Raw genomic sequence first — 72089 nt, 5'->3', positions numbered from 1 at the left:
TAAACCTGAAACTATTTCTGTTTTCTGTTCATGGTTTGATCTTAGGCTATAAAAACAAAAAAACAGATGGTGTTCTGAAATTAAAGAAAGTAAATAAAGTCATCAAGTGATCCTCGAGGAGATTCTCTAAGTCCACAGTCATCATTGCTCTTAAACTAGACCTGCAGGATATTGTGAGATTAAACAGCAAAGCAACCGTCGGCCTGGAATCGTGGGTTCCCCGTAAAATGAGTCATTTATGATACACAAATGTGACCTTTAATGGTTCTGGAAAATTGAAAGCAGACACACGAAACACTTGAAAGCAAGGTGTGTATAGCAGTGAATGGGTCATGGATGTCAGGCAGTGATTAGCTGTAAACCTCATGAAGGTTATGGTTTTCACTTTATTACCAGGCAGGTTTTTTATATTATAGCAAATTGCAATAACTTGAAACAGAAATAATCTTTCACAAAAAACAAACAAAAAATATGCAGCGATTGATACAATTATACGTACATCTGTCACGGGAGTTCACAGATAGGACCCAAAAGCAAGACCACAGGAGACAGAAGTGAATGTTCAACAGGCTTTATTTATAGACAGGTGGGTGCAGGTGTGGAGCCCGTGGTCCGACACCCGGGTGGCAGATCGACGGTGTGAGTCCCGTGGCTCGACACCGGAGGCCTGGCAGCTTGACGGTGATTGTAGTCCGTTTAACCCCAGGCGGGTAGAGCGACAGATCGACGGTGTGAGTCCCGTGGCTCGACACTGGAGGGCTGGTGAGTTGACGGCGTGAAGTCCCGTGGCTCGATACTGGAGTCGACAGAGTGTAATCCGTAGACCACAACGAGAGCAGAGCGGCGGAGCGCATCCACAAACACAAGGAGGGCAGAGCGGCGGAGTGTAATCCACAGACACAAGGAGGGCAGAGGATGCCACGGGGTTTCAGCCGGTGAAGACGGTACGACCTGACACTCCCAGACTGCAGGACCAGAGTTTATATAGTGGCAGGCTACTCATTAAGGGGCCCTGAGTCTGGTGTGTCAGGCTGCAGGAGGTGATCAGCTTGAGTGTCCTCAGCCGTGCACGATTAAGGGTGCGGCCCTGGGAGGTGTCTGAAGGCAGAGGACAAACAGAGCACATGGCACACCACAACAGACAGGGGAATCCTGGATCCTGACAGTACCCCCCCCTTAAGGCACGGATTCCAGACGTAACACAAGACCCAACACAGGGCGGGTGGAGGGGGTCCGGAGGAGGGATGTCCCCACAGCTAGAAGGCCGACTAGGGTGGGCGGCGGGGGTCCGGAGGAGGGGTGACAGGATCTGACCCGCCACGGGGCCGCCGAAGAGCGTCGGCCCCCGGTGCTCCGGCGGACGGCCGGGAGGGCAGAAGGGCTCCGGACACGGGTGCTCCGGCGGACGGCCGGGAGGGCAGAAGGGCTCCGGCCACGGGTGCTCCGGCGGACGGCCGGGCGGGCGGAAGGGCTCCGGCCCCGGGTGCTCCGGCGGGCGGCCGGGCGGGCGGAAGGGCTCTGGAGAATAGGATGCTGGTGCCGCAGTGGCAGGTACTGGAGGTCTCTGCTGCTCCGCGACGGCAGCGGGCACTGGAGGCCGCTGCTGCTCAGAGACGGCAGCGGGCACTGGAGGTCGCTGCTGCTCAGAGACGGCAGCGGGCACTGGAGGCCGCTGCTGCTCAGAGACGGCAGCGGGCACTGGAGGTCGCTGCTGCTCAGAGACGGCCGCGGGCACTGGAGGTCGCTGCCGCTCAGAGACGGCAACTGGAGGTCGTTGCGCCTCTGGGACGGCGGCCGGGTGTGGGAGAGGCTGCGGCACGGAGGCGGCGACAGGAACTGGAGCGGACTGCGGCGCTGAGGCGGCAGGAACTGGAGCTGGCGCTGCGGCGGCAGGAACTGGCGTAGAGGCGGCCGCGGCAGGAACTGGAGCTGGCGCTGCGGCGGGAACTGGGACTGCGGCGGCAGGAACTGGAGCTGCGGCGGCAGGAACTGGCGCTGCGGCGGCAGGAACTGGAGCTGGCCCTGCGGCGGCAGGAACTGGAGCTGCGGCGGCAGGAACTGGAGCTGGCCCTGCGGCGGCAGGAACTGGAGCTGCGGCGGCAGGAACTGGAGCTGCGGCGGCAGGAACTGGAGCTGCGGCGGCAGGAACTGGCGCTGGCCCTGCGGCGGCAGGAACTGGAGCTGCGGCGGCAGGAACTGGAGCTGCGGCGGCAGGAACTGGAGCTGCGGTGGCAGGACCAGCGAGCGGCTCTGGCTCCGCGGCCGCGAGGTCCGGGGATAGCTGCGGCTCCGAGACCACAGCTGGGACTGGAGGTCGCTGCTGCTCCGGGACGGCAGCGGCAGGACCTGGAGGTCGCTGCTGCTCCGGGACGGCAGCGGCGGGAACTGAAGGTCGCTGCTGCTCCGGGACGACAGCGGCGGGAACTGGAGGTGGCTGCTGCTCCGGGATGACAGCGGCGGGAACTGGAGGTCGCTGCTGCTCCGGGACGGCAGCGGCGGGAACTGGCGGTCGCTGCTCTGGGACGGCAGCGGCGGGAGCTGGAGGTCGCTGCTGATCTGGGACGGCAGCGGCGGGAACTGGGGGTCGCTGCTGCACTGCGACGGCGGCGGCCGGGACTGGAGGTCGCTGCGGTACGGAGACGGCGGCGGCCGGGACTGGCGCAAGCTGTGCCGCAGAGGCGGTAGGAACCGGAGCTGGCTGTGGTGAAGAGGTGACAGGAACAGGAGCTGGCTGCAATGCAGTCTGACTACGGGGAGCCGGAGTCGGCCGGGCCACCGAGTGTTCCGCTACCCTTGCATGGCTCCGTCTCCGGCTGAGAAGGTGCTTGACCATATACTCAGAGTTCCCCAGAGGGTCAAAAACTCTCATCAGAGCAGTCACAAAGTCCACATACCCCACAGTATTAGGCTGGTCGCTGCTCACTGTGTACATGGCCCAGTCCAAAGCCCTTCCCCGCAGTAAGCAGACCACGTAAGACACCTTGGACCTGTCTGAGGCGAAAGTCAGGGGCTGTCGGTCAAACACCCGTTGGCATAGCAACAGGAAGCCTTGACACTTCCCCAGTGTTCCATCATAGGGACTCGGAACCGGCACGGGGGATTCCCAGACCGGCGGAGCGAGGACAGGCGGGAATAGTGCGGGTGCTGGAACTGGTGGAGACTTGACTGTCCGGGCTAGTTCCTGCAAGATGCGGCCAACCCCAGAGACCTCACCTGCCATGGATTGCAGGGCTTGACGCATCTCCATGAGCATCTGCTGGGGTGCCTCCAGCTGCGTGCTATGTCCGGCCAGCGTAGCTGCTCCTGTGGTTGCTGGGTCCATTATGGTCAGGTCGTTCTGTCACGGGAGTTCACAGATAGGACCCAAAAGCAAGACCACAGGAGACAGAAGTGAATGTTCAACAGGCTTTATTTATAGACAGGTGGGTGCAGGTGTGGAGCCCGTGGTCCGACACCCGGGTGGCAGATCGACGGTGTGAGTCCCGTGGCTCGACACCGGAGGCCTGGCAGCTTGACGGTGATTGTAGTCCGTTTAACCCCAGGCGGGTAGAGCGACAGATCGACGGTGTGAGTCCCGTGGCTCGACACTGGAGGGCTGGTGAGTTGACGGCGTGAAGTCCCGTGGCTCGATACTGGAGTCGACAGAGTGTAATCCGTAGACCACAACGAGAGCAGAGCGGCGGAGCGCATCCACAAACACAAGGAGGGCAGAGCGGCGGAGTGTAATCCACAGACACAAGGAGGGCAGAGGATGCCACGGGGTTTCAGCCGGTGAAGACGGTACGACCTGACACTCCCAGACTGCAGGACCAGAGTTTATATAGTGGCAGGCTACTCATTAAGGGGCCCTGAGTCTGGTGTGTCAGGCTGCAGGAGGTGATCAGCTTGAGTGTCCTCAGCCGTGCACGATTAAGGGTGCGGCCCTGGGAGGTGTCTGAAGGCAGAGGACAAACAGAGCACATGGCACACCACAACAGACAGGGGAATCCTGGATCCTGACAACATCATAGACTTCACTCTCACATACCTTTGACTTTTTTTGTGAAGTGATGCACCGCGGTCGGCCGATCGCTCAATCGACAACCTCTCAATGCGCCACTAAATTAATTAACAGCATAACGGCATAATGCTGCAGTATCAATCAATAACGCAGTGACACCGTGGCCGTTAATCATTTGTGTCAAAATCCGAGAAACACAACCCAGCTAGGCAGTGCAGGGGGGGCGGGCGGAGGAAGCGGAGTGCACGAGGAACAGGGCGGTTGATCCCTCTGCCGCTTTGACGTCAGGCATCCATCTACTAGTGTTATTCCTTAATCGCATTCACTTGGCTGCTCAGCGGACCAGAGTTGCCTGTTGGAAAGGTTTCATGTGTGTGTGATGGATGCTAGTGTCAGAAATGCCAAGGTCAATATGCGACGCAGGAGCAAAACAAAAAAAAGAGAGCGAGAGAGGACTTTCTTATTTCAAAACGTGCTTCCCATGTATCATCATCTCTGCAATCTGACCTTGCGTCCCTCTGTAATAACATTCAGCGGGAGGACAACTGCTGGGTTGCATGCTCACGGGCTGGCGATGATCTTTAAAACGGGTCATGGCGCCGCTGAGAAGAGGCCCGTGTCACTCGTGACAGTATGCGAGCGTATTACTTACACGAACACGCATTTGGAACTGGAGTTGTACTGTCTGGCGTGAGTGCTTGCGGGACAATTATGTCTTGATTTGAGGATTTTTAACAGAGGGAGCCGCCAATCGGCTGATATGGAGGCACATCGTGACATGATCAAGTAAACAGATTTTGAGTAATGAAATGTCAAAGTCTGGCAAATGGCAAACAATAAAGAAGTTGTTTCATAAACAGATGATAAATCCAATCTAACAATTTGTCAGTTTTGACTGACAATGTCAGCTCGGTTACTTTTGCTTCACATTATGTGATTTACTCAACCGCATCGCCATTAACATATCATCTCAGCTCTGGCAGTTGTTTACACCACATGACGAAGCGGGAAAACTTCTTCTGAAAGAAGAAAGTGGGGTTATGTTAACATCTCACGAACTATATTGGCAGATGCAATCCTGGTCATATTAAAGAACATCTCTTTTTTTAAAAGAGTGTATATATGATATTGTAATTTAAAAAAACCATCTTCTCCCTCATTGATGCATATATTGTCAGTTTCAACGTTTAACTATGAGACACGAGATGTTCTCGATGTAAAGCTTCACATTTCAAACAGTAGTTGTGGTGATGTCACTAAACCGAGTCTGGAAATCAGATGAAAGATGAGAAATGTTTCCCCCCTTCAGAATATGAAACTCGGCACATTCATCACTCTGCACAGTGGAGGTCAAACATCCAAGACATGTTTCGACTGCAGTGTTTAGAACCATTAGACTACATTTAAATCCACCTACTACTCAGTTAATAGCCTGTAATTACTGATCGCTTTAATGGGATTGTCTGATTGCATGGTGTGTCATAGCACGCTGGACATCACACCATCATTATTATTGTTGTTTTTTCTACCAAGTGACATAAGGAAGATGCCGGTAACTCGAGTGGCGTTTCGCCACTGAGCCCTCGTCTCCGACTGTCCACTGATTCCCCGCTCCCACAGGGGAGACTGACCTGCTCAGCCACCTGGGGACGACCCCCCTACACACACTTAAATATGCTCACAGGACGGAACCACAGAGGAGGAAATCATGCCGCTAAGACTACACCAGGCCGCTGTGGCCAGCGTCCGTTTCCCTAAGTCCAAGGGAATAATAAATACCACCGGTCTTGGGAAAATTACTTCAATTAACCATAATATTAATCACTATTGCTCCGAACAAAAGTCAAGCTGAGAAATCCCTTGATGGAGATTGTTATAATTGCCCGAACAACGGGAATGAATAGTTCTCCCTGCTTAATTACATGTGACTTAATATTTAAATATACCATTTGCAGGGTTTTAAAGTCTCTTAATCACAGCCATTCATTTTAAATATCTAGCATTTGGAGTGGCGGGGGAGCAGACAAACACCTTTTACAGTGTGACTGGTTGCATGTGGCAGGTAACGTCAGCAGAATGTCAGGTATGTATTATGCACGAGGCGCTGTTGACAGGGTCTGTATGCGGCGACCAGAGCAGGTAATTGTGCTTTCCTCGTGCGGCGGGAGGTGAGGAGAGATCTGTTTCACACGAGCTGGAGTCTGACTCGTAGTTCTCTGACTCATCCATCGGCAACGACGACAACGAAACTCAGACCCAATTTTCATCGCTACGGTAAAATAAGACAAGTTGCGGTAATGTGCTGTAGCGACAGTTTGACAGGTTGGTGTGTTGGCCGGGATCACCAACAGTTTTGATAATCAGCTCATTGTTGAAGTAATTCATCAAGCAAAACAGCCAAACATCGTCCTTTTTAAAGTGTAAAAGTCTGTTTTCAGATCATCGTTCATTCAATATCATCAAGCTTTGGACTGCTGGCCAGATGGAATTAAGCAATTTGAATCTGTCAACCTTGGGCTCTGGCAAACTGCGATGGACATTTTTCAATTTTTAAGACGTTAAATAATCAGCAGATTACTCCACAATGTCAATCTGAACCTCCTTCGTCTTTATTCTGACCAAGAAGCTAATATTGTGTAAAAAATATATTTGTCATCGCCGGTCACTCCCTCCTCTCCGCATCGCTGTTGTCATTTAGGAACTCGTGGCATGGCGTCTCGAGGTTCAGGGGTGGCAACCCCAGAGTCCTGGCCGGCAGCCAACAGTGACTCTCCCAATCTGGCCACCTAAATCACCGCCTCGTCTAATTGGCCAAATCACCCGCTGCTCTCAGGCCCCCGTTGCTGCGTGGCAAAGGCCTTCTGAGGAATCAGACAATGTTTGCAAACTGCTAATGCTGTGTTTGGTCAGTGTGCAGAGACACTGAACAATTGGGAACATACAGGTTATAAGGGGGGGGGGAGGAAAAAAAAGTTAGAACAGTCTAATTTCATCCATTTAATGTTTAAATATCACAACAGTGAGAATAAGTTTTCCAGCTTCAGAGCAATTACTGCAATACACACAAATCAACCAGACACTGGGATGCAGCCTTTCCGCCACGCTGTCACTTATCGAGAGTTGACAATAAGCTGAAATGCTGCGGGGCTGACAAACACACAGACATCCATGGAGAAGCACACACACACACACACACACACACACACACACAAGTTAAGCAGGCCTTTGGGTCACGCAGTGTGAGTGAAAAACAGAGAGTGGGAGTGAGCGAGCAGCTGCAGGAGCCATGGGGTGAGTCGGGCCTTACGGCGAGCAGCGAGGGGCTGGGGGAGGCTAAGGGAATGGAGGAGGCTGAAGAGGCTGGGGAGGGCTGTGGGGAGACCCGGAGCGAGGGGCTGCCTGTTTAATTGGAGCTCATTTACACAGCAGTGGAGCAGCAGACACCTGAAGGGCCTTCCCTGCCTTATCAGCTAAATGACTCCCGCTCCACATCTACCACAAGTCGGATTCCTCGTCTCCTTTCTGCACTTTCTTCTCTCTCTCAGAATACCATTCCTGCTTCTCACGTTCCAGTTATTTCTCTGGATTACCTGAACATGCTAACCCCTCAAATATTAGACTCTGAAAGTAAGCTCATTATAAAAGTTATCAAAACAGCAGTGAGGAAGTTCTGAGAACAGCTTGTTGACATGCCTCGTAAAGTGAATTATAAATGATCTGTGCCCGCAATGTATTATGCCGCTGTATTGTAATTAAATCAGGCAGTGTTGACAATGATATTACCTGCCATACCGTCTTCCTCTACCTTTGAAAAAAGAAGGTAGAGGATGGCGAGGTGGAAAACAGACGAGGACGGGGAGGGGGGAGTGTGATGAGGAGGAAGAGGATGAGGAAGAGGAGCCAAAAGAAGGAACAACTTACTGTAATCATAGTCATGTTCAATCAGACACCTGCTATTAAGTTGATAAATACACTTTTCCCAGTGTGAGCCCGGATACACTGAGTACCCCTAAGGCACTGTTCTGCTCTTTAACTACCTGCTCTGCCTGGCTTCTTCACTCAACCACTGACTCTCTTCCCATTAGCTCAACATTTCACCCGGTCTCACAAGATGTCCCCAAAATCCACTCCTTATTGGGCACTGTATGATTGACTAAATGTAGTCCTCAACAGTGCGACTGAGAACCGATTTGGTGAGTGGTTTTTCCGGCTGTTGGGGAGTGAAAGGGTAGGGATTTGGGGACATTTTTAGTCCATTAGTAAGTACTATTTTGTCCTTTTTTTCCCCTTCATGCTTACGGTAATAAGAAAAAATGGGAGCGGGTTGTGTGTGTGTGTGTGGCGGGGGTGGGGGTGCGGAGAGGTTGTTGTGTTTGAGGCAGGGCGGGCGCACAGACAAAGCTTAATCTCTTGTCTCGCCTCTTCAGCTCCAGTCGGTGCCCACATGCTGGTGACGGGGCCAAGAGGATGCCTCCTGTAGAGAGTCTTACTCAGCACGGTGTCATGGCCGCCACGACACCTGATAAACATTAAGTACAGCCCGTGATACCTAAGTGTTATTGTTGTTTATTCATTTTATGTCCCTTCGGTGTTTTACAGTCATCTCAGCTCGTTTGGGGAAGATAAGGGAGCGACACACGGGGTTAGCATGTCTTTAAGATGACTTTTCTCTGGACCAGGAGAGAGTGTCACATAATTGAATTAATTCCAGGTTTCAATGGGCTCTGGGATTTAATTGGTCAAGTTAACCAGATATTTTGCAATCCTGCTTTGTGTGTCTGGCACCTGCACTTGGACAAAATACCTTCCAGCATATTTGGTCTTTCTGGCAAGTACTACAGCCCGTGAGTGGCTGCCTCTGGCATGATCACAGGCCATGGGGACGTGGTGAGGCTGCTGTGTGCAGCAAATACACTCTGATTAATGATACGCACAAACACTTTGCAAGACTCTAATCCCCCCCCCCCCCAAAACAATTGGGCAAAATAAAGTTGCTCAAACATCATCTTCAAATATAATTTCTCCCTCAGTGAATGAGCTCATAAGCGTCCCATGATCAGCAGTGGAGCAATATTGTATTTGGGTCGTCTAAAATTCCTTGCATCAATATTATGGATGATCTGAAGAATGGACAAAACAAACTTGTGGAACCAGCGTGGTTAAACGCCAGACTTCCCAAAGTTATTTGCAATCTAAACTTGCTTTGAAACATGAATATCCTGTGTACATTGTGTCGAAAATGTTTTCCTTATAGTCCCTCTGAGACTTTTTAAGGAAAATTCATAACTTTGTGGTCAAAGTTCAGAACCATCCCCGGCTCGAACATCTGAAAAAAAAAAAAAAAAAATTGGCAAAACATTCAATTCCCCTCTTAAAATCGCACATGTCACTGATTGAGTTGCAAACTCGCTCGGACGAGATGCGTCTGGAGGCATCGGAGGGGGGTCTCTCTGCATTTTTTTCTCTCCCACTCTTCCATCCCTCTCTCTTTCTCTATCTATCCATCGGCTGACTGGAATTCATCATCTGTTGCGAGGGCGCGGCGCATGATAAGCATGCAAGTGGGTGAGATGTGCCGCTATATCACCGGGAATGAATGAACGACCTCACTCTGACCCGACCAGGGGAGGAAAACACATGTTCTGCTGGTCTTGGCTGGCTGGCTACCTGCAGAGAGGGTTGGGAATTCTTCCAGCAGGGGGGGTGGGGGGGTGGGGGGTTGGGGATGGAGGAGGAAGACAGTCGGTCTCCATGTGTCTGCGGCGTCGTTACATTAACTTGGAGAGGATGTTGACATATTGTCTTTTTGTTCAGACATGGCTGGTGTCTCGTTGAAAAGGGTTCAATTATTTAAGGTGCATGAAAGTTAGTCGATGGATTTGGGTGTTGAGGGATTCTGGAGGGATGTAAAGTGTGGTGCATTATTAAACTTGTTACGGGGAACAATGTGTGAGAGTGTTAACCTCTGCCACAACCCTAATAGACATTTAACATGGCGTCATAAAGCTGCTCAGCTCTCTTAGTCCCAGCTCACACTGCAAATCCTGTTTCCTGCTATTAGCCCAGCAAGCTCTTTGGCGACCTATTGTTTTTTTATTACGTGTAAAGCATTTTCCACTCCCTAAATCTTTGTGGGGGGGATGGGAACTCTTTGTCCTCCAACACCTCAGTTCAGAATCCAGTTTCCATACTTTCTCCACCCATGTTCCATTGAAATGCAGCTCTGTTTTTACTACTGGTGAGTTTGTGTGCATCTGTGCGCCCTCATGTGTGTGTGTGGGTGTGTCTGTGTGCGAGATGGAACAGTCAGCCACACTTCAATAGCCTCAGTTTAAGGTAATCCTGCATGCACATATGTGTGCACATGTTGCTGCACTCATGCATTCAGTCTGTTACAACGCACGCTCATGCACGTACACTGTGTATGTGTGTTTGCAGAGCGTTCCGTTTTGCCTTTGTGAATATGTGACGCACACGGAGAAGGCGCGGTTTGCACCAGCACCACCAAGAGCTCATACAGTGCAGCTACCCGACTGTGTTTCAGTGTCACACTGCTACAAGCTGTGGAGAGGGGGGGGGGGGGGGGGGGGGGGCCTTGGCCTCGTGTCTGGACATGGAGCTGGAGAATGTGGAAAAAAGGCGGCATGTGGCAGTGGAGGTATGGATGGATACGGGAGGGGCGTGGTCAGTGGATAAAGAGGCCGATTCCTGTTGCCTGGGCTGTGGGACGCAGGCGGGAAAAGAAGGGGTTGGTAAAGGGGGCTGCTGGAGGCGGTACGCATCGCCCCTTTATTTACTTTGACCCCAGGTCCGCGGGAGGCCCGAGGAGGGCACATGCCAGACTCCCCGGGCGGGCAGAGCTGCCCTGCCCTCTCGCTCACCTCCCTGCCCGCCCCTCTGTCTCCAGTTAGATATATGTGTGTTTGGGGCCAGGGCTGCATGAGCGCCGATGATACTCCTCTTTTCTTTCATATCCCTGTTAAGACAGTTGGTCTCAGCTGGAGTAAGGTTTGGATAAGAGTGCTTGCTTTTGAAAAAGCATTCCTCAAAATCTTGTCCTACATTAACGGTATAATTTATGATCCAGATCATTGAATGAGTGATTTTATTGTGACAGATTACAAGTCCTGTGCACCGAATGCTAATGGCAGTAGTTGTATTACTCTTTCAAACGTTATTTCATTGATGTTTAACTCTCTTAAATCTCTTTATTAAAGAAGAGGCGTCAGTATATGTGAGGTTGGGTGATACTGCACATTTCTTTTTTCTCTTCCGCGTTTCAACGTAAACCAATTATGATTAATTTCGAAGCTTCTCCACAATAGCTGGAGGGATATATGGTAAGACAAATGAATTCCCCAGTCACAAGCAACAAGACGCATTAAACTTTAATCTTGAATAAATGTGACACGTGTTATTTGAGGATGCAATTCTATAAATGCGGATAAATAATTGGTAAATTATGCACAGGCCTCATCAATCCCTTCCTTAATAAAATCACAATTAGAAGCAGAAATAGAGGCTGATGGGAAGGAGAAAGAGAGCAGTGGCTCTAAAGATGCTAATTATTCTAATGAGGCAAAGTGTACCTGCCTGATGTCAATGTCATCACAGTAGTAATTATTACCATGGTAATGCTATTGCTACGGCGAATCAGAGTGTGATTTATTTAGTTAAAGCAATTAAGCGTTGTGATTGGAAATACAAACATAACTGCACATTCAAACCGATTTTTCACTTTTATTGGCCGTTTTCATTTTCGGCGCACATTCCTCGCTGCAACCTTTGACCCGACCCTCCCCAGTCCCCAGCCTCCGTGGCAGCATTCAAATAGTTCAATTACAAGGAATCACATTTGGGCTCACGTTTCTTCAGATTGTTATTGTCAAAGAAAAGCTTTCAGACTCAAGGAAATTAATGAAGGCAACAACAGATCCCGGAAGCAATCATCTCGGCAACTAACATGCCAGTTGTAATAAAAAAAAGAAGTGTTTATGACGCACTTTTATTGTTTTTTTAAAAATAAAACCATCCTTTTCCACCCTGACTTGTCTGCCAGAGAGGAGCTTAGCCTGACGCTGACATCATGTACTGACTGCTTTTATTTTTATTTAGTGTCGAGGGAATTAGAATCGAGAAGCCTTGTTTAGCGAGCGGACGGTTTAATTGATTGTCAAATCATGTCGTCGTGTCGAGGGTAACTGAGAATGACTCCGGGGCAAATGCATCCTCAAGAACACGGTGCCCTCCTGCCCGGTGAGCTCAGCGGAGTCAGTCGCAGCACAGTGGCAGTGCTGAAAATGTCACCCCAAGATGATAGTCATATTCCATTACAGCTATCGCTCAATATCGTCATGCGGGGCAAATTATAGCGTTTCAACAGAGCATAAAGAAACAAAGGAAAAGCCATATGGATATAAAAAAAGGAACTGGGGTTATTATTGCGAGGACTTCATAACTCTCGAATAGTGCTTTATTTGGGGATTTGATAGTTAATCATGATTTCACAGTCGCATTTACACTCTCCAAAGAATAAAGGAGGGGGGGGGAGGGAGTTCAAAAAAATGAAAATAGACACGTTTTGTGTTGAGAGTAACATGCTGTGACATATTGAATGACCATTACTCCACTGTAAACCGCTTTGCTATTGAAAGCTGACGCCAGTGACAAAATCTATCCAATTCCAGTGGTCGTAAGTACTCCCAATGTATTGGACTTCTATGGGGACGCGAATGAAGCTGCTGGGCATCCAGCAAATTTCAGTTCCATCTTGTTTCTTGCCGAAAGGCTCCGGCGTGGGCCTGTGGTTGCCAGGCGCCTCCTGAGGTGACTCTATCAGAGCCAGTCAAGCCTGAAATCAATCACTCACACCCATCAAAGGCTGCCCTGCACCGCCATTGTGACTGAGCCATCTGGGCCTCAGTACACCGTCTACATTTATCTCTATGAACTATATGTGCGCATTCTTCTCTCGTGCGCGTGTATATTTGTGTGCTTTCTTTCCGTATGAGCTTGAAAAGTAAAGGAGTAAAAATTAAGAATTGCATTTCCAAGCCATAAGAATTGGCGGTTGTGAATGCAGGAGGAAGCCGGGGCGGGCCTTAGCATCCATCACACAAGCGTGCTCCTTTACACCTGTTCACAGCCCTCCACTACACGCCTCTCCTGCACGGTATCATCTGCTTGAACTAGTTTTCCTGTGTGGAGGCCCTTCTCCTTTGGCCCCAGCTTTGGTCAGTCTCCTGGTCTCCAGTCCATCCTCTCAGTGCTGAGCGCTAACTGCCCCAGCACTGGCAGGCAGAGTGGAGTGGTGCGGCGCTGTTTGTGTGTATGTATATGTGTGTGGGGCAGCTGCCATTGGAGGGCAGTAGAGTACCGGCGCATCCATCTCTATCAAATTGGTCCCCGTAGGCCCAGAGGGTGCCCGAGTGTAAAGCACTACTTAGAGGGATGTTGGGAGCACAGAGACAGGCTGGGGAAATGTGGACAGGTCAGGCCAACACTGGACTCCAGTGGCTCTATGGACTCTGTGAAGTATGAGCGCTTCCACTCAAAGACAAGGTATTCAAGGTATGACATAAAATAGAAAGTAAAGAAAAATAGTAGCAATTAATGCCACTGTGAAACTACTTATTTACATATTTGCATTTAGCCAGTAGCTCAGTGGTTATCATATTTTAAGATATGCCTAATGTGTAATATCCTCATACTGTGTATTGAGCGTGGTCATCAATATAGAGTTCTGTACATGAAGTTGCAAATTATGACGTATTTCCAAAGTGTCACAAAACATGCTTAAATTTCAAAGTGATATGCAAACTCTCCGATTATAAAGCAAATCTTTTTTAATCATAAAGTTATTCTCTCTGTCCTGTGAGCAAACACGTCCCTGTCAGTTTAGCAGAAGGTCAGCACTATTCAGCCAGGACCAGTAGATGAGCTTCAACACCATCATTTAAAAGCCTTTTAGAAACAGAAAAAGTCAGTGGTACTTCTACCATTTTCCCCTCGAATCCTTTTTTCAACACCAGTTCATTCACGTGAGGATAACTGTCACATGTATCATTCAAATCTCCCCATAACATTTGGCCCTGTAATCTACCTTAATGTAAAATGACCTCATTTAATGCTTTTACAGACTCACTGTAATGCAAATACCGATATGCTTCCAGATTGAAAGTCTTTTTTTTTTTTGTAATCTCGAACAGCTAACAAAAATGAAATATACATTTCTAACACTTCTTCAAAAATTCCAAATGAGTTCAATAGTTTATCTTTTCTGATGTTTTCTGTGTAAGATGAATATTTTTCAACTCACAGCACACATTCTTTATTTTAAGAATATTTTCTAAATAGTCTGAATAACCAGAAGCATTAATTTCAATCATGTGTAGAGTTTATTTATGCAACATTGTCATAGATACTACATCACATATATAGTTTGCGTTTGAATCTCCTAATTTGATTTAGAATCTTAACACCCAGGGTTTTACAGGTTACATATTTAATAGGTTTATATCCCGTTAAATAATTCACCCTCTTCACTTAATGCATCGGTAATAAATGACTCAACAGCACATTTTTTTAATGGAACAATTAAACCCAATTGGATGCAGTTAAAACAACCTTCAGTACTTAAAAGTAAGGAATTAAAATCAACATATATAAAAAGAAACATTAAAAACATCAGGTCCTGCACATTGTCCTACATTTAAGTACTTCTCAATTCACTTCAAACAAACCAGCCTGGAAACTTTCATCTCAGGAAGAAAACACATGTTCCTTGTTCTCTGCTCTCACATTAATGTGCATGTTTTCTGCTTTCCACCTCGAGGACTGGGATGCCCCGGTCCCGAGTGCAATGTCCCAGACCTTGGCCGGCTCTTTTATGTAAACAGAAACTCCTCGCTGTGAAGGGGTCCCATCGTTAAGAATTCCACTTAGAGAGCACGTTGAAGTCTGCTGCGATATGGGGAGATTCGTGTTCTTGCTCTACGCTTTCAAGCCACTTCATGTTGCTCGAAATAGCCTCAATGCCCAGTTGGCTGAGTATAAGCACAATAAACAATTCAGCTGAAGTCACTCAATGTTCAGTTCTCAAGATTGTAATTTTGTCGGAATCCGTCCAAAAGAAAATATATCTGTAGATTTAACTGTTTTGTTAAGACATGGTCAATATTTAGCTTCAGTTATTGTTTACAAGGCTGTGTGGTATCAAGAAGATAAATCACGATCACAGTTTTAATTCCTGCATTCTCAAATATTCTTACATGGCAATTGTGTTCATATTGAATATGCGAATGATTCATTTCAATTGGTGTAGCACTTATAAATAAGCACATTGGGATAATCATTTTATTTTGCCAATCTAACACCTTTACTCCAAATATGTATAAATAATTCACACACTTTGAATCAATATATTTCTTGTTGTTTTCATCGCAGGACTTTCCTTTGTCAGGATGTGTTACCAGATACAGCAGAACTTTGCATGATGACGGCAGCATTTCCCAAACACTGTTTCCATGTTTACAAGTGCCGGAGGGCGAAAAAGGACCTTTTATTTCCCCTCCTGCTAATTGTTTGATTTCTTGTTGCCGCTGGAGAGCTCTGCGTTCTGTAGAGAGAAGAGAGAAGGCCCAGGTTGGCACACTCTCACTTCATCCGTCTCAAACACCGAGATGGCTCCAGGCTAGCCTCCCTCTCTGGAGCTTTGTGCAAATACCAAACGGTGACATCTGACGTTGTCTGTCTACGGTTCCTATTTTTTGTCATCTCCGTTTTTTTTTTGGTTTTTACCCCTCCGCCATATCAAGCTGTTACCGACACCCTCGCAGTGCCTGTCATTGTTTGTTTTGCAGCTTTCAACTCACTAATAAGCGAAAGACATAAGATATCTGTATGTTTATCATACATGGGAATTTGCTGACACCATGAAATGCTCAATCATAAATCTTATAAGTGCATATTTAAGAAGAAGGGTCCCTACTCCGCTTGGTGTTGTGTTTTCTTCCCCTCCATTGTGTATCTGGAACTTGTCATCGGTTAGTTTGCACAGAGATACGATCCTCTCATCCCACACTGATCCCAGTTCTTATTCCAGCAGGTGGTGGGCTTTAAAAGTTCTGGTTGGTAAGCTGCCGTGAGAGGGATGACACATTTACGAGGAGCAGCGCAGGCCAAACAAGGCAGGGAAGATTCCCCGCTCGTGGCGCGCGGCGCGGTGCATTGTGGGCTTCCTTCTGGCCATAACACCACATAGAGCGCCGGACTCACCTACCACTGTTTAATCACACAGGGCCATTCTCATGTAAATGTATGCAAATCAGGACACCAGGAGATTGTTTTAATCGGATTGTTGGGTTTTTGTTTTGTTTCCCTCTGCCTCCAGAACTCGGGAGTGCATCGGGAACAAAAAGTGCCATTGTCAGGTGGCGGTAAGGCAGTAATTCCTCGTGCAGCTTTTTGACGTTGGCACAATCCCACCGACGGACAGATTCTCTGCAGGGACCTCCACGGTCATTGTGCTTCTGTGCAATCTCACCCCTGAACCTGGCCGCTGTCCTTTTGAGTCAACTGTAAGACGGGCTGCATAGTTGAGGAAACTATATCTCTCAGGATCAAACTGAGGCAAGATCACGAGACAAAGTTGCTGTCTAGTCAGAAGACGACTGTGAAGTGCTCCAGGTCAACCACCGGTACTGTTCTATAATACTGTAACACAGTAAAAAAAAAGAAAAGAAAAGGCAATGCACCTTTCAGATGAATTTATATGTTTACCTCTGCCTATTAACCGGAACGTTATGCAGCATCTCTATATGATGCTGCAAGAGCATGAACTCAAGTACATTCAAATCCAAACATACATTTGATGTAATTACCCCATCATACGTGACCGTGATGAGGAGAACGTCAACGTCTTCCAAGTGACTGACTTGTGCCACATCGCCTTGGGTTTTGTGTGACGGATGCCCCTGCCAGTGCCATTGCATTTCTGCCTGCCAGCAGGCCTTTAATCCCTCCTAATGGGGGTTGTCATCTCACCGCTAATTTAAATGCTCCAACCACGAAGCTCCCCCACCTGGCTAAGCTAATCCCAGTGCGAAGGGCCCCCTTCCCCACAGCTAGCCGCCTCGTTTTGGGGCCCAGGGGCCCGGGGGCCTCGCCACCCTCCTACACAACAACAGCATCTTTCAATCATCTCTCCCTGATTGTATTAATCTTATCTGTGTTTAATTACATTTTTTAAGATTATTGCTGTATGCCATCTTTGCACACTGTGGGGGCCGCAGAGGGCTGCTCATTTTGGATGCATTTTCATTTGGGCACAAATCCCCATCAAAGACTGCCAGAAATTATAGGGGAGACATTTTTTTTCCATGGTTGGGGGGAGTTTGTAAACTTCATCCTATAGGCTGAAGTCACGTTGTATAGCTTGGATTACATTGTCTTTCGCAGTTTCAGTAAGATTACCAATTATAATGAATATTTTATAGACACTACATTTAATATGCATTCAGATTCATCTATTTTTCACGTAAAAGCAGTAATTCAATTGCTTAAAAATTCTCCGTTATGATTAAAAGTCCCCCATTCAGAATTCTAACCTAAAAGTATTATGTAAAGTAAAAGTATTTCTAACGCAGGCATATGACCGCTAGTTTAATCTGTAACAGTGTCTCATATTTTATAAACACATGTTTTGTGTGTTTAATCATATTCTTTAAGTTAACCTGTAACTTTAGCTTTAAAATAAATGTGGAATAAAAAGTACAATATTTCCCTGTGAAATGCAGTGGAGTGGAAGTATAAAGTCTGTTCACATGAGTACTTTAGTTATGTTCCACCTCTCTTCAGACCTGAATCATCTTTTCCCACAAAGTGAACATGAAACATTCAGGTGTGCACTGCCTTATTAATAATTCAGACCTTTTGTACCAACAGGGAGTCATTTCATTTGTCTTTGTGTATTACCAACACAAAACCCTGGTGAAACGGCAGAATAGCTGAAGGAAAATAGAAGATTATTTTTTTTGTGTGTGTGTGTGTTTGTCAGTTTTGACCGAGGATAAAGGGCCGGATGGCGCTGTGGGGGGGGGGGGGAATGCTCCAGCAGGTGCATTTAATTAACCAGGGGCTAATTCTCCTGTGTTAGAATGACATGACTTCATCTTGACGTGCCGGGGAAGATGCACATGATCCAGATTAACACAAACGGTAACTAACAGGTGTTTCCGCATCTACGTCGTCATGATTTCCCAACTCCACTGAACCTACGATGGCTGCGAGTGATTGCAATCAGATATGTGCTTTTTCTTTCCTTCACACAAGTAAACAATCAGCCATCTGGTCAGATGAGGAGTTTTTTGTTTGATTGCAAACTATACACTCCATTTCTTGGCACTGACCCACTGCGCTCCAAACATCCCACCGCAATTACAGCATTCATACGGAAACAAATGCAATGTCTTTGGATCGTAGTAAGTGAATAATCCTACCGCACACACGCATTACGCCACTCATTCACGGCTTGTGTTTTTGTCAATACAATGTACCGCAGCGAATATGAAGGTGTTACAAACTGTGTGCCAGACATATTGCAGCTATGAAATCTATCTTCAGGCCAGCGCATTCATCTGTAATGGTGTTATGCTGTGACTGTAAGGCTTGTAGCAATCAGCAGGACCTTGTGTACCACTTGAATGTCGAATCGGGGATGACGACGGGCACACACAGACCCTGTTGATGTTTTTCTTCTTTTTCTTTCCCTGTGCATATTTCAGGGAGTGATCTGAGGTTGAACGTGTGTGTTTTTCTATCTAAAGGTGCGAGTTAAATGCTTGTGTAAGTACAGCGAGGCGAAGGCCGGAGGGTGTCCGTCTAGCAGCTCCCCTTGAACCTGGGCTGCCCGGTTCACCGCCCGACAGGGGGCGGCGGAGCTAATTATTCAAACATTTTCCCGAAAAGATTTGATGTTCAAAGGTGGTGCACCTGGAAAGAGGTGACGCCGTGTGCAGCTACATCACATCGGATTACATGCGCATTATTGTTAACGCTTTCAAGTGGTGCTGTAAAATGAATGCGATGGCGAGCTCGGCTCATTTGAATAATTTCCGGTGTGCGAATACAGATATGGGTCTTGAGCAGAGAGGGGGTGGTGTTCCAGAAAAGGGACAAAGGGATGAGACTTGGCAGCACATGAAAATAATCGTTTGACTTCAAACACCCCCTTTTAATAAGAGACCAGAAACCTGGGATTTCATATGCTCCGATGCATTTGATCTGCTCACGTCTGTCTCGTTTGTTGTTGAGTGGTTGCTCCATCAAAAGTAAAAAAAAATTGTCTCAAACACTGATTGGCCGAAGCGTCCCGACGCCGTACCGAAGCCAAGATTCCAGGTTAATGAGGAAAATGAACATGTCATTATTGGAGTACGTCGTCCACAAACTTCACAAGTGGTGTGTGTGTGTGCGTGTGTGTGTGTGTGTGTGTGTGTGTGTGTGTGTGTGTGTGTGTGTGTGTGTGTGTGTGTGTGTGTGTGTGTGTGTGTGTGTGTGTGTGTGTGTGTGTGTGTGTGTGTGTGTGTGTGTGTGTGTGTGTGTGTGTAATTCTCACAGCACACTTGAGTGTCTTTGTGGCCATCGCGGATCGGATCACTTCTGAAGCTCCATTACCAGCCCTGCTGCCCTAACACTGGAAGAGGAGCCCTGTAATGACTGCCTTCAACAAAGAACCACTGATAAAAGGATTAACTAATTAAATTAACAGAGTAAAGTACTTTATAACTGTTAATTATGTGGTTCCCTTGGCTGCTCTGGGCCACTAGCACCCTTTGTCTGAAAGCCCCTTGTCTGTACTAATTGACCTCTGGGGAGCTTTTGCTGTGTGCGTATATGTGTGCGTGGGTGTGGGTGTGTGTGTGTGTGTGTGTGTGCGCATTGGAGGGTGCCTTACGCAATCAAATGGCACGTACAAACAAACTGACAATTTACTTTGGTGCAGAGTGACACTCTGTAGGACATGTGGACACTTGCTTAAATGACCTTGAATGTGCCACCAGAGAATAGGACCCCTCTCAAGGACCGGGCCCCTCAGAAGACTCGTCGGGCTCTCTGAGGGGGGGCCCCCACTATCTTTTACAATGAGACGAGATTCGGAAAAGAAAGCAGCTCTAGTTTTTGGAGGAACAGGGGTTAAAAAATGTAATATTTCCTCGTTTTTGATTTCATTAAAACAAGATCATGATCTGTTGCTTGCAGCACTTTATATACAGGCTTTATAGAAACCCATAAAAGGCTTGATTTGTTTATACGCCCCTTCCTTAAAACTTTTCATACCATCACAAAGAGGCAGAAGTAGAGATTCTTTTATCCTCAGTGGTGTCTCCTCTAATGCGTGACCAATCGCATTATTAACTTCCATGGCTGCAGTCAAAGGGCTGATAGGTCTGCCATCCATTCCCGCCTAAGCCAGCTCCATCTTTTCCCAGTCCTTCCCTTTTAACCCCTTCTCTACTAGCAACGGGCCCGGCCACCAAAATCCTAATGGCGTCCTTGACAAGTGATCCATCAGTTGGCAATTACAACATCTGTCGCCATGACAAAGATGGCTCCGGCACTCTCTTTTTTTGGGGCTACTATTCCTCCCCCGTGATTAAGTCTGGGTTTTGGGGGGGGGGGGGAGATGGTGAGTCGGTGGGGTTGTGTAGGTTTTGGGGGGGGGGGGGGGGGAGTTAGCCACTTTGTGCAGTAAAAAGGGGCCGCCCCACAACACAGACAGACATGTTGACAGCAAACACAAACATAGCAAAACAAATGGTTCACGCCTACCTCTTTAGATTTCCATTCAAATGCACTCCACAACTCTGTGAAAGTGCTCTATCTTCTATAGAGGGAAGAACCTACCAGCTGCCATCGTCTCTCCTCGCTATAAAGAGGACCTTTCACTCGGGAACAATGAGAGGGCTTCTCTTGTCTCTTGGCCCGAAGTCTCTGCCGCGCCATGTTTCACTTCAATAGCCATAGATCAACGCAGAACAACACTCCAGAAGTGGCAGGGCTCATCTGAAGCAGCCGACGAGACTTTTGTCAACGTCAGCGAACGCGCATTCAAGTAGTGATTCAGCAAAAAAACATCCAGTCGCCGTGAGATAACGTAGAGCGTTTAACCAGCAGGCACCTCGTTTATAACACCTACGCACTTTTCGGTGGGGCTCGCTAATCTGTAAAGGTGTTTTTTTTTGAGGGGAGTAAATCCTGTTTCAGGTGGATACATTTGCAGATGATGCCTTTCATGCTGTCTTTTCTGTGGCTCAGTGGGAGGAAGGTGTGGGACTTTGCCTTGCTTTTCTTTCGTCCCTTTAAGTGGAGCACTGGATAGATGGCATGACATCACGGGCCAAGCCGGCAGCACAATGCAAAGGTCACGCGGCCCATTGATCTAGGGGGCCCCTGATAGAAACCCCCTGTATTATGGGTCCGCGCACACGGGGTCTTACACACACTGAGCCATAGAAACGGACCACAAATGGAGCCTTGTTGTCTTCCCATTCAGGGCCTGCAATCAGCGGATTTACACTTTGATGTGGAGCTGAGGAATAAAGCCCTTTCGAGCACTGACCTTTATCGACTCACGGATTAAAATCCATAGCCCTCTCACTCTCCAAACTACATATCTAAGTTACAGTCCGGCTAGCTTGCTACTGAAGCTGAGCATTTCGAAAGCCAGTCCTTTTCTTTTCGCTTCATTCTCTTATTTGCTCTCACTCTGACTTTTGTTCCTGGCAAACATGGACCACGATTTGTTTTTCCTGTCAGGAAATGGTTTCAGGTTGTTGGCTGTGTGACAGGTTTTATCCAGAAACCAGAGAACAAGTAAAAGAAGGAACAATGTTTCATGAGATTAAACATTGGATTAAAGACACACTTTTGTTTTGTAGGGATGCACCAAACCCATTTTTCCTCTTCCAATACCTTAATTCAGGGTTTATGCCAATATGATACCAGTGCTCTCTTCTTCCCACATTTTAAATCTGTGTACCTCACAGGATGGATAAGTACCACGAGGCCAGTGATAGCTGTGGCAGCCCACCAGTACTCAATGAATTGAACTCCTCGCAGAAACACTTCATTTCTGTACTGATGCTGACAAAGACATTGTACTTAATCTGAAATAGTTATGCCTAAATGTCTTTATAAGGTCTATATCGGCGCTGATCCTGATCCGGTGTATCAGATCGGTGCACCCTCATTATTTTCAGTGACGGAAATACAGCTGTGTCTGGCAAAGTGTGCCTTACAGATGTACGGTAATGGGCCTCGAGGCTTTATATGTGGAACACTTTCCATCACCACTCGCCGTGGACCAAACACAACCACACAGCTTCCATTTTATGCTCCCTGACGCCTGGCTACCCATCTATTGTCTCTAAAACCATCCCTGATGCCCACTTGGACATTTCCACTGTCTGCTGTTTCCCCCCCAGAGGAGTCAGCTTGAATCAAATTAACAGAAACAGAATATATCACTTCTCCGTCCACTATCGGGCCAACTGGTTTTGATGGCCCCATTCTGCTTTGTCAGAAACATGCCAAAGCCTGCTGTAATCCGCTAAAGAACACTTAACAACCAAGTAATGTCACGGTACACCAGCGGCCTGTATGCTGTGTCGCACTTAAAAAAAATCCCGAAGCCACATCCACTTAATTCAGCTCGTGCTTTAGGAAGGCCCACCTGAGAATTGTGAGACTGCCTGCAGAGAGTCAACCATCAGCATTAGAGGGCATTACCACTATTTCTCCCTTGTAAATGCTCGCGTACAAGCCTTTCCCAGAGCTCTTGTAAGTACAGTGAGAGTTTGAGTCTCTTGTTTACTGCCGGCGTTAAAGGCCCACGACACCCTTTTGAGCGCTGATACGCGAGTCGTACTCGAGTAATTACTGTTCTGTTACCGTGAGCCTTTCTTCAAGACTCGTTCATTTGTTAGCGAAACAATCGTGTTTTAAGCTCTTTAACTGCGAGCTTAAAAAGGTTTCGAGTTGTAAAGATCATGAATACATCCTTTGTTTTCAGCACACACGACGTGAAAGGTCTCAGAGCAAAACAATTACATCACACCACTACAAGGCTCCGAGTGTACAACAATGACAACAGAATTGTGCCTTCAGGCAGAAAACACTTTACACACTGGTGATGGAGGATGAGAGGGGGGGGGGGGTGGAGGGGTGTTTTCTGGTTGATGAGCACGAGGTACATGGTCCATTCAGACAAATGGGGAGAAACAACAAGGTACACCGAGAGAGAGCCGCAACAAAAAAACAGGTCCATGAAATATTAATGGCGTATATTTACTGACACGCTACTATAACCAGCGGCTCTCTCACATATACTCTAAACAACCTCACCACCACCCTCATCATTTGAATGAAGATCACTGCTTCATCAGATGGGAAGAGTGAGTTATGTAAGCATGAGATAAGACTCCCGTCCTCCCATGCCCGGTTGGCTTATAAATAATATATATTTACATGTATACATGTCACATTTATATTATAGATTTTGTCTAAAATAACAAGACGATTTGATTCAACCCTTTTGATGCGTATTGTTCGGGTTTAAAGCAGAAGGATGCGAGGCTTCGGCGGGCTGCAGGGAGATTTCGGCTTCAAGCTCCCTACTGCACACGCGCATCAGAAAAACGGAACTGGATCCGGTTTCAAAATGAAACAATATTTAATGTACTACACAAAGTTCACTTACAAACGGAATGAACTATCAAGAGTAATGTTCTCGAGAACAGAGACCACACGCACGCATCTCACTCACAGGTCTGAATTCAGGTGCTGAAAAACGAGAGCGGATGTGGTCTGAGGAATTCTCTCCAGAACAGTCTCTTATATGCCCCGACAGTTGGAAATGTCCGAAACAGTCATAAAACATCTGAATGACCCTCCGTGGCGATTAGTGATTGGCTCCATTTGACTTCTGTCCCCTCCCTGGATCGATCCTTTAGCGAAACAGCTTTGCTCCTTGCAAAACAACTTTCTTGACTCCACCTCTGGTCAGCTTGGCATTTGACCCATCCCATCCTCCATTTGCTGCATGTCTCACCAGTTTCCCTGTCTGACTCTCAAACTATTCTTACAGTGTAAGAATACCTTTAGTGACGATACTGTTATGGTTTAATACATTCAATTAGTTCATATACTGTAACACATAATATCTTCTATAAGCAAGAATATTGTAAACATATTGTGACGAACACATTATTATTGTGACACGTCTACTCATCAATAGGGGGGTTATTTAATCCTACTTATAATGCGTTTAATACTGAAATTCTCCACAGTATGATCGTACCAGGATGATAATTCTCAAATTTTTATATTCATTCATTTGGTTTTATTCATTTAGTTTTATTTGCTTATTTATTATTGACTGACTGACTTATTGAATTAATGAGCATCACTTTCACCCGTTTGAAGTCTGTTCTCGGTCTCTTTTCTTGTACAGTGGGTTCTAAAGTGCTCTTACTGCACACACGTACTGCAAAACAACGTGGGGGCGGCTTGACCATCTTCTTCAAAGTGGAGGCTGGCATCGTCCATTACCATTGCTGACCTCGGCGCGCATCATCTTTGAGGCTTCACTTCTTTTGCTCTCTCCGGGCTGTTCCCCTGTTCCCTGCCTCCCTTCCTCCCTCTGGATACAAAAACATACGCACACCCATCCTCACATGCCACACTCGCCCAGGAGAGTGTGTCTTGTGCCGGCGGCTCAGATAAATGACGATTAATATTTGTACTCGTGATTGAGTAATTCACTGCATGCCAAACAGAATGAGCCGCAGTACGTTGCGTACACTGGATTTATCGCCCACCCTTAGTCCTAACCCTCTCCTCCCTATCTCCCTCGGCCCTGATCCTCATCATTTCTCTCCGTCCCAGAAATTCTAAACTTTGCTGACCTAATTTTTGCAGCATATTTCTTTGCCACAGGAGGTGGTTATGACAAATTAGAAGTCTACAAATGTTCTGATGGTGTAAAGGCTCCAGCTGTCACCGGGGAGATGGTGATCAGGTTTCCAAGCTGCATGGTCTCTTGGCGCCACAAAGAGTTCCATATGGTCATCCAAATGCTGCACCTAAATCTGCTCCCAATCTCCACCCCGGAGCTGAGCGCTGCTACTGAATTAGTCACAAGGCTTCTGAGCATATGAGGTACAAGACAACAGAAATCACATGTCCTTCGTGGCAGTGAGTTTATTTGCGGAAATGAGCATGTAAACAGATTTTTCACATTTCTTGCAACTCTAATGTTTTTGTGTACACATGGCAAATGATCTCTAATGAACAGACTGTGAGGATGCAAAGAGGACGAGTTTCAGAGTCTGTTGTTTCCACTGCATTTGATTTTCATGAGGGATATTAAACTGGATGTTCTGAGTTAGACAAAGAACACAACAAAACAAAGAGGAATTGTATTTCCTTAGGCAAGTGATAATATTTATATATCAAGATATCTTGGATCATTTTATAGCACATGGCCAAAAACAACAGAAGCTATGATTAGGATATCATCTATTTTTGTTTTTAAGTTTTTTTGTTGCAGTCAAATGATCTTTTTTACTTGTGATCGTACTATCACGTCTTAGTTGTGGAAAACCGGTTACAGTATGAGTGGCCCTGCGTTACAGAATAGGACGGTTGGGAATTTGTCTCGTGATGCTGAGATGACATTTTCCGTGGGTGCAGGACATTTGGACCGAAACACAAAAAACCCACAAGTCAACTTGTGGTGTCATGTTCTTTACCAAACCTGTCAACCTGCTTGGACAGAACATCTCCCCCATAGCTCCATGATGCTGTCATGGCTGAGCGGTGAAGAGCAGGGGATTGGTGATCTATAATTAACCAGAGGGTCGGTGCTGATGTCATTGACGCAGCGTGGAGGCAGAAGGTGGCAGAGCCAAGGCACCTGTTGTTGTGGAGCGTGGCATCTGATATCATTACCTACCCAGCCGGAGCGCCAATGTCCCCCGATGGGTCGCGAACTGTCCAAGCTACCGACCACGCTCACCTTTCACACACACATACATACCCACACACACACACACACACACACACACACGCATGCGCGCGCATCATCCACTGTCATCGTGTCCTCCTTCACATAACTAACTCTGATGGCCCAACACCTAGAGGGCAGAGATCCACAGAGAGTTTCAATTATTGTTAATGATCTTTTGATGGTAGCTGGTTAACTTATGCAACAGTCAGTAAACAGCTGTGCAAATATTTGTACGGCGAAATCTCCAAAATATGTGGGTTTATAGCCCAGAGGGTTTAAAGGAACAGACCGACATTTTGGGAATGTTTGCAATCAGGCGCACAGTCTTATGAAAACGGCGTGTTAAAACTTGAAGAGCGAGGAAAACCGCCCCATCAAAACCACCTTTAAAATACCTTTAAACAAATCCTGGGTAAATACAATAAGCACCAATAATGTCACTGTTGCTTGGGCTTTGTTCATGATTGGGTAAAGTTACCACAGCTGACAAACCTACATACGAGATGGCACTTTATGTATAATAAGTGTGCCTGATGCTTTTTTTTTGTCTAAAAAAATACATATATTATCTGATTTACAATGCTATTTCTACATATGTTTGAGCATGATTACAGTTTATTACAACTTCTTTTTATTTGTTTTCGTGGCAGTTGTTACAACTACAAAGATCCAAGTTTGTAAAAAACAGAATCGTCTTTTAAATAACAAGATAACATGTAAATAAGCCGGCGTTGGCATTTTTTTTGGAAGTGATCACAAGTATTGCTCAAACTGTTCCGTCAACAACAACGCTGTTCAGGAGCCCTTATATTGGAACGATGAGGGATTGTTGAGTACATGCAGCTGAAGTGAGCCGGTCGCTGTTGATTTCAGCCAGTCAGAGAAGATCTTTGAGGGCGCGGGACTGCTGCACACACACAAGCATGAAAAATGAACAGAACATTTACAGTGAGACAATGTGACCGCTCCGGTTGAATGCCATTTATTAGTGTAGCAGCTTTCCCAAGCAGATCAGAATGCCTCAGCCCAGGGCACTGACAGGGATTTCACAGCCCAAACTGATTTGAGGGTGGCAGGGTTCTCACACACACACACACACACACACACACAGAAACCTCGTGATAATATTATACGTTGATGGCACGTTAATTTTGTCATTGTATCATATTTATTTTAAGGTACGGTAACTTTTGTCACTATGTCGGCATATCACAGGGTCTACTGTGTAGCTGTGTTAATTATTCCATATTTGATATTAATATTTTGGTGCAAGTTCAAGCTCAAAGTGTGACTACAGACACCGCTGTGATGAGCAACGTGTCAGCAACTAAGAATCACATCTTAATAACTTCACATCTGTAGTGAATCATTATTGTTGATGCGCGTATTAATAAATTAACAGACATATTTAAAAAAGCGTTTCATGTGACACATGTTTATTTTTTTATTTCAATCAGCCTAACCCCCGGGTAAGCAAATCCCATAATGTAATGTGTTTTTTTTTTATGAATCTGCTCCCCAGATATGCAATAAAGACACAGCAGTGCTCGACATTATTGATTCACTTTCTAACAACCCAGAGTGTCAGTATTCACTGCAATTGGTGAAGAAGGAATCACACACACACACACACACTTATTTGAAAAAGCATGGCACCAATTAGTGAAGTTGGAGCTTCTGCTTTAATAAGTCCGTTGAGATCTGATTCATAAAAAGAGCAACGGTGTGTTCACCTTGGCGATGGCTTATTGCTAATTTGAAATCATTGACTGTATTATACCGAACATTCGGGGGGGGGGGGTACATCGCATATCACGAGTATGTACACAGACGGGGTTGCAGGTAAAGATGCGTCTTGCTGGGTCAAACTTCCACGTTTTATCATTCGTGATCGTTTTTGCAAAGTACCACAATCGCAACAGGAAGCGCATTGGGTTTCTATCAGGAACCTGTCTACATTAACAACAGAATTGTCATGGCTGCTTATGTCAGATCAGCAGTAATGATGACTCGTGTTTTCCAACAAAACAGTTTCTAGCGTTCCGTGTGAGACACAGCCCGGCTCCCGGTCTCTCTCGGTGGCTATCTGGTGCAGCGCGAAGCGGTGTGTCTTCGGGGAGCTGGTATCCTTTTCATTAATGTCCCTCAGAGTTAAAGCCCCATGTCCTCTGGGACTGCATGTCATTGGCTGACAAGGTTTAGCGATTTGAGTGAATTTTCCCTGCAATAATGGAAATATCCTAAACCCCGGAGACAAACAGACAGGAGACTGGCAGGAAATATCTTAATCTGCATTGACCCTTTGTTGGCAGCGTCCCATACCCTTAGTGAGAAGAACATGTGCGCGTACGCCCGGTGCATGCGTACCTGCACGCATCCACACGCACACTAGAGTACATCTGGATTGTGTTGCAGTGACCGTAGGCCCCTGAGTGTGCGGCCTCAGTGGCAGTGCGTGGGTGAGAGCCAGGGTCCAGTGCACCATGGTGGGGGCTCTCCATCACTCTGCCTCCTGGCTTGACAGGCCCTGGCTCTGGGGCCCGTCAAGGTCTTGCTCAATGCACTCAAACTGTGCACTGCTGAGGAAGGGATTCTGTATCCTTCTCATGGATTACTCACCCACATCACCTGTCTGAGTGGATTCTTTTGACCGACAGACACACGCCGCATGCAGACACGTGCTCGTGCACGTAGAAGTTTTTCGGTGAGTTGGAAGCTTTTCAATCAACATTACCATCAAATGCAATCTCTCTCTCTCTTTTTTTTTCACAGCTGAAAAAACAGACATTCCTCATTTTGTCTTAAAGAAAACTGCGCTCTAACCAAAGGTTTGGCTTTTCCTCACGCTGGATGGCAAGTAAAGTTGTTTTCTCCTCTAACTAAAAAGGTCACGTGTATGCCTCCGTCATTTTCTCTTAATTCGGACAGAGAGAGAGCTGGTGTCACGCTGCTGGACACCTGCGGACCTCGGTCAGGGCCGCAGCCCTAATCAGCCTAATACATATATGTCACTTACAATGACCCACAGGCTCTTTTCATAATAAAGGTCACCTGGTGAGAGATACTCTGTCCCCCCAGGTCCTCCTTAATGGGCAGCCACCGTGGCTTTTAGAAACCAAGTGCACTCGACTGCCTTAGATACTCGAGCATGTATATGTAAACTACTGCACAGATGTCTTGGCCATTATTTACTGAGCTAATTCCATGTAGATTCTTTTTATTTTTTATTCAATGTTCAATTCACTCATTCTACAAAATAATAATGACAATAAAAGACTATATTCCTTGCAAGGAAGAAACATTTAGTAAGTTAATTGTCAGCATCCCCTTCTTATTAAAATGTACTTTACAGAGAAATAACTTATTCGGCTGCTCCACAATAGTATGTGTAAATGTAAAGAGCAACTGTTTGAATATCGAGTAACCATGTGAGTCACCTTTCAAGATTGTTGCTGTCCTCAGTTTCATATCATTGCATCTTGTTTATTCTGAGTTTTGAGCTGTTATTCAGACAAAATGACTTTAGAGACGTCTCTGGGAAACTGTGATGGCCTTTTGTTTTGTGCTGCAATTTTCTGCCATTTTTTTTTGTTCATGATTTACTTCACGAGTCATTTTTCTGACATTTTGGCCTTTTATTTCGAAGCACACAGTAGAGAGATGATGGGAAACAAACCGACAGAGATGGAGAATGAAAAACAGGTCCCCAGCTAGAATCAAACACGACATTGCGATTATAGTACATCGTATGCGTCTTTAACCACGACTCCACCAGACACCCAATTTTCAGATATTTTATTGACAAAAGGATCGATCAAGAAAATAAAAAAGAATCATCAGCAGAATAAATGTAGGTAAATAGAGAATATATCCAGTTTTTGTTTTTACACCTGCCTTCATGCCTCCTTCCAGATCGTTTAAGCCTCTTAGCTCAAGGTTAAGAACAATGTCTCCCATTTCCACTGTGGCAGATACTGTAGAAAAAGGTGAAATGCTATTGCCAGTAAATAATGGCTGCAGAGGTCAGCTATTGATCCGGTGCTGAAGGGGACCTCAGGGGCGTCTTAAGAAGGACTATTGCTGCTTGTCAATGATCCCTTTATGGCCTTGGACTCGACACGTCTGCTGCCATCAATCAAGGTAAACCAGTCCTCTAATAGCAAATCAATGATAGTCGATGGATATTATCATGTGATTATAATTCAGTTGGGTAAAGCATTAGTCACAACTTAAATAGTCTGTCTAGTCCGTCTACAGTCCTCCAGCTAAAGAGGAGACGGCTGCACAGTCTTTGTGCGGAATGTGTGTTGATGCAGACGCTTCTCTAAGTTCCCCTCTAAGTCATGCGGTGGTAAAATGGCAAGGCCTTCCATTAGTTGAACTGAGGAGGTTGCTGAGATTTGAGGGAACATAGAAGTTATATTGAGATAACCTTTACACACGAGTAGATATTTCACCTGCATTAAGATTACCCCATGAGTAACCTACTTGTTATTTAGTTCTAAGCCTCCTCTATCAATGTGCTTCTACCTATTTGAAAGCGCCATCAGTCAAAAGTGTCTGCAGTGCAACTACATGGGGCGCAGGGACATATCTATCTAACTATAACCTTTGCAGCGCTGATATTTATGATCAAGACCATTAGGCATTTGTGAGTTGCTTGCGCAAGGGCTTTAAGGCTAACAACGGTCGTGAAGCGAGCCGCTATCCGGGGGTTTACACGGACGTCTGTGTCATCCGTCTGGGATACAGCGCAGCCCGTGATGGAAATGTCATTATACCCGGTGAATTTGAGAGGTCACGATGCAAACATTGTCTGTAAAACCTCTGTTATGAAAGCACAGAGGATAATAGGATCAGTACATATTGTTTTTTCCTTTCATTTCCCCCCTCTTTTACTCATTTTCTTTCTCCTGAGAGGCCGTACCCTTGATGCTGGCCCCTCGGCTCCACTCAGCACAGGCTGGACGGCTCTGTGCTCACCTTGCTGCCTTGAAGGACAGCCTGCACTCTAAGTACCGGCAGCTGAGAGAGAGAGAGAGAGAGAGAGAGAGAGGAAAGTTAGAGGCAGGTACGCCCAAGACTTTAACTTGGAAAATGGACAGCAGTGTGTGAAAGAGCACCACCAAACTGTAAACTGCTCACAGTAACATTTTCAAGTTGTATTTCCCTGTGCCTAATATATTCCGTGTCAGGTGTATATTCTAAATCAAGCTATAAACTATTTGAAAAATACATAAGCCAATATTATTAATGGTAATTGCACTCAGTAGGAAAACTGCACATGATCAAGAGCGACTAGAAATCACTGTCTTAGGTTGTGCATATCAATGCTAATGTGCAAAAATGTAAACTAGAAGAAGAAAAAAAAAAAAATCAAATTCAAAAGTGTCCTGTCAATTGCATCAACACAGCAGCAGGAAGCCCCGTTTTTTTTATTTTGCATATTCATATGATTACTCTTCCAAAGGACGAATACATTCACGTCAGCACCATTGTGCTTTGATTTCACATGATAAAAGGCTATCTCATTTCATTCTTGCACCTTTCTAGTCCAAACCTAGGCACTCTGATTTGGTCAAATGTAATTCTAATTTATCATTTTTCTGCTCGAGGCAAAACTCTCTCAAGCCTGGGGCTGTTTGAAAAGCAGTTGGACACAAAGACAGACCCTGGGAACTTTGCCCATGCAGTCAATCAGTCAGACACCCCAGAGTGCCCAGACCCAACAGCTTGTTTTTTGTCCACAGATATCAAACAAATTCTCCTCTCCCGTTAGCTAATAAAATCATATAAATAGGAGTGAGTTGTTTCTGTCTTTTTTGTTTATTTTGAACTGGAGATGGTTGGTGTCTCAGTGGTCAGGGGCTGGGCAGCAGCGTGGACATCAAAAGACGACAGAGGTCTGTGACGGTGAATGCAGCTGGTGTCTGGGTCTCGGTGCTGGACAGAGCTACAGGCTGGGCCTCAGCTGCCCAACAATAAAGACACACTGGGGAAGGCAGAGCCTTCAAAGGCTAGACAAATACACACTCAGCCATACACGGACTAATACACACACACATGAGCAACAACAATGCCCCCTGAAAATGATTTCCTCCACCAAATATCATGCCGTTTTTACAGACGAGTCAAGTTTCTTTGCTTATTTTTCCCCTCAGTTTTGAAAGTAATAAGGCCTCTTTGCAAATATGACCCTTTGCAAATATGACCCTATAATGCGTTTGTTTGCATCTGCGCAAATATGTTTATGAACAGTAAAGTAGTTTTTCAACTAGGGTCTTGAAATGTGGACTGTCTATGGACTCCCAGGGCCCCAGGGGACATCAGGAGGGTCACCAGCAACGTGACAAATAACATTGATTCACTGGACATTATTGATGAATATATTTTTACATCAAATGTTTCTTCCGCTGTCTTCCTGCGAGATCACTTCATACCAGACAACTAGTATTGGTGAGTGTGAAACAGCACAATGGAATCGGTTCTTTCCCTCCTCGGGTAGAAGAGGGACGAAGCCGGAGGACAAAGAGTGGAATCTTGATGGCATGCTGTGGACAGCTTCATGTCTGCTGTGGTCCCGACTTCACAGTGGGACTCTGTGTCTCTGCTGCTGACAGTTTTTCCCTCGAGTCCACTCAGGAAAGTATCAGAAACGTTGTGAGTGTAATGCGGTAACGACACTGACCACTTTTTAGAGCTGGACTTTAGCGAATACCTTTTTAAAACACAGAAGTTTGAACAACAGTAATTGTTTGTTGATTTAAAGACTGAATAACCTTTTGTTTTTTTGTTATTTCTTTTATTAATAATGCCTCTTTTCATGTCCCTTCATAGCCATTTGTGAAAAGATGATCTTCGAGGACAGTTTTCCACTTGTCTGACTCTCAGTTCCCCGTTTGGCCTGTAGAGGGCATGCCTAAACAGCAATCTGGTCAAGCTCAGTGGGGAGTCCAGAGACACACAATATCCCCACAGAAGAAAAGCACAGGGCGACTTTCACCCGTCTGTAAAGGAAGGAAATGGTTTTGTTCGATAGAGGAACACTAATATTACAATAAGGCTCTGAGCTGTGCTGCTTAACTGTGATTTTACAACTAAACCATTTAGCAGTGGATTATTTGAACAGTGGCCCTGTCTAACTTTATTAAGGGCACACGATTATTGAACTGATGATTGAAAATGCGCTTTTGTTAAAATACCACCTCTTCACTTTCACTCGGAGGGAATTTAAACAAACGACTCATTAGAATAACATCCTCTATTCTCTCTAAACAGGTTAGAGGTCCTGCATAAAACATGACTTATCTATTGCGATCACGTTAGTCGTGCCATTATTCATTTAACCATTTATTTATTACTCCATTCATCTGCATAAATATTTAACTATGTCTTGGCATCTTTATGGACTGCTTGCTCTGCTTCTCAATTACAAGGAGCAGTGTCCTACCATGGCCATATGCCTTCTATCTGGCGACACTATATCTCCACAATTGATGGATGCCAACTCGGAGCAATATCATTCTGTTGGGCTTTATGTATATCTATGCAAGTATTAATCTGCGCCTAATGACTGCCAACAATATGTTCCAGCCCGTGTGCCCAAATAGGACCGTTATTGTATACGTATAATATGCCACACGATAAATTGAGTGTTCTGTTTTGGTGTTGTGTAAATTAAATTGGGTGCCCATATGGGGCCCTCGCGAGAGGCATGTGGAATCGTCTGGACTCTTAGAAGCTTGACGTGAATAGATGTATGGTTTATTACTCGCGCGCCACATATTCACGCCATATACTATAAGCCCTGACAAGTTTTCACTTCCCCTCCGACAACAAAGACCCCTGCTCGTTTTGGCGAGGGGAGCATGGAAGCATGCAGAACCGAGGCGAAGCGAGGAACCGTAAACACCCGCCATGGGTCCTCCTTTAAAGTGATGAACAGCAATAAAAGCAGCACTGGTTGTCTGCTGAGAGACAAAAAGAGCATTTGACCACCTGGGTGCACATCATTTTCTCATGCCGTTTCTCAAGCATGACTATCAGGAGATGTCCCTTTGAACATTATACGTGGCTAACTCAACCCAATCCCCAAGTCACATATAGCTGCTTTCAGTGGGCAGGGGCTGCACAGCTCGCCCTGTCACAGCTGCTTCTGCAGCGAGAGCAATCTCTCCAGAGCTCTGTGACACTTTCACTTTTTCCTTCCAGCTCTCCACCAACTCTTAGCCGCAGTTTGATCAACCGAGCTCCACGTCGTCGCTTGAAAACGGAGAGAAGCAAAAAAAGGACTTTTTGTGATGGCAGAGGGAGTCAATAACTCCCTGTTAGCAGCACTGGATCACTTCTTTCCCCATGCATTGATATGCAAATGTGCGATAAACCGTTATAACTTGATACATATTGACATACAGTTAGTTTTTTCTTTTTTCTTTTTAGATGTGTTCATTCTGTCTCAGGCTCACAAACAAAGCAACATCACCTCTAGACATGCCTTTTTTCGAGTTCATGTTGCGGATTTAAATTGCGGGACCCTGCAAATCAACGGCAAAAATCAAACATCCGACCCACATATACCCCCCCCCCCCCCCCCCCCCCCCCCCATGTCCCAGAAATGGGCTTTGTGTCAATTACAATCAAAGGCACTTTCACTGTTGTCTCCCCCTTTCCCTCTGCCTTTCCTTTTCCACGTGTTTCCTAAAGTCACAGAGTATTGCAGACGCTGGAGAGAGCCACACAATAAGAACATTCATCTTTTTGTTTGTTTATGTGAAGGTGTGTTTTTTGTATTTGTGTGTCATTACTAGCCCCATAATAATGAACCGACAGCCGGGGTCACTGATCTCCTTTGTGAGCACATTAACTTGTTTTTAACACATATCGTCCTTTTATGGCTCTCTGGATCCTGTGATTGAACAATTATCTAAACTATTTAAATATACTGAAATATCTCATGTCGTTAAAATGTGCTAATAACATGATCTCAGGACCATCTGTGTATCACCACGCATACATGCACATAGACCTACTGTATGCATATTTTCTCTTTTTGTCCGTCGCCAGGCTTTGGCATTTCAGTCAATAGAGCAGATGTCTTGCTGCATCTTGGAAAAAATCCAAGCAGCCGAATTCACAGAAGAACCCTCTCAATTCCTGCAGTCTGCTCAGCTACAGTGCATAAATACATGGTGTCGCATACGTACAGGCAACTGGAATTTTTGATCCAAACATTTTAAAACGTCACATTGCTATACCTCTCTGTAAACACAACCTCTCTATCTGCTCATTTTAGTTGACCAGCGGCGTCCTGCTGGCTCAGCTTGGCCTGCAAAGTCTCGCCTGACGCATCGGGTGACATGTCTGGCATACCGCTGCTGGCTCTTTCCGACAGCACGGAGGCTGTGTGACTGGCAGGCCATGTTTCTCATGTCTCCAGCCTCTGAAACAGCCATCACTCCGAGGGGATGTTTTCACTCCCCCAGCCCCGTACCCCCTCGCAGCTCGGAGAGAAGGTCAAGTTTGGCCCATCAGTCACTGACCAAAGGGCGGGGCCTAGCAGCTGGTGGCCATCAACGGCCGTTAAGATGTTCACTAGTCCAAGCCTTATCGCATGTCTGACCTATTTGCAGGGCTTCATGCTTACCTTTTTTTCAGCCTTAATGTCATCTTAAAAATAAAGGCGTAAATAAGGACAAAAAGATCCTGAAGTAAAGTTCTAAATTGGAAGTTTCGATAACTTGTGTATGCATCTCAGTACCACAGACTTTAACATCCTGCTTTCATAGATCTATAACATATTTGACCTCACATGAAGACACACGGGTCATATGTTTGTGCACTGACACATTCAGCCGCACGTCACCTGACTTCAAAGCAGGAAACCCACGAGGTGGTCATTTGTGTGTTTACCCAAGTTCGGCTCAGTGTTTTCAGGTGCATACACACCTTTACATGCCCTTCTTTCACCACTCACCGCCCCACACACACACACACACCATTTACACCGGAGTCCATACCCATATTGACGCACACTTCCCCTGCTGTTGTTTTAGCAGGGGGAGAGCAGCAATGGCGTGGAACAGGCCTGTTTTTTAGTTCGGGTCAAACTTTGGCCAGGCCTTAAGGCAGCAGCCATCCGATCCCTCCCGAGGTGCCTCTGGACTGGGACCCGTTTGAACCTCCACCTGCTGGGAGAACTTCACTTTAGATACATTGTTCAGGCCTCTCTAAACACATTGCGGAGGGGGAGGCGGGACATTATGTTAAAGTCAACACCACAGGATCAGTCCGCTCTTTGTACTGGGCTTTGAGGGTGCCCTTCATTCTTGGACCATGTAGAGTGAAGATGAAGTGCAGTAACTCATGTGGTCACACACACATGGACCGAGCAGAAAGTTTTCCCCTTCGTTCTAAACGGCCCTGTTCCAAAACGGGCCGATTGTTTGGCCTCCGGTTTACATTCTTGAGAACCGCTCATCCAAAGATTCACATTCAACAGTGCGCTTCCTAGCTGTAATCAGTCAAAAATAATAAATGTGACATCACAAGGCATACCAAGACATTATAAAAATGTGTAAACCTTTAAAAACAACAAAAACCTTCTTCTCAAATGGTTTCCCGTCATGATTTCGGCGTGTCTCGATGGTTTTCTCAGTTTTGCGTAAGAAGAGAAAAGAAACAATTAGCGCTGGGCTACAAGGGCTACAAGGCCTGTTCAGGCCTGTTCAGGATTCTGAATTTGAAACAGATGATTAGACATCAAATTGATCTCTCAAGTTCAACGGTATGAAAAGTGACAGCCCGAGGGTGTGTGTTAGGCCATTGGTTGCATTGTTGCAAATCAATGGTGAGGACTGCTCCATGACCATTCACAGAACTTCTGCATCAGTGTAATAAAGTAACTTATCGAGGATTTCATTCACTGTATTCGCTAAAACAGGCATTCTCGTCTGTTCATTTTTTATCTTTGAAAAGTCTTTTCAATAGAATTTACCCATAACGTACCAAAACTAAACACAAATTGATATCACAGTGTCAACATGAACTACCTAAATATCTCTCACCCTGACTAAAAATACAAACAACCTTAATTGTCCACCATGTGATGAGGTTGTAATAAAACAATGACATATGGTATCTCAATCTTCAAGCTGATTCATCTCTTCACATGTCATTTTCTTTTCCTCGTTTGTTTTTTCATGCAGCAGAGTGCACTGTCCACTGTGTAAATACGAGGTGCTACTCCTGGCTGCATGTTCGGTTGCTCCGTGTTGTTTTCTGCCCGTGCGCTCTACTTGTCGGAAGAGGCAGGATGAGAAGTCATCCATCTCCAGCTAACAGCCACCAGTCTGGCCCCATGCTGGAGCCCCAGAGAGAGGAAGCGATCGCTCACAGCACAGGAGCACATTCCCCCTCAACACAGGGGGGGGGGGGGGGGACAAGGCCATTTAACCCATCAAGGCCCGGTCTACTTTTCCTTGCTGTCGTGTGCGACTCTTGTCTGCAGTAGCAGCGAATGTTTCTGTCACTGCCTGCACACATGTCTGCGTGTATGTTAATGCATGCACGGCCATTAGTACCGTGTTCTAGTCTCTCTTGTTGGTGGGCTGTTCACGACACCGCGCCTACTGGTAAGTAGTTAAATAGCCGGGGTCAGAACACATATACAGTACATCCCTCACATGCTTCCTCCTCTATCCCCCCCCCCCCCCATCTCTCCGTGATGCTCTATATATATAATTCCTAGAGCACCCACCCCCCTGTCTCTCTGTGCTATACTGGCATGACGATGGCATCCCTGGACATACAGAGACTTGCAGCATAACCAGCCTGAGGAATTGACACTCCGAGTGTTCGCCACACTTTTTCTAATGGCATTGTGAGCCCCCCGCTACTGCCGGGATGGAAGGTGTTTAGCACCTCACTGTTTTTACCTTGACAGAGGAGGGACACTAGCACTCCCCTGGCTATATAGGCCGAGACCAGTTCCACTGTTATCATTTCCACTGTGGGCACGCTTCCCTCCCATTGAATCACATGTATTTATGTGGCTGGTGGTTTAGCTTGGCTAGCTGCGCTAGCTCTATAAGCCGACGTGAAAATGCTCCGGACAAGGCCCATCTAGGTGACACCAAGGTGAAGCGCTCCATCTGTATATTGGCAAATGCCTTAGACAGACAAATGTGTGATGGAGAGATAATGGTTGACCAAGCACCATTACAGAAATAGAACAGTCCGTGAAGAATGAGACGACAATGAAGGGAACACTGGAAATGAGAGAGGTCTTGCGTGGTGAATACATATGCACTGGAGCCGTCGAGTGAGAAGGAGACGAGAACTGAACGGGTAGTTAGGTCAAGAAATGAAAGGAAATGGAGTCAATAAATGTTAGGCAGAATGACTTTTAAACAATAAAATTGACGACCCTTGTCTGTAGAGGTAAAGTGTGGCCGTTGTGAGCCATGACCAAAAAGCTATTGTTGACTAACGTCAACCGAGTGCGTTATCTTTGACCCCCGCGGCTAGAAATGGGGAAAAGAGAGCGAAGTGAGGAAGCAAATATGAATTACAGACGAACATGTGGCTGTATGACAATGGAGGGGAAAAGAAATGGGTCTTTACACATTCATAGTCAATTCTCTAAATGATAGCACAGTAGCACGTATCCTCAGGTAATGCATTTGCATTCATAGAGAAAGTGCAGCAACACTTTTTTTTGTTTTCTTCGCAAGCAGTGCTCTCCATGACAGAACGGCATTCTGGGAAAAGACAGACTGCAAAAGGTCATAATTATTTGCGATCATGCTGCTCCTCACTTAACAGATGGAGACAACCTGAGTCAACATTTTTCAATTAAAAAAGAGAACACAAACAAACCGAGGGGGAAGAGAACTCGCACTCGCACAAAGACGTACACACAAGCTGGGAAAAAACGGAAATGACCTCGAGGACCTGATACCTCATTAAAAGTGATGCTCCAAGCCTGCAAACAGGCTAATTAGACAAATCCTGCTCACACTTAGCAGTAGTACACACTAGTACGCGAGAGATCGCATCGTGTCTGTGTGCATGTTGAATGTTGTAAGAACGCTTGTTTTAGCCTGATCTTTGTGCAAATGTCTGAAGTCAATTACGTCTGTGAAATAGGAGGGCAGACTGACACAGAGATGGATTGAATTAACACGCCAGCATATCCACATGAACATATGGATGCATTAAGTTCTGGATATGGATGGATGATGACCTAACTCACTGAAAGAACAGCAACTCTGTATGAGGGGAGGATTAATATGAAATTAAGTATGTGATGTCATACACAAAACACTGGTGTCATGACATGGTACACCCACATCAATAACTAGTTGTTTATCCTTCAGAATATGAGTGTGAACGTTTTAACTTAAAACAGTCCCCACATAGTTTGATCAAAGTGTTCATTTGGTATTCTAATGTAAAATGTGTGGAGTCTTGGGGTGCATGTACTTCTGCTGATGTGAAAAGAATAAAAGTTGTGGAAGCTCTTGTGGCTCCAGAGGGAGCTGTGTGAAGTCTGATAAAATGCCTCTAGTGTTGTCACTTCAGTCAGTGTCGGGGTTTTGGGCAGAAAACTGCAGGTTTGAAAATGAAAAAGAAGTTGTGGAGGTGTGCAGTTGAGCTCAGCAGACCTCTGCAGACCGCTTTCATCTCTGCGAGAGGGAGGATAGCCGCTCGAGGCTACATTAGCCGCCAATAGGAAAACACTCTTGAATCTCTGACCTAACTGTCACCGTTCAAGTTGCAGTGTGAGAAATGTAGGCACCAGGTTTGAAAACATGGCGTCTTTCTCGAATTTACCTGCTTACACACTTCAACATGAGTGTTCTTTAGGGGTCATCGGGTCATTAGAAATGCATTGGATGGCGACATGCTGCATGCTGTGCTGAAAAACTGAGGCTTAAAGCTGCCTCGAAAGAAATGTCACCAGGTGAGAATTTCAACCCGATCACATTGGAAGGCGTAAAAAATAGCACGGAAGCAGCGTAACAGGAACTGGTTGCAAGTCTTGTGTTTGTTTGACATATTGACCTTAAACAAACACATGTAACTACATTGACTTAATGATCATTTAATCGGATGAATCAAATAAGTAAGTGAAGTAAGTGTGGTAATCTCAGCCATGCACAGTTTTAGTTTCATGGGAGGTTTTGAGATACCCGCCTCGAAAACATTTATTTTTTGTGGTTTGGGTGAACCGACCCTTGAATAGCAAAGAAATATTGCGAAGCAATATCAGTAATGTTAACTTTTTGTGATTGACAGGAGCAGCCTGGTAAACATCATCTCAAGCTGACAGCCCTGGAGAACTTAGCCAAAATGTGACAGCCATCACAGACCCACATCCACACATGAAAGGGCTTTGTGTTGTGAAGCCCCTCTACTGAGACAGAAGAGGACATGTTGTTCTCAGTTAGAGAGAGAGAGAGAGAGAGAGAGAGAGAGAGAGTGCATACAGTGTGTGTGTGTTTGTGTGTGTTGTAGCCTTACTGCGATAGGACAAGGAGTGCTGATTTAGACATAGCCAACCCAAACACAGATGCCCCAGCCCTTCCTTCCTGTGGGTAACAGAAGGAGACACAATGTGTTCAAGAGGCCGGAGCTGACAAAGGGATTAATCCGACGACAAAAAATGCTGCAATCTTTGGCATAAGTCGCAGCAGAAAAAATACATATCATATGGTCGCAACACACACACATACACAGACAGACAGAAATGTAAAAATAATATAAAAATCATAAAAGAAACTGCAATTTAAAGAAAGTTTCACGTATTTTCCCTTCAAGAAACCTATTACTTTAGCTCTGGGAATGAATCTGCAGCAGTGATTTCTTTTTTTTTTTTATTGACATACAGTATCTCCCACTGGTAATCTGTCAATCTCGCTATTATCTCTTGCTTTCTCGCCATTGTTGGATCTCACATCTTTCTCTCTATCTCTTCCGGTGTCTTTTTCTCTCACACCCTGTCTGAACGTTGTTATGGGAGCTGATATGAACCTGTGAACATCTGCCGGCGATACAGTGGGAGGAACAGACAGGGAGAGACTGAGATGAGGTTGAGTTCATGTGAACCACCCATGGCGCCGGACTGTTACGGCCATCAGTAAATCTACCATCTCGCTGCTATCAAAGGTTCACTCTCTGCCTCTGTGTCCGTTTCTGTGTGTGTGTGTCCGTTTCTATGTGTGTGTGTGCGCGTGCGTGTCCATGTTTTTCTGTGCAAGCCTGCCTGCATGTGTGTGTTTTCTTCTCAAATAACATAATCCCATAAGAGGGTGGGAGAGACTTTTTTTTTTTTGAGGATAAGGGGAGAAAAGAGAGGAAAAAATGATGGTAGTGAAGAGAGAAAAGGCGATGAAGGGAGGGAGGAGGAGGGGGGCAGAGTAGAGCAGGAGAAAAGCATTAGTAGTTCCAGCCAGCTGCCAAATGATGCCCTTGATTGCCTCTCTTCTTGTGCAGAAACAGAAGGTGTGAGGGGTGATTAGGCCTGGGCCCGATCCCTGATGAACAGATGTTAATAACAAAGCCCATGTTCATTGTGGTTAATAGCCAAGCGCGCCAGGGCTGGCTGCTGAGGCTAGGGGAAAATCTGCCTCCATAGCTCTTCTCCTCCCCTCTCCCTTCATGGGAGAGAGATAGGCTCCCTCTACTAATGTTTTGGCTGTACACTAACGTAATGAGCATGGTATTTGCAAGAAAAGGTAATGATAATCAGTCACGGGGGCAGAAAAAACACAGCAAATGATGGTGCGTCGCATTCAGGAGATAGAGGAGCTCAGGGTTTGTGCTGTTAACTTTTACTTGATGATAGCCTTTTGATGATTTCAGAGATAAAGGGATGTTAATAAAGCTGGGCTGGCGTGGCTGAAATCACTGTTGCCTCATTTTTGATCCTATTAGGCTATTGTCTTCAGGCGGTAATGACAACAGCTATAATGTGCAGAGGAATTGTCATAATTCAATACCATCAAAGCCAAAATCATTCATTTCTAAACCATACAGAGCAATGCTCAGCATCTAAAGCTAAATCATCCGGTGCTAACAAGTTAAAAAGGACATTTGAAATAAATGTCTATCCAACAATGAATATAATAGGGGTCAGAGGTCAAACCGGAAAGGGTTAACAGTGTGAAAAATCGTCATCATCCCATGCTTGTTTGTGAACGGCAAAGCCAAGTTACAACAGCTCCCACTACAATGCCACGTCCTTCCTTCTACAGATAACACAGTTTACTTATAAAACATTAAATGCAATGAATTATTGAGGTGTAGCAGTTGTTGCAAATTTAATACTTTTGCCCCGTTACCATTGGTGAGGAAAAACTTGCTATTCTTCCGAAGTATGTACGCGGCGGCAGCGATTCTCCTTTCTCTCTGTGTACACAGCATGGAGGGGAGACTCATCTCGCACTCAAATATCTCCATGGGGAATGGAAAGATGGCAGAGATGCATGCCGAGGCCACTCCTTTTATCCGGGCCTCGGAAAGACAAACATTGGCACAGTTGACGGGGGAAATGTGACATTTTCGGCACTGTACCTCACATCTTCAAATTGATGCCTTGTCTGAAACAGACAGAAGGAGGTGTAATGAATGTGCTTCGGTGACACAAAGACATACCACCAGGTTATTGTTGGATCTCAGCTCTGGAGCGCTCTGACTGGTTTGATTTTTTTAAAGCACAGAGGGCTTTAGAGGGGTTGGAGGAAATGTGTGTCCATCTACAGTCGCGGGGGATGGACGAAAGCATCCATTTCTGAAACCGCTCTTTATGCTATTTCAGTCAATCATGCTACACTGGAAAGCATTTTCCATAACACTGCTTGAATTCCTCTTCATACATCTGTAACTTGGACAAAAGATTAGAATGATTGTCATTTTCGTCAGTGTTCACACTGTCATCTCCACATATCTACTGAATCATTTGTCCTTTATGTGAAATGGTTCACGAGTATAGGGGACCATGTGACTGTATGTGTGGCGTACCAACAGACTCATGGCAGGTCACGAGTTCTGAGCTGACAATCCAGGGACCAGCTGTCACTCATGGCCCCATCCCCAGCCGCGCCACGTCAAGTCGTGTGACGACCACGAGACTACAATGGTACACTTCTGTTCTTCTTTTGACAGGTATGTATCAGCGTGATGGATTGGCATTGCAGAAAAGCTTTCATCAGGACCCAAATATCCTCTGCAATCATCCTCATTGTGAGACTTGAAGGCGCACACACGTTCTCCTGTTTGAGAACACCATACATTCATTTAGTTTAACTATATTTACTATTACTATATTACTATATTTATATATTTAACTGTACATCGATTGCTTTTAGCTTTTTTTTAAACCATTTATCCACAACTTTTAGTTAAATATTTTAACCATGTCTGTTTCTTTTAGCGAACTATTTCAGCCATTTATCAGTTATCTTTGCTATTTTAAACATTTGTTCCCTACTTACAGTCTATCCTTCACTTGTAGCGAATTCAACCATTAATCCATATCTTTCAGCTAACTATTGAAACCAAAACCATCACATTTAGATAACTATTTTAACGGTAACCATTACATTTAGCTAACTATTTTAGCTGTAACCATTACATTTAGCTAACTATTTTAACCATAACCATCACATTTAGTTAACTATTTTAACCGTAACCATTACATTTAGCTAACTATTTTAACCATATCCATCACATTTAGCTACCTATTTTAACCGTAACCATTACATTCAGCTAACTATTTTAACCATGTCCATCACATTTAGCTAACTATTTTAACCATATCCATCACATTCAGCTAACTATTTTAACCATATCCATCACATTTAGCGAACTATTTTAACCATATCCATCACATTTAGCGAACTATTTTAACCGTATCCATCACATTTAGTGAACTATTTTAACCATATCCATCACATTTAGCTAACTATTTTAACCTTATCCATCACATTTAGCTAACTATTTTAACCGTATCCATCACATTTAGCTAACTATTTTAACCGTATCCATCACATTTAGCTAACTATTTTAACCGTAACCATCACATTTAGTGAACTATTTTAACCATATCCATCACATTTAGCTAACTATTTTAACCTTATCCATCACATTTAGCTAACTATTTTAACCGTATCCATCACATTTAGCTAACTATTTTAACCGTATCCATCACATTTAGCTAACTATTTTAACCATATCCATCACATTTAGCTAACTATTTTAACCGTATCCATCACATTTAGCTAACTATTTTAACCGTAACCATTACATTTAGCTAACTATTTTAACCGTAACCATCACATTTAGCTAACTATTTTAACCATGCTGTATGTCCATTATTTCAACCATTACTTGTAGCTGAATGTCTGCTTGCTTGCCAACTAGCTTCCATGTACTCTCAATATGTTACGTATGATACATGAGGCAGTTTAATCAGTGTTCGGAAACAAAAATGGTTCATAATCTCTGGCGACGTAAGCTCAATGCTAATATGTGATATTTTATTCTCCTAACAAGTCTTTGCTGATGGTTTGTTTATCATTTTCCAGGTCGTGTTTTGCCGTATAGGGACAGTAACACATGCTCACATTGTGCCGGCTGAAATATCTCGGGGCACAAAAAATACATTTGAATCCTGAAATTCAGTGATATCCTCCTTTTAAAAAGAAAATGGCGTATAGATGACAGCCTTGGTTCCTCCTTTAAATTGAAAGGAGACAATGCTAGTTAAGAGTTATATTCCCAGCGGTATGCTTCCTCTCACAAGCGTCAGGCACCACTGTTTAATGTACACTCATGCCCCATCTACCTTCTCTTCCATTATTCCACTCTCCAAACCTCCGTCTCATGCGCACTTTCCCCAGGCCCCCATGCTGTCCCTCTCTATTTATTGAATACATCTTTTGCTCTGCAACATTTTTCCACCTGAGCTGGCAGTTGCAACTTTTATGGGGGTGGTGAGCACACAGGGCCGCGGAGAGAAGAGGACCCTCGTATTTTCATTGCACGCATCATGCTCCAGCGAACGAGGGCCATCTAGGCTGAAATGAACGAACAGGGAAGATGACTTAGACCGTGCCTCGTTTTTTTTCCCGTTGTTCTCTTGTTTATATTATTTAAGAAGGAGTGATAGCAGCACTTGGTATTGCCCCCACTTCACTTCATGAAAAAATAACAACAAGTCAATAGTAGGCCACCAGCTGAGAGGAGACAGGGGAGGGATTTAAAAGGGTAAGTAAACAGCAACCTGATCAACAAAACAATCTATTATTCAATGCCATTTTTGGTAAGTTCAGTTTCTACATGGCCCCAATTTATCAGGCAAGCCAAGCAGATAAAACGCACAAACAAGTTTTCAATGTGGTAGAAGAAATCAGTGAGGCATCTTTGATGGTGACAGGTTGCTTGTAACCATCATCAGAAACACTCAAATAGAACGACTAAACGTCCATCAGGAATGTTTCCGACTGTTTCCAATACAGCTTCAGTGCAACTCTTCTTAGTTACTTTTTCTGCAAGCATGGCTGAAGACACCCGTGTCAGTTGGGCCGGGTGCAACTTCCCAAACATGATGTAACCCTATCAGACGCAGGTCAAAACAGGACGAGTGTTGATGTGAAATTCACTCCATTAGAGTGAAGCCCGGCTTTGTATTCATGGCAAAGGCGAGGCTTTCCAGCAGAATTACACCAGCTTTGTGTAAATAATCAAGGGCTGACCTGTGGGGTTAAACCCTGTAATTGAAGTGATACTTCAAAGAGACGACCACCACCTTCTCTCGGCGGCGAAACGCTGCATGGAGCAAGCAAGACAGACAGGGGGGGGGCAGTTCACACACACACACACACACGCACACACACATGGGACAGAAGAAGGAGGTAATGGGGTGCCCAGATTGGATGACACTGTGGGAGTGCCTATTCTGTCATACAAGTGCTTTCTCTGTCTCTCTCCTCTCTGGTAAATGGCTAAAATGCCAAAATTGCATCTCGGCCACAAATGAATAAATGTAATGCACATGTGATGCCTTGTTCGCTATTTCTTGTCACAGGCGCGTGTAACGTTGCGCGTGTGCAGCCCAAGTCATGATGCAATGAACAGAAAGTATTTGAAAAAGGGGCAAAGTTTTCAATGAGCGTTGGGAGATATGCGTCCACTCACATGAAAAGGTTTAGTATATTCATTCTGCATATATGAGTGTGACGCCAGTGTCTGGAAACGGTGTAAATGGGGTAAGAAAATGTAATATTTAGCATATATTCCTTTACAGTATCCACACAATTTATCTTTATGAACGGCTATTTGTTTCCACTGACAAATGGGGTCACACAGGTCACTGAGCTGCATCCATTCATCATTTCTGCGATAGGTTGTATAAAATGCTTTGACTCTATCAATTCCCAACTGATCCAGAAATAAATGGTAAAAAATCCACATGGCAATGAGGTAGGTTGCAAATTTCTCTCCTCCAGTTTTTGGCAACATCAAAAGCCTGGACATTAAGTGAGTGAGTGAATACCCCTCTTCTTGCGTCAACAGTATCAAAACCGCTGTAATCCAGAAAAAAATATTAAAATACATTCACCAAAACTTTCATCTTTCTGCTTTGAAGCAAAAACCCGTCTCATAAAGGAGAAAACAGCTACCCAGAACAATCAAGAAATTCTGAAATGTAGAACCATCTGAACAATGAGGGCGTTTGCAAATTCCTCTCTTCCTGTTTTGGCAGCATAAAAAAAAAAAACTCTGACCCAAAGCCATCCCCATGGCGACGAGGATCACATGCAGCCCAGATGCTGAGCTATTCGCACAGAACTCGCCTCGCTCTGCACATCGTCACTGCACCGCCAGCGCTCCACGCCGGCAAGCTCGGAGACATTTGCCCCACTGCAATTCAATTACAGGCTCTGAACATGTGACAAAGGCAAAGACAGGCAGACGGGCAGCCTCGGCTGAAAATTAATCAGCAGGGTGGTGGTGGGTAAGGAACTGTGCTGTCTATCAGGGCTGCAAGGAGTGACTGGCACTGCTGTAATCACTCATTTACAGTAGTGATCACCACAGTGCATTGTGGGTGGCAGATGCCCGCGCTATATAAGTGTAAAACCCACTATCTCCCTCATCTTACCCGCCTCTCATCCTCCCCCCCCCCCCCCCCCCAGCTTCACACACACCTCCAGCAAAGAGTATAGCAACCAGCGGAGAGAGGCAGATTGATCCCTGGTTTCTGTGTAGCTACGGGCCTCCTTCCCTCATTAATTCTGCTGATTCCACCAGATGGGAAACAAAATATTAATTTTATTCAGCCCTAGGCATAGGGCTCTCTGTTAAGGTGTTCACTAAATCACCAGGGTTTCATCAGGATGCTCTGATATTGCAGCCTGGCTGTAAAATTGCCGGGCCGGTGGGTGGGACAAAGGTTCAAATTGTCATAAATGTAATTAATTGTACGGAAAGAATGATTAATATATCAGAAATGGAGGAGCTGACGTGACTAGCCAAGATGCCTAGCCATGCCTTGAAAGTGGCAGTACATGCTCGTTTGAATTATGCAAATTAATTGACTCTTTCAATGTGGCATAAAATGCTAGTGCAACTACATTGCATGGTACATTAGTCAGTTCATCCAATAAAACTGCATTCTTTACAAGTGAATCCTTGACTCAAAGGGCTCTGGGATACAATTCATTTTCGGCACAGATGTGAGAGTCTGGCAGCATTTGGCAGAAGGTTTCAGGCGGAAAGTGAAGAGAAGATGGGGGGTGGGGAGGGGGGTTTAGAGAGAGAGATGTACAATGTGGATGCATGCTGTACGTATGAATGTTGGGTGTTTGTCTACTGACCCCACTGAGAACCGCACTGGCATGAAACCCTGCACATTTGCGATGTGATCTCAGCAGCTCGGGTGCACTGTGCTTTCAGTTTTTCCCCCCGTCACCCCTTTTGTTTCAGAACGAGATGACAACTTAGTTTGTTGGTCACGTCTAAAGAACCATGGATCATTGATTTCATTGCAATGTTGCGGCGCTGCCCTGCCACCCGTCGAGGCATAGTGGGAACTGGCAGTGACGAGGCATGTGCTCAAATGTGCCATACACACATGCATGCACACGCACAAACAAACGCACGCCTAATTATAAGCACCGCTTTGCCACAGTCAAACTCCAGTGAAGGATGATGATTTACGAAAAGGCGCAGAATTACGGACAAATAGACAATATGGAGATTTTCAGACCAAAATGAGGCATCCACCATATGAAACTGTCATTACGTGCAATAATAATCACCTTCGGAAGCAAATGTTCATATAACAATAAATCTATCAAGAAATGTATTATATGTCAAAAATCCTGGTTGACGTTCAGGACAGCATCTACATCGATACCATCTTTATCTATATTCTGTGTAGCGCCTTACCTATGGCTAAATATCTTGCTTTATTCCCCCTTATGAAATCAGATGACGCTACCTGCCGTTCACTTAGCACCTGCCACCTAATGAAAGCCCAGCATACTGCTCTTCCACCATTGCCCTCCAACTCCCACTCCTCCCCCCCCACCCACCCACATCCCTCCCTCCCTCCGAAACTGCCTCCTCACCCCTTCAGCCGCTCTCCCCACCCCCACTTTGATATACATGTGTCAAGGCAAAGTGACAAATAGCACATATTAATTAGGCACTAGGCCGGGCGAGATTGCTGTTATTAACGGTGGAAAGAGGTAAGGTTGGATTTAATTGCCTGTGACATCAAAGTCAAGTGACTGGTATTTCAAGCATCATTTAAAATGTTTGATATTGAGGCCATTGTACTCACATAAAAAGCATCTAAAAATATAAAGGCGACTGATGGGGAGGAAAATACCTCCATGCGTTTTGCTGCAGCTATCTGGAAGCTAATAACATCTCTCCTCTGATAAATTGATGAGATCCTGATGGAAAATGTATTGTGGTTGCCCCTGACTGACTATCACTCCCTCTCTCCGATTTGCCATCTACTCTCACGTTCTTCATTCCTTTTTTTCTTTTTTTTCTTTTCTTTTTTTTAACATCAGTTCTACGGCCGGGGAAAAAAAGGGATCATTTTAATATCAAGCACGGACGTGGAGAGAGTAAATTTGCTCGGTTGGTTTGGAAAGCGCACGTAACGGTGTTTTTATTACAGTGCGTCTGCTCCAAAAAAAAAAAACATAAATGAGAAAAGACAAACGCATAAAGCTACTGTGTTTGTGTTATTACTTTGTGGGAGTGAATGCTAAATAAGGGGAGCTTTAGTACAAGATCTGAAGATGAAAACAGGACTAAGATTGAACAAAGCATTGATTAAATGTACCGCTCTTTGGGCATTACAGTCCATGCAGAACAGGAGCCACTGCCAATATGGACGAGTCTAAATAAAATCCAATGTTTCACAAGTGAAAAACTGATTTATAGGTCACCTAAATGTTCCTTGTTGGAAAAAAAAAAGGCCGCTGTAATCGGCTGTCTGATTAGCTGGGGCCCCTATCAGATTGTAGACGGTGCTTTTTAGCTGTTAACTGTTGCCATGGCAATGCTGTTCTCCTGTCGGGCGCTCTGCTAACCCTGAAATTAGTGTCGAGGTGTGGCGCCACCCCAAACTGCGCGCCACTCTTTTCGCTAAGCCTGCCCTGATTTGCTGTCCACGACAACCACAAAAAACCTGTTGAAAAGATAAGCTGGTGACGGGCTAGACGCTCCGGCACTCCAAGCAAGGCAGGTGAAAGTGATAAACCGCAGATGTACTCCAATAGTCAGGACTATAACCATCACCCACTATAGCCCTTTTAAAGGTTTTAGAGCTTTTCTTGGATGTGGGACGGTTCTAAATCCTTCTAACATCTGCATGTCGCAGCCATTACACTTTTACCATCAGGCATGGACTGTCTGAAATAAGCCCCAACGGGGTCCCTACAGCAGTCCATTCAGACCACTGCTGCCACGCTCCTGTCTACATTAATCTGAGGCCCCGCTCAGTGGAAGGCTTATAAAAGCTGAACACTGGTCATTACCGGACATGGTGGCCATGTTGGAAGCTCCACTTCCTCTTTATCTCATCCGATTCTGCTCTCTCATATTAGCGAGGCAGGGCAACGTTTTCGCGGCAATGGCTTCGCCCCTTCTTCATTTTAATGGCCCGTTAATGCTAACATCGTCAGTACCTCCTCTCTGCATGGAAATAACCAAACCCAGTAGACGGAGTGCCATTTCTCGGCACGCAATAAGACACACCAGGTGCGCTCAGTCTCAAATTAGCCGATCAACAGGGAGGCAAAACTGGCATCCTGATGATCCTAGGCACCAGCATGGCACATCATTTAGAAAATGGCCTATTATTTTTGTGCAGGCATTAAAAATAATTTACTGTCTTTAAAGTCTTTGATTTCCCCAAAGACATGACAAAATGTACAACAACTTGACACAAGGTTGCAAAAAAAACAAAAACGAAAGAAAACTGGAGAGTAAACTTCAAAACACCTATTTGTTGTGTACTAGAATGCAACGGTGCACGTGGTGTTACGTAAGTTTTCTATGTGTGCAGCCTACAATTCAATCAGAATAGTGCATGTGTTTTTATGTAGACAGCATGCAATCAAATAAAGTACTTCTTTTATTGTATACATTTTCAAAGAATCATACACTTGTCAACCTGCTGCTTTCTATTTCGTTTTTATAATGCTCCCTTTGCTGTCGTCACCTGCTGTTAGCAACATCTCATGTATTCCATCATCACCGATGTCACGTGTTCTCCATGCATATACAGTGTACAGTATGCAGGGTCTATGTATCAGTAATGTGCCATTATGTTGCTCCCGACTACGACATCACAGTAGTTTAGGCCTCCTTACTCCGGGGGCGTCACACAGTGAACAGCGGAGTTTCTTCGGCAGATATGAAAAAATAAAAGGCGTTTCAAATTTGAAAACTAAATGTGGTTATTGATTTCTTTGCGTCATTTAAAATCTCTGTAAGATCTTTGTGGTTGACTTCGCTCAAGTCTGCATCGGCACTCCTCGTCTTTTGTCACAGATTTGCATCCTGTTCTCTGCAGTGATGAGTTGCATCGTCTGCTGACAGAGAGACAGAGACGGTGAGACAGGGTCCACTTGGAGAGGTGAAAAAGGGGAAATGCATATTGATAAGGTGCAGCGGTAGGCCCCTGTAGTCCCTTTCCCAAGACAGGCCACAGACTGGAATTATAATGAGTGGGATTAACACCCCCTACCACTGCTGTTTCTAACCCCTCAGCCCCCCTACCCACCCCTCAACACACACGCACACACACACACACACATTTGTTCACCACAAGCACTTCTACTCCAGGATCTGCCCTGAACGAAGGACAGGAAGCCAAGTGCCAGCGAGGAACATACTGACATTAATTAACAACATCTGACACAGATGCCACGCTTGTACTCGCTCTTGAGGTGGTCCAGCACATTATTTCATTTTGGTTATTTCCTTTCATTTTGTTCCTCCCCTTTTTCTCTCCTTGCTTGATTCACTTCTTAATCTCCTTGACGCGCTGTCCTCTCTCTGCGTTAGGAATGCGAGGTTTGAACTGGCTTTGAATGCAATTAACTTTCCACTTGTCAGGCACTTTTGTTTAATTTTCAATCACCCTTTGCTCATAATAAGGAAGCTATAAAATCTCATAGCAGAGATACATGTGGTGATATTCATTGACAGTCACACCTTGCTTTGCTCTAATCTATTTGCTCTCTCTGATACCCCAAATATTGTGACACCAGGCACAACGCCGAGGCCCCGGTATTGCGGGCCCGTTGCTCTGTGCGCCACCCAGAAGCCGCATTGACAAAAGAAGAGCCATTTCACAACACGGCTCAGGAGGCAAAGGTCAAGTTTTCAGTCAAACACGGTGAAAGAAATGGGCAATCACAGGTTCGGTAATTAGCTGGGAGCTTCTACTGTGCCGGAGTTACACCATGGCCAACGCGAAGAGCACAAGTGCTCCAGTCCGTATCCGCAGCACTAATCAGCCGACCTGGAACTGAAATAGATGTGTGACTTGCCAATTTGTCTGCAGACGTGTTGATAAGTGGCACATATGTCAAACCATTATTTGTGATGCAACTCTGAGAGAAAGAGCCAAGTGCCAAATGCTGCAGCCGTATACAGTACGAGAACAAAGAGCAGAGGTGAGGATGGGTAATAATCCCTCGCTGTCTTGAGGGACCAGTCGCCCATCAGGGGCCCTGCGTGCGTTCCCTGAGCAGGTCTGAGGAGATGTGGCATTTTTCTATACTGGCCAGACACTTTCTGCCTTCTCTGCTCTTTCTCTTTTGTGGCAAGAATGACCCGGAGTCCCTCCTGACGTGCCTCCGGTAATGACCGTCGTACATCATGTCTTAAATGCTGCAGCCCCGGTCGGCTGATGACGCCGGGCCTGTCCGGCGCTCATTTCCATGTGACCCACCGAGTGCTGGACCGGGGCCACGGCAGGGAAATTAAAAATGCATCATGTGATTCATCTTGTGAATGACTCTTCGCCACATAAGGGACCTGACCACAGGGGAAAAGTCATCATAAAGGACAACGATGAGCTATCCTGCCTCTCCAGGTGTCAGCCAGTGATGCTGAGACTTTGTTATGATTTGTTCAACAAGCACACAATGTATTACTGTCAAACTAGACATGCGAGTGCAAAAGGTCTACATTTCAGATACGATCATTACTGACCAAAGACAGTGTTTTTTTTTTGTTTTTTTTTAAATAATCAGCTGAAATCGCCCAGGCAACATCTAAGAACCGCTTTGAATTTTACTCGTGATCAATAATATCCTATTTGCTGACATGTTGACGGTTTTAATTTCTCCTGAGCTGGAGGATAAAACACCTGTCAATATTACCAGAAAGTCCACAACCCAGCCGCTGAAGGGGTGGGGCTGCTCAAACGTTATGCTGCCGCCACCTGCTGGTAAGCAGCTTTTGAAGCCTTCTCCCCCTCCCCTTTTCTGCCATTCAAACCCACCAACCCCCAAAGTAACCAGCAGTAAAATCTCTCCTGCCTCAGCTTCACTCCTCAGCCTTTTTTTCTTCTTCTTTTTTTTTTTTTTTACAAATCCGCAAGCTGGATAAGTGTTTATTTCTTAGCCTGTAAAAAATATCTCCTTTCACCTTTTAAAAAGCTGTCTGGTTTGTCCACATAAATTGAGTAGAAATATGGGCCTATGTAATTCTATCATGCAGAGAGACGGGTGTAGACAGGGTGGGGCTGCAGATATGGGGGTCAGCAGATAGACAAATGGTCAGTGGTGGCGGAGGATATCCTGTTTCAAGCTATGCAACATGAATTATTCTATAAGAAAAGGAGGCTCTCTCATATCGAGGAGGCACCTGATAAGGAGGCCATTGTGCCTGTACAAAGGCCACGTGTTTTCCTTAAATCTCTCTAAGTCGCCACTCAAACAGACCTGAGGCATATCTGCAGCAGGCCCGAGTCCAGAAACAGACAAAGAGATTTCTCAACCATTTATCTTAAAGCTGGCATAAGGTGCCTCCGCCACATTACTCTAAACACGGTCTTTTCAATCGAATAAAATAAATTCTAGTGCTCTCACTAATGGTCACATCGAACATTGACCACGGGAGGTAAGTCTAACAAAATTAGTATGCAAAGGACCTGCCCTCGCGAGGCCTATAATTTCCTCGCAAATGATTTCCGTGTTTGAGGATGAAAGGGAAAAAAAGACAATGGCATTTTCAGCGTGCATGCGTGTGCAGCCTCCCAATAGAAGCTGCATTTAAATAACTTAACCCACGACAGCAGGTGGGATCGGATGAAATAAGGTAAAAATGCAGAGTGGAAAGATCCGACACTCTGCATCTTTGATATTTAGTTGATAGGCTTTGGCATGACGCCCCGATGGTGTGAGCTGAGGACAAAAACAAGTGAGCTTTAAGAAAGCCCTGCATTTGCTCTTTTGCCTACATTATGTGCAGCGGGCAGGCTGGGTGCTGCATGCTGTGACATCTTTTTCACGAGTTAACTTAATTAAACGTATGTCCGCCTTACATTCTTTTGCCCAGACAGACCTTTAACTTTGAAATCAAGCTCTGTCATTGTCTGCAACTGCCTTTCAGGGGAAAAAGAGTGTTTCATTTTCCAGGGAAAAAGAAAAAAAAAAAAAAATTGTAGCGGTAGTATAAGGACAATAATAATCATGATGATAATAATGATTTTTCTTTTTCTAACTTGATTTAAGTATCTCATCAGTTCGCTGAGCTGCACAGGCCAATAGGCTTTATGCAAGACTGCATTTATTCAGACCACGAGTCTATGAATGTTAATTGCACCGTTTCCGAATCATAAATACTAACATAAATCACTGGACTACACAATATTATGCTCTACTTTTTATGTCCCCTACGTGGTCTGCAGGAGTACATCCTCATCACTATAAATCACATCCCCGCAGCTTCTCAGACTGTTGCAGGGACCGAGCAGTGCCCACACACTTTCCACAGCTTAGAGACCATTTCATGGTATTAATTTGAATGTACATAAAAGATGGAGCTGTACTTCCCATGTTTGATGTCAAATTAATAATCAATCATGACATATAATGTTCATCACGGTTTATTAAAATCGTGCCAGGGTAATTGTAATTTGAAATAAATGATGGCAGAGAGGTTTGTTACAACTATAATAAAATGAATTATTATTATTATTATTATTAGACTGTAAAATACAATTATAATATATTATTTCAGCTTTAAGCTTAAGAAATACTGGTAGACTTTATTTAATATGCAAGCCTTTGACAAGGAGTCAAATATTCCAGTGTTGAGTGTTAAAATAGAAGACACTGACTGGGATGGTAAAACATTTCGCAAGGAATCGCAACCATTTGCAGAATTTGACATCTTGAAAATTCCAAATGTTTATGATAGCTGTCATTTTCTCCTAGTTGGCTCCCTTATTTTTATTTTCTATAAATATCTGCATGTATGTGATCAAAGTAGAATTTAAATATTTCTACATACATTTTTTGGGGATTTATTAATACAATAAATCAAAACTGTCATCACATGACTCAGAACAACAAACTGAACTGTTTTTAACTTTTTAAAGGCACAATGTCTGTGTTGTTTCGGGTTGTATTGTAAGAAACACTGAGTATTTATACCTAAAGCCGACAGTGTGAAATCTCATCAATTAATCCATTCTGTTTAGTTTTTGGAATAATTCAATATTGCCTTTTGATATATGAATGAGAAAGTCGATTTTTGAGAACAATTTAAAATCAGAGACAAACATTTATTATTTCACTCTGACCTTTTTTAAAAATCTTAAAGATGAGAGGACAAGGATAAGCTTCTCTTCCACCAATCTACATGAAGGTTTTGGCTGTTTTCAGTCCTCCTACATTCAACAGCAGTGAGTACAGAAGAGTGGGCGCCTTAGCCCTCCAGTGTGCTCGTCTCTCTATGAGTCTGTGTCATAACCTCCATCAGGGTTTCATATTTCCCTCTTCCCTCATCTGTCCCAGCATGGTAGCCTTAATATGCATGCCTCCGTACCGACACGCTCTGACTAAATGGCCACATTTGCACATCTTTTTCCGCAGCCCATGTCCAATCCCCTCGCTCCGTTAATGCCAGTTAATTTCTTCCTCCAAAATAATACTTTGGCAAATCATTCTTACAAAGTGCTACATCATTTATTGTGAGGACTTCGGTGAACTTCTGTGAAAAATTTATGCCTTTAATTTTGCTTGATGGCAACATCAGTGCAGCTCTGTAAATTGCACTTTAATGAGATTTTGCTACAGGGGATAATCTGCAACTGACAGACAAAACATCTTGAAAACATCTGTAGACCTATTTCACTCTGACGATGCTACCCCCCGTAAATCTCAGAGCAGAAGGATGAGCAGAAAAATGGTCACTTGACAAGTACAACTTTGTTATCTAAACTGTTCAAAGTTAAACCAAAAGAAGTACACTAAAAGTGTTGTCGCACGTCTGAAAGGGCCAACAGGATGGGAGGAAAGACCGGATCTTCAATGTGATGCTGAATTGGCGGGGCTGTTGGAACCCTGAGGAAAGTGAAAATAATATTCACTGTCAACTGAAACATACTGAAATAAGCATAACCCGCCTATCTTTAAACATCAGACACAGGAAGCACTGCGCAGGAGAAACTGGATGAATCATAAAAAGAACACAAATTTACAGTCTGATGTGATCTCAAGATCAAAAGATTGTCCGGGCTGATCAAGAACCAGAGCAGCCGGGCAACATTTGCTTCTGATGATAGAAGAACAAGACGATTTCCATGCAGTTATTAAACATTTGATCATATGCGGGCCTTCCACCCTTGCAACTAATCGAAATGGTCTCCTGGCGTGATTCTTCCAAAGAGAAAGATTTGGACGCCGTCCGGCAAAAGTACAGAGCAGATCATCTGCAGCCCGAGCCCTCCGAATTAAAGCTGACACATCCAATCTCGTCAACATGGTATTTTGTTTTTAAATGTGTCTTTCTCACACCGTTACCTGATCTCTCTGCTGCACCGTGAGACTTTGTTAATCTCATCTCTTTTATATCTCTCTCTCTCTCTCTTACTTTAACTCCACTGCTCTCCATTGAGTGCGGAGAGTAGCGGCACGGAGTATCTCCAAGGTGAACTGTGAATGTCTCATTACTGTTTTTACAGATGTGTCCGGAATTTCCACCTGGTCCGTGTTTTCCTCGTTCTCTCTTTGTTTCCTGACGACTCTGTTTTTGTCTGCCTCTTTGCTTGCTTTTTTTGATTGTTCTGATGGAAACAATAGCTCTCCTGAGCTAATTACAGAGCAGAGAGCAAACTGCAAGGTGGAATGCGGTGAGGAATGCTTGCTCTCATAATGAATGCAACGCCAGATCGGAGGCAAGTGATGGAGCCCCACCCTGTCTGATTTGGTCCTGCTTTTTTATCTTTTTTTCTAAATTCCTGACGACATCCTTCTTCACTGTGTAAAAAGCTTGATATTTTCCATGTGCAACCTCACAACCCTGCGATGGAGAAAGACATGTTTCCAACTGTTTCATGGTGAGAGTTTGTCTCCTATCAAAGCGGTTCCTTCACTCAGTTTCCCCTTCTAGTTCTGATAGCAAACATTACGCCTATTCGCGTACACACCCTTACAATTTGAGAAAAGAAAGAAGAAAACAGTCCCTATAGGCTGAGGAGACATTTAAGAGTTGAATTAAACTAACAATAAATGCTGTGTTCATGGTTTGATGTGGATGAGCAACCATGCCTTTCACTTCGGTTTTCCCCAACTTCTTTTTTTCCCCATGAGTAACGCAATTAAATCGGCTCCAGTGACTGGTGCTGTGGTCGGTGCCAAGTCGGGATCACGCTCCCAGCACGGTCCTGGGTCTTCTGCGGCTTGAGCAGACAACTCTGGTGTGGTTGGTGGCCGAGCCGGCGCTGTCGGGATGGCAGCACCTGTCAGAGCCAGGCGCATCATGCCAGCATCTCGCTAGGAGCTCCTGAACCCAAAAGGAATGACAGCCGTGAGCTGCATCAATGTGACACGTCTCCCCATCGCCAGCACCGAAATACACTGAGCTCAGCACACTGAGAGCAGCGTGGACACACAACACAGTGTGTGATTGTGTTGTGCATGTTGGTCTTGGTCTCTTGCTCTCTCCCTCTCTGTCTCTCTCCATCTCTCGCATGATTTCCCTGACTCGGGGCTCCCCGGGGGTTAGTCATCTTGGTCATCAGCTCCACTCGCAGGTCAATTGTAGCAGCAAGTGGTCGGCCAAACAATGCAGAAAAAAATGTAAAAAAAAAACAACCAAAAGCCTTTTATAGCCCTGATCCACCACCGTGCTCTCGTATCACCAGCGCATGACAAGATCAGAGCAGAAAGCTGGCCATAAACAAGCCAATGAGCGGTGTGGGAGATTCACTCAAGCACTTAAAATGGATGAAGAGGAAAATGGAGAAACAGAAACCTGTTATATATGTATTTGCATCAAGCGTGCCTCTGTGAATCTTTGAGTGACTGAGGCAGGCTTTTTCTTTTCTTTTTTTTCAAGCTGATCTCCAGTAGGGGAAACAGTCCTGCCGGGGCAAATTAACTGGAGAGCCTTTGCACACAGGGCCCACAGACTAATGAAGAGGCCCAGAGGATATTTGCCGGGTCACACAGAGGAGGTGGCGTAGATGCTGAATGAAAATTGGGCATTAAGCAGGATACCATGGGTAGCCTCGTACGACTGCAGGCCTTGCTCCCAGGAAACCATCACTGTAAGAGGATTGCCCCGCCATTTTTTTATTTATTAAATTCCTTTAAAGGAAATGAGATGATTATTCACCGAATATCCGCATGTTGAGTGGAGCAGCCGTCATCATCTCTCTTACCCTGCAGACCCACAAAAAAGAAAAATTAACATTTATTCAGGGCCACGGGACTTTTATGAGCTCCATATGCAGACTACAAACCCACAGGAAATTCCAATTTGAAGCCACTTAACTTCAGCGCCATTGCAGTCGTCTCCAACAATGAGGCATTTAGGTTTTAAGTATTCGGAGTGAATCGCAGAATGCCAGTGTCAAACGCTGTATGCCAGTCGAGTGCAGGGGCCACGAGGCATCTCCTATGAACGCTGGCAAAGCTGCACTGATGTTTTACAACACTACTTATAAAAGGATTCCAACTGTTTTCCCGGTGTGAGGTAAAATGAAATTAATAGCACTGACCATACATTTTGTGCTAAATCCCACAAGCTATTGTGAATCAGAAACCTGTGGTGCAATATCACAGCACATGTTGAGTTACTGTATTTGAGGATTATAGTTATTAAAATCTCATTATTTTCATTTTCATCCATAGACAATATACTACTCGTACAATTAGCTATATATCCTTTCAGCTACGGTATTTCTTTTCACCACAAATATGCTGTGTAGTCATTTTCCAGTAGAGAAATTATTCAATTGTTCATCAGATTTTTTTTTTTTTTTTTTTGCTCATCCGAAAAGAAGCAGCAATTACAGAATGTAACTATCCGTTTACTTGATGAATTCTATTCCACTGTGTGGTTTGATAAATAAGGAAATACGTCAACGCCTGCACCATGTATAGTAATTAAAGTGAAAAATACTGTCACAATGTAAATCCTTAATTGGACTCCCAGAGAGATATTGGAAATTTGTCTTTAATAACAGGTGATGACTGGGGACAGAAGAACAAAGCGTGTTGAAATGTGGCTGTGGAAGTTCAATTAATCACAACATAGAAAACAACCAATTTAGCACAGCTCATTCGGGGAGTCACCGGGCCCAGGTAATGCACTTTTAATCATCTCACTTCAGCACAGTAACACAGAGAGAAGGCTCACACTCTGGGAGGATAATGTTTTGCGAAATGTTCCGTTTTAATCAGACAATGATTAATAATGAATCGGTAAGAGCTCTGCCATCCTTCGACTGCACTTGTGACATATGTGCCATTTAATATGTAAAAAAAAAAGCGAGTGAGCTGCTCATCTAAAGACTGTAAATAAATACCTCAAAGTGTCTGTCAGCGGGTCCATAAACGGTGTGCTGAAGTATGGGGACCTTATTACCCGGTGGGCCAATCAAGTCACATGTGTGAATTGACCGTGCACTCACAAGTCAGGGCTGTGCACTTGGTAAAACAATCTCGCATCAAAGATAAAAGCGTTTTCGGGTGTTTGCTATTCTCTCATTAACAACACTCCCAGCCATCTGTGGAGTGCCGCAAACACACCTGCTTCACCCTGAGCTTGTAATGGCTTTTCTCAATGTGCATGGGGGTCTCCGACTATCTCAAGGAGAGAGGGCTGTTATAGACCTGTCATTCCGGGATCATCAACCAGACGCACAGCACCTTGCATTCCACTCGCATAATTATGGATATTGTAAAGCATTTAAAATGATCAATTTAGCCGGCTCTGTCACCGGAGGAGTTATTAAGCCACTTTGTGTTGGTTTCAATGTTCATAATGTGGCGTATTAAAGCACACCCAACTGCGTGAATTTGGAGCTCTGTTGCAGAACCTGGACTTGTGCAGCTCGAGGCAGGATACGAGTGTTTGCTCGTGGAGTCATTCTGAACAATATCCATTTAGTGTGAGACCAAAATCAACATCATCTCTTAAGGCCTTGCTGCCATCCACAGTTGTCGCACTATTCAAATCTGAGAATGAGCTCCGATAAGAGTCGATAATGCGTTTTTGTTCATTAACAGCGACTTGGATATAAGCGTTACAGAGGTGATGCAGCGGTTAGAAAGAACTCTAATATGCAGACTTACTTTTAATCAGTAAACTTAATAACGTTGCCACCTTTTGATGTCTCACACTGAAATGCCTCAGGAAAACAGAAGCAGTGAACCACATCAGGTGCTGAGATGAATGAACTCCAGCAAATGAACTTTGGCAAGACCCCTTTGGATCCTTTGAACTTGCTATAGGGTCTGTTTCTGGTCTGTCAGGGGAGGTTGCAGTGTTGTGGTCACTCTGTGGTATGGTCATCAGGCTTTTGGCCCCTGCGCTCTTCTCTGCCAATGTATCCGTTTCCAAATGGGACTGATGCAGGCCTTAGACGTACCCTGCTGAGGTCCTCTGAAACCAGAGACCCTTGAAGTGGACGTCTGCCTGTGTCCAGTCTGCTCCAAGGAACCCTTTCAGATCCAAGGACTCCAAATGTGGCCGTCTGCATGAAGACATTTTGGACACAGCCTGGTCGGTTGGTTATGTCCCTGCCCCCGACGCTTTGGCCCTCTACACACCACCACCACCACTTCTACCATGCTAACCACCAGCAGCCTCTCGCAGACCAGGGAGCAGACCACCCTGGGCTGGTCAGCAACCCCTGCTTACACCTGCCATAAAACTTAAAAGCTACAGTCTCATCCCCCAGCTTTGAAGTGTTCAAAGCATAGCTTAGTGACCTTTGATGCGACTTTGTCCGCAACACATGTTTTGCACCCATGTATAAACGCGGGCCCCTCAGTAGACAAGGCGGGATTGTTTACCTACATGTGCAAAACGTAAGGGCCAATGCATGGCAACCATGCATGGAGCCTCTATTCCCACACGTCAAGTTCCCCGCGGTGGGAAACTGACATGAGACGAGCCGGACACTGCTTTGAGCTAACACATTCAGCCACCATGTGTTCAGCATTATTTAAAGCACTTTCTCTGTGCCCTCGCACTGACCACCAGGCCACAAGCTTGCTTAGATGGCAGTGCATGCAGCAGTTGGCTGACCGGCCTTTAGCATTACATTGGATCTGAAGAGGTGAAATGTATACTTATTTGGTATTGCCCAAACAGTGTCTGTCGCACCAAGTATTGAAAGCTGTAATGAAAGTAGTCTTGTTATCCTGTTAACTTTTACTTTAATTGGATATTTACTGTTACAAATCACGCTTTTGCCAATTTCAGACTGCATTTTGTTGTTCTAATAGAGCTGCAGCTATATAGACATGTATTCAGTGATGGAGGAAGTATTCAGATCCCATACTGTAAAAAGGACTCTGTCACAAGTACGCCTTGAATTCAAAATAAATTGCTTGGGGTGACTTCTTCTTCTGTCAATCGAACGAATGTTAGGTTAAGGCAACATAGCCACTTATTTGGGTTTTAGAAAACAAAAAGGTTGGGCTTAAAATAACTACATACAGTTAGGATTAGGCAACAAAACCGTTAGGTTTAGGGAAATCGCCAGGAAGGCGTCACTTCTCAACAACACTTTGGAAAATGTGCTGTGAACCCCGGTCTCACGAGCTCTGACAGTTAAGTGGATGCGTTTAATTTGTGTCCAGAGATCCTTGTAGTTGGTCGAGGCTGAGTTAATTTCACCTATTTCATATACTGTTAAGTTAACTATGACAATTCATCATTTTACAAGCTTAAATGTCGATAATGTTTTTCTTAATTTACATTACATTACAGTCATTTAGTAGACGCTTTTATCCAAAGCGACCTACAATAAGTGTATTCATTGTAGTTACATTACATTTGTAATGTAACTACAACAGTAACTAGAGAGCAGTAAAAGGTTTCATCTGGACTGTAGTGGAGTAGAAGTATAAAGTGGCATCACATGGAAATAACCAAATAAAATGGTGTTTCAGTTTAGTGCTTGAAGGCAGCACTTTAATAAATGTACTGAGTTATATTCTACCGCTGCATTATATTTAGGCTTTTTTTATAATTGGAAAAAAAGAACATAAAACATTTTACATTTCTCGATGTAAGGTTTGGAAAAAGAATGGAAGTTTTGTTATCAGTGCAAAAAAAACGTATGAACAAATTCTAAAGATACCCACGGATTCCAGTACACTATTGAGTTACTTGTACTTTACTTAAGTCTTAATTTTTATGTGCAAATGTATTTCTTCAACATTAATTTAAGGTTAAAATATCATACTTGGCATCTGAACAGGAAGCTAGTTACAAATTAAATATACTGCATTAAAAATGTATGATTAACTCATAAATGCATTGCTTTTAACCAAACTACCTACAGCGTATATATAGCTGTAACTTCTCCAGGATCAGACACAAAATCTAAAATAATCCGGACACATACAGGAAACAATAATATACTGAGTTATTTTACTTTGAAAACCTTTTGTAAATGATGCTGCATTTAAGTAAAGATGTGTGAGCAAGACTTTTTCTCGTAATTGAGTATTTCTACATTCTTGCTTTTTCTTAATTAAAAGATCTGAACTGCCACCGTGTGTATCGTTTTCAGGGTTCAATTACAGCGGCACGAGGCTACGAATGCATGCACAGTGTATAAAATGCTATTCTTAACGCCTGTGACGTGCAGCATGCTCTGTGCCACTGTGTTCCATAATATACGGCTGTTTTGAGTTCACATCTAAGTGATGAGTTGTTGATGTCTGCTGGCATCTTAAACATGTACGCAGTTACAACTGTAATCATGTTAGCTGTGCAGGATTATACGACCCTCTGCCTCTTCCCCTCTCACAAATAGCATTGCACCATTCACTGTACAAGCAGCTCGCTGTTTTACAAGGCGCTAAATATTTGACAGAACAGTAAGCTCATAATTACACAAGACCATGGTTGTGTATAAATGTCAAACAAAGCAGGCTGATATATAGCCAGCCATGGGGTTTACATGCTTCACATGCTAGTGTCTGAATGACAGGGCTCAGGATGATGTAATTATAACACGAGAGGCTTTATAAGCGCGTGAAGCGTCACAGTATGCTCACAGAGTTAAAATAGCACAAGCTTGGGTCTGGAATAACCTGGTAAAACACAGCGTCCCCTTTATTTACACAATGTGTCCCACACATGCTGTGCATAGTGTAAGTACACCGGCAATGAATCTCAATTACAGTGCAAATAGTGCACATTGGATGAGTTGAAACATAATCAGGCAGCTTTCTGATTTTTGCTGGGGGGTTTTTTTTCCCCCTCCTCAGTCCGTGCACCAATCAGAGAGCTGGTTCTGCTGATGTCAGTCCTGTCCCCTGCTCAGCGGAGCCGGAGGAGCTGGCCTTTTGCTAACTATAGACTGAGAAATCCCGAGCGTGTTTCTTTTGGCCTCGGGGCGGCTGTGCGGCCCACACAAATGTTGATGAGGATGAAACGGCACGACTGTGCGGTGTCTGCACTGTGACCTATGTGCCTTCAAAGAGGATTCTCGTGCTGCGTGCATTTCTCAGAGGAGTTCACTCCCATGGCACTGTGTTAAACCAGCGTTTATTCACTTGGGTTTACCCGGCAATTTATAGTGTCTATGACACGGATACTGCAATATGAAATGTCATAGTCTGTGCTGCTTTTTCTTTGCACAAGGAGCACGCTGCAAGTAACTCCTGTTGGTTCCAAACATCACTGTGTCCCAGTCCCCATTCATGGAATCCAAGGCCTGACAAATAGCAGCCATGTCATCTATGTGTTTGCAAAATGTTGCAAACTTCCACACACTCTATATGCACAATGACCCAGACAGGAAGTTAAAGCAACACGAAGAAACAAAAAAACATATTGTCCATCAGCACAAAAAGCCTGGACGTGGCGAGTGCACAGCACATCCATAACACCAACATTAAAACAGTATGAGGGAGAAGCTGTCAAGTGTGGCTGTCAACACCTCTATTCCAGCAGACATGACAAGCCCTTTAAACGTTGATGGATATAAATCAGGAGGCCATTTTGAAACAACAGGGTTATATTCAATCCTTGTTGAAAGTGTGTGTGTGTCCACATAAACCCTGCCAGCATGGGACTCCCTGAGGGCACGCCGACCTCCCATCCCCGTCTCTGCCAGGCAACAATTTAATATCTAATTCTTCTAATTATATCCAATAATCCCCCATTACTGTTCATTAAAATGCTTGGCCTTTAAACACATTTTTTTTTGCTGTTCATGCTTAACTTTGACGAGTGGTATTTTGGATTGGAGCATTTTTATACAGAAATTTTAAAAGAATTGAGGAAAAATATTGTATTTTATATCTAGGTCCGAAAATGATGTGCAAGGCCCAAAACGCCATAATTAATACAGCCTAGCTGTTAAAAGAAACCATGTGTTCCTACACTATTGTCTTAGTTAAAGATTACCATATGGCAGAATAAAAACATCACTTTTATGATATAGGTAATACTATTTATGGAGTAACACAGTTCCAACATAAATTGCAATATAGTGTGCCAGACTAAACGGGGAAGCAAACTCGTTTCTGCTTATTAAAAGGTGAGTAGACTCAGTTTAAGTGGGGTTTATGCAGCCACTCCATCTCTAGTTAGGAAGGGAAATCAAGCACAACCACAAAACTTCCGTTCTTTCTCTAAATCTTCCGAACCTCTTTCAGAAATGTCCAGCCCCTTCATTCCTTTCACTCCAATAGGACTCTACGGAGAGCCTTTGTACTGCGCAGATCAGGCTGTGTCCACTACTCCCACTCTTTTCAATAGAGAGTAAGAGGACTGCTAAGGGCTGGAACGACAGTGTTACCCATGCAAGCAGAACATCCCTCTCTTTTTGTGCAGTGGGTTGGTGAGGAGGCAGTGGGGAGGATGCGGTCAGTCTGCTCCGGGATAATAGAGGGCTGGGCAGCTGCCTTTGGCACAACAAAGGGACTAGTCTCCTGTTAGTCCTGTTTACTTTAGTGTTGTTTCTATGCCGCCTGCGTGTCAGGGTACCTGAAAGGGCGTATGGGTAAAAATGTGCGTAGGCCTTACAATTGAGACATTTCTGCCACCAGCTTCCCCCCTTGCTGCTGTCGGGTTTATTACAGGCAGAACATAGTTTAACAACACTTCATTTATTGTCCAGGTGTGCTGAGGCTATTTTCAATCCACATAGTTCAAGCATAAAGGAAAAACGCATTCTTTTTGGAAAATGGATATGAAATAACGATGCGTAATCCGCGCACAGCGCAGTCACTGTTTGTCTCTTGATCCGCTAACGTGCGACGATGGGAGGCTGAATATAGAACAATCTTTGTGCATGTGGAAATCTTCTTGTGAGTTTAATTGTCTCAAAATGTTATGCTCTTTTTTTTGGTTGAACGAAAAACGAGTTTTACTGTCCGTTGTAAAGCTGTAGTCACTGATGTGTGTTCATTCAAACATAAGTCTGGCGCGGTGATCACTTTACAGCGAAGAAACGTTGCTTTTAAAGCCACTTTCACACACACCGGCTGCAGAACATGCGTGTCCAGAATCTTGCCAACATTATGAAGTCAACACCGTCCATCTTTTCACAACGTAAAAAAAAAGAAAGCCTTCTTGAGCCGAGCCTTTGATCCCTTTGAGTTCCCCCCTTTCTCCTGCACCAGATCTGTTATGTGCGCTAAGATTCTTTAGTTTTCCATAGAAACGCGTCCTTTCCGCTGGGATATTGATGTTTTTTTCCTCGCAGGGGTTATGATATGGTGAATCAGAATTCCAAAGCCGTTGGACAATACTTGCATTCATGCTTGGTTTTTTTTTTTTGCACCTTTTGTCGGGTTTTTGTCTCGTTGTTCGAATCCTCATTTCTCAAATGAATCCAAATATTTATTCTGTGAATGTCTGAGCTCCAGTCACTGCGGATGCTTTTCAAACTATTCGAGTCTTTGTCGGAGCAGCAGGTTGCAACGCCAAGACGCTCCAATGTGAGGACGCGCACACAAGTCTGTCTCTTACATTCTCTCTCTCTCACACAGCGAATCCGACTTAACGCCTTAACGGCGGAGTGACGCCAACAACTGTCTTGCAAGACGCACAGAAAAAATATTGATCCTGAATATTTCTCTCGAAATTATTATGTCACTGGAGCCTGCTGGATCTGTCCTCACTGCAGAATAATAACGAAAAAACTACAACGTGGCCTAATTTACATGCTAAAATACATTAGCACCGTGTTGTCGCGCACTTTTTTTTATTTTTAGCAAATTTTCCAAAGACATGGATCACAGATGCTAACTGGAGGAACACTGAAAAAAAACTTGGCCAAAGCTTGAAATTCCTCCAGTTGGGGTATTAAATCGACACCCAGGCCTTTCTCCTCCCTCTCCTCCCTCTCCTTTCTGCGGGCTGACATGTCTGATAGACCACGCTTTCTCTCCGCATTGTCGCCCTGTCATCACAACAAAGTACATCTTCGGGACACCGTTTTCAGAGGCCTTTGATCTGCAGACCGAAAGGAACAAAGTTATGTAGAGAAGGGGATGATATAGAGGACATTAACCCCCCCACCCCCCCCTCAGTCCCAGTTTGAAAAAGCAGAGAGACAGTCATTGATTATTAGTACAGCCCATAAACGATACATGCAACATTTGAAAGGACTCCCTCCATTGCATCTCTCATGCAAAATAACTTTCTTTAAAAGTAGCCCACATATCAAATTCATTCAATTATTTTGGCATCATGCAGCTCCTGTGAGCAAAGAAATAGTCCTGGAGGAGATACACGTTTAAAGTAAACTCACTATTGGGCCAACAGCAATTTGTTTGCAGAGCTAAGAACTCCATCTGCTGTTTCCATGTCTTTATCTTCCTAAGGAGGCATAATTGACTAGATCCTGTAATTATATTGTGCAAAGAGGGAGACTATTACTGAGGAAGTGTCCTTCCCTTTGTGCCCTTAAGGCTGTCGGAGTCTTCATTTCAAAACTGCCCTAAAGACTAATTATGATATTCTGCAAGTCTCACGGGAGCTTTTTACATTTGACACAGTCTGTGCAATCCTTTTGTTTTCACCCTCTGATCTTCACCACCGAGCCAAACTATAAGAACATAGTGAGTACTGTAAAGGGTGCAATAGCTGCTCTTTTGGGTCACACTCATACCCCTGAAATGTGTTAGAGGGCTGCTGTTGTACAGCTCAACCAGTGTGTGTGTAATAGTAACAGTTTATTGGTGCCAAAATATTCCAAATGCACCTTTTTGAAGGCAGTGTATCAATGGGATGTGAAGTAGCAAAACGCACCACGTAATGTCTTTTCCAGTCCTCGGGTCGTGATTTATTACAGAGCAAAAGTTGATTACACTGGCAAAGTGCTGAGTGCCAATACATGCCCTTTAGAGTTGGAACATTTGCAGTAGCATGTTTTGATATGTGTTATTTTATGGATTTATTCTGAGGATCAGGAACTGTATATGTGCATTATTCAACATTATAAGACCTGTGATATTGGTAACTTTAAGAAGCAGACTGTTCACTGTCTGTGGGAATTTGTAGAATTTAGTTTTACCCAGAAGTTGGATGGACTGGAACATCACATGTACTTCAACATGACATTGTTCATATTATGCAAATGCATGTATGAGCAAAATGACAACAACAAAAAACAGCAACACTAAGCAGTGTAATTATCATCACATCGAGCCATTTGATGAAGCTTCGTGATGAAGAAGAAAGGGGCTCTGCTGTCTCTGTTCCCCGTGTCATCTCACACGCTGCCACTCGTGATAAATGAACACATTCCTGCTCCCCTATAGGCTGCGAGCGACGCCATCATGTCCCTCCTGTCATAAACAGCAGTCGTTCACTGCCTCCGTTAGTATTTCTATCGCTCCCAAGCAACTTTCCCGCAGTTTACTGAGTGATTGTTGAGAGTGACTGCAACATAACGACAAGCCTGCTGGAAAAGGAGGGTCCGACCCTCTCTGCTGCTGTTGTGTGCATCACAACAGCTCAGTGATGCTTCACATATCTCTCTATATGTAAGCATTACTCTTGTTGGCTGATTTATGAGATTATTGTTGACATGACTCATATTTCTTGCACGGTTTAATTGTGTTTATAGAGTTACAGTCCAAGCGGGTAAATTCAAAACATATGTGTAGATTTGGTATTGGGATGATTTACAAGCCTTGCAATCTTAATAAATAAGAGTTATTTATGTTTTCTCATCTTAGGTTAAATTATGAGATGGACTTTTTGCATTTCTTCATGATTAAAACAGAAAAATATGAAACTTTATTGAGACATCAAAGTTAGGGAAGTGGTCAAAAATGAGTGACTGCGCCTTTACAGTGAATATATATGAATATATATATATTATTTGAATCACAAATATATTTTTTCCGAATTCATTAATTTTACATTGTTGTTAATTTGCCTTGTAATGACTCTAAAGTGTCCCTTTGTCACCCGCACAGCATTGAATGTGATGCAGGCCGGTGTTTGTTTACAGTCGACTCATGACAGAAAAGCTGGAGGAATCCCACCTCCGAGAGCTCCACTGACCCGTGTCTCCATCCAGCAGAGACGTAGGTAGACCTCAGCGCTGACATGAATGGTAACAAGTTTATCCCTCCCGCAATATGAAGCATGTGCGTGCAGGCGCTTCACGGGGGCCCTTCAATGCGTTTTAAACACGTTTACAGCATGAATCACATCCTTGTCAGACACTTCCAGTGTAGTTTGGTAGGTTTTTTTTTTAAACAATTTCTAGCTTTCATTGTGCATTGGCTTGCCATTTCCCCCCCCTCTTCATCCTCTAGCAATGTTTTTTTTTGGGGTGTTTTTTTTTTTCTGAGATCACCAAAAAGTTCACAAACACCTAAGAGCCACTGACGTCCTCTCCAGGCCCGTCTGTCTGCGAACGATCCATCCGCTCAATAGGACGTGTCCCGGCAGCGCATGTCCCCTCACAAAAGACAATTGTGATTTAGACAAACATTGGGGGGGAAACATAAAGGCAAAGGTCAAGTCCTCTTTCAGTTCAAGTGTGCTGCGATTCACCTACAACACAACGGGCACAAAGAGTTGCAGCTACCTCCGTTTCTAAAGGGGATGTGATTACCCGCTTCACGGTGGAGGAGGAAGATGCTGATTCTCAACCTGATTCAGATGAAATTAAGAGGAAGAGCATTCTCCACAAATCAGCAGCAGGATTCTCCCCCCTGCCCTCCCCTGCCCTCCCTTCCACACACTAACACACAAAGACAGAAAAGCCAGAATTCCTAATATCACACACGTATTATTATTATCATTATTCTAATTATCATGCCCCCCAAAAATATGCATTTTCTACAATTCAAGCACTGGGCCGTGCGTGTTTCTTGTGTTATTATTGCAAGTTCAATTATTTCTAGAACAGAGGGATTAGAAGAATAAGTAGTGTTAATTGCGCGGCAGGTATAACGAGCAGGTCTAATCCTGCTTCCCCCCTCTTTGTATTGAGTTTTTGTGGGCTTAATGAGTGGCAGGTAGGGCTGCTTCCTGCTTTCTCACATGCTCAAATAGGCCTCTCGCTGCTTGCCGTCCTGGACCCTGGCTGTGTACAGGAAACAATTGATTTTCAGCATCAAGTTAATTATGCCTAGAAATTAGACAGCCTTAACGTTGGGTAAGGACTCAGAGGTTGATTTCCTGACAGCTCTTAACACACTCTCACATATCATTCACGCCAGTGCGTTTTTGCTATATGTGTGCAGTAACGTGAGGGAAAACGACTCTTACCTTGCTGCTGGCTGCGCTTGTTTTAGAATACGTGTATTCCACAGTGTAGAAATACAAATGTTGCTCTCCCAGTAGGTCATTTTATCCGGTCTTAATGCTGAATTTGGAGAAATAAATGGACAAAAACAAATCCTTTGGGCTTGGTTCTGCACTGGTTTGACTCGTTTCCTAGGCTACCCAAATCAGCATTATGAAGATAGCCTAAGCTCAAAGAATGTCGCAGTGGTCGACTTATTATTGGAACCAAGAAAAAAGAAATCTTATTGAAACTTTTCCTTTTGATGAATTAACTCATGGACAAGGAGGATAAGCCGCCTCGCATAGCGCCTTCTGCGCTGAAGTAGGAATAATTTAACAGAAAGTCCCGCTTTCTTTCTTTGGACAGAATCAAGTGCCTTTCATTTTTCTGTGTTTTTTGAAGACTCTCCGAAGTAAAAACATATTTTTTTACACCGAATTATTGCGTAAAAAGTATTATTATTCAACCCAATATTAACATAGTGTCGATGCAGCTGAGATGAGGTGACAATAACGTTTTGACGCAGAGATAAAGACCCGCTGACCTCTCCGAGAGGGACTTTAGCCTGCATATGGTTTACACCTCAAATTGAAATTGCCTTCTGCTGAAAGGGCTTTTTCTTTAATTCTATTACCGGACGTGAGCTCGCTTTGTTTCAATACTGTCGTATCAAAATGATTGACAAAGTAATAAACGCGTCATGCTGCTGCATCTGATTATGTCGCGGCATTTGCATTGGACATCGAGGGGGAATATGACAACCTTGACACGCTGGGGATTTGCTCTGTCAAATAAACACGTCTCCAAGGATCTATATTGTTGCGGTGACAATACCTCCCATTCATTGCATTTCAAAGTATTTCAAGTTGGTGTGTCGTTTTGATCAACCGCGGGTTGTGTAGTGGGTGCAGGATGTGCATGCGTTTGCAGATGTGGGGTCATAGGAAAAGAAAGAAATAATGAGAACGAATGAATAAATAAATGCTTGTCCTGAGCGGAAATTAACTACACCGGCGACACCGTTCCATAATTAATATCGCCCCCTCCTCTCCCTCTCCCTCTTCCTCTCTCTCTTTCTTCGTTTCACAGGTTCAGTCCTTTAAGTGCCTCTTGACGTTGTAGTGGTCACACAAGCTGCGTGCACTGCACAAATTATCCATTTTAACAAATCGTTCATTACAGTGTTTATTTTTCTTCTTTCTTTCTAGGAGTATAACATCAACTCTTTACATTTGCGCAAAAACAATCTAAAAAGAAAACTAATATTTTTTTATTTCGATCTTTTTTCATATTTAAAAAAAATATATATACAGGCTATTTTGAGTCTTTTGGGATTTTTGTGCAGTGTGATTCTCTCTGAAAACGTACACTCCTCTAATTTATTTTGTAATAATCTCACTAACATTTAATACTTCTGTACAGGCTTCATGGCGTTATAGATGGAGGCCATTTGTATCCCATGGCGTGCCCACCTACAGCAGGTGATCCCGATGTCGTAACGTGTCAGCGGTGGCCTGACATAAGTATAATAATAGTTAATAGAGCGTGATAGAGAGAATGGTATTAAACCAAACAAAGATGTGTCGCAAGCAAAAGTCTATGTCTTCATTAGCGCGATCTCCAAGGACCGTCGAACATTTCATTAGTTTGTAATTTATGAATGTTTGACAAATATTAAAGAGTATGTAAATATGGGAGGCGTAATGTCTTTCCTGCGGGAGGTGGCGAAATGACCCAAAGTCGTCGATACTGCTAGACTGATCACGTGCATTATGTCCCTTCTCAAACTGTGCGTTTGCGTGTCTGTTCGGAACATATTTCCCATCTGACGTGTGAAATAGTGCATATAAACCAATGATTCATAATGTTGGCGGCATCTGCATCTCCTAATATGTGTTATTTTGATATATGATGATATACGGTCTCTTTTTTATCGACTGTATGAATGCACTTCTGCCATTATGGCTCTGGCTAAATCAGTAGGAGGGATTTTAGTCCTAAAACGGTCCATT

Source organism: Melanostigma gelatinosum, assembly GCF_949748355.1.
Source record: "Melanostigma gelatinosum genome assembly, chromosome: 20".
Taxonomy (NCBI): domain Eukaryota; kingdom Metazoa; phylum Chordata; class Actinopteri; order Perciformes; family Zoarcidae; genus Melanostigma; species Melanostigma gelatinosum.
Note: the sequence above shows the minus strand (reverse complement) of the source record.